This window comes from Ziziphus jujuba, chromosome 2 (genome assembly GCF_031755915.1).
Source record: "Ziziphus jujuba cultivar Dongzao chromosome 2, ASM3175591v1".
Taxonomy (NCBI): domain Eukaryota; kingdom Viridiplantae; phylum Streptophyta; class Magnoliopsida; order Rosales; family Rhamnaceae; genus Ziziphus; species Ziziphus jujuba.
Genome location: NC_083380.1, coordinates 15397327 through 15469415, shown reverse-complemented (window position 1 = coordinate 15469415; position 72089 = coordinate 15397327). Strand labels below are relative to the sequence as shown.

Here is a 72089-nt window from a genome sequence, read left to right as displayed (position 1 = left end):
AACCATCCGGCATATATTTAATTGTATTATCTTCATTTTCAGTAATTTAATTAGCTGGAAAGAAGAGGTATATGAATTCGAAGGAACAATAATGTGTCCTGTCCGTACTTAATAAAGAAACGCGCATATATAAGAACAACAAAACTGAAAAATATATATATATATATATATAATATAGAATCATTCCATATGTTTCTTAAACATAACAAAAACAATGCTCACATTTCAATTTTGTTGCATTTAATTATTACTTCTCTTCGCTACATGTTTTTAAAAATATTTACACTATAAAAATGCACAAATGTCAATTATAGTTTAGTCATTTATGTCGTATCTTAAATATTACTTTAATATCTCTGTATGGGAAAAGAAAATATCTCTGGTATGAAAAAATGACCTATATTGGAGGTCATCCATTTTTATTTTTATTTTATTTTTTTATTTTTATTTTTTTTTTGGCTTTCATTGAAAAATTCGAAGTCAAGATCATTTTATGACAAAACAAAATATGCAAACCTTTTTTTTTGGTTGACAAACAATATGCAAACATAAGGGTCCAAGTTAATTGGCTATAGACCAAGAATTGTTTTACGGAATTTCAAAATGATTAAAAGCATTTTAAAGGTAAACAAGGTAAACATTTTATAGCAAAAAAGTATGAAAATATGCCTGCATTTAAATTTTATTACCATTCTAACTATGCTACCCTTTAATAAATAGTTTTTTTAAATAATAACTTTTTTAATCATTAATTATTAAATATTGTAGCGCCCAAAATCATACAGTATATGAACAACCTCATGAGGTTTAGAAAGAAGCTCCTCCACATGGATGTAAAAAAAAAAAAATTAAAAGAGAAAAGACAAAATAATGAATGTTAATTACCTGTGTGTACAAACGGGCATTCCAGTCCTCTTTCTCTGTACGATTGCATTTCATAAGGTCCTTTCTGGCCTGAGCATATCCAGGGTTGCCTTTCCAAAAGGCAAAGGGCTCCCTGTCTACCCATTTCATGTTCTTGTTGCCTTGGCCTATGTCCTTAACCATATACTCCCATGGCTTTATGTTAACCTCAGGCCTGTCCAACATATACAGCTCACTACCATGTTATATATGTTTAACACCAACAATAATTACATTAAACAGAAAATTCCATCATTGTCTGCGTGAAATATATGGGACTTTTAGTTGGATTATTTCAAGTCTAAAGTCAAAACTTTGAAAGTCAAAAAAGTATCTAAGTTTATATAATTAACCTAAGTTTTAAAGCTATTCCAATCATACCTAAATTAAGTCCTATATCTCATACAGACAACTAATATAAATATACATATGTACATTATTTTTTGTTAGTTAAAAAAAGATTAAAACAAAAATAAAAAATAAAAAAAGGGTGAAAAAATCCAAACCATCCCCAATAGGACCAATCCGGGAATGCAATATCGACTGTGTCATCATCACCACAGTAACCAAACAAAATGCCAGTGTCTGTGGCATTGGCCTTGGGATAATCCCTTGCCAAAAATGCAGGCCAGTCATGGCAACTGAACACAAGCTCCAAATCAGGCACCTGTCCTGGATACCTTCTCAGTAATTGTGCAAAACCCCACCAGGTGAACAAATCCCTGGTTTGAAAGGCCTTACCATACTTTTCCACATAGGCCTTTCCGTTCAGAATTACGAGCTTAAAGTGGGATTTGGCTTTTGCTTTGTCTACCATCTCACTTGTTATCCCAGTGCGGAACCACGGCCTAAGATCTTCATAGATCCATTGGAAGTATTCGGGACAAGTGGACAGTTCCGATGAGCAGTTAGGATCTTGTTCTGAAATGTAGGCAGGTTTGTTGTTGGAGGGGCAGGTCTGTGTGTTTGCGTAGCCAGTGCAGTTTAACGGGATTTCTTTATAAGTTTTGTGGACTTTGTTTTCTTGAGGGCATTTGTCAGAGGTAGTTTTTGTTATTATGACTTGTCCCGAATTTGATCTATTCAGAATCTGCAACATATATAGAAACACAAATTAATATGGTCTCTTTTTTCTTCAACAGAGATCACAAAATTTTTATAAGCTAAATCCAAAAAAAATGCATGAAATTAGTATCAATATATTGAATTGAAGTTATATAGATCACTTCACTAGTAATAATAATAATAAAACAGAAACGGATTTTAAAGCTAAATTGTTGATGTGAGTCTAATTTTTATTTTTTATTTATTTATACAATTTTTACTTATTAATATGATAATTGTATATTCTGTAATGCACTTCATTATCTAAACGTTTTTTATTTAAAAATTTATTTAATTTAAATCAAATGTCTCTATAACTTTAGTGTCATATTCACATTAATACATGTTTCTATAGAGACACGTGCTATGACGAAGTATCATATATATATATATATATATATTTAATGTTTAGAAAGAAAAAAAATTGAATTGTTATTTTTTATTTTTAGGACGAAACAATAATTAATATTTTCAAATTTTAAAAAATTTCATTAGACTAAATTGCAAAAAAATATTTTTAATGCAATATAAATGATGTGCCAAATTTACAACTATATATTTCTATTCCTAACTAAAGGTTTTAAAGTGAATTTATAAACTCTAAATCTCTAAAAATAATTTATTTCTGTCATATAACACTAACTCAAAGGTGAGGACAAAAAATAAATATAAGCGGAAGATCTTCATCCATAAAAGCTTATCAACTAACAAAACACTAAAACCAATGTATTACAATGGTTCTAAAATAACATATGTTTTCCAAAACATGTCTGTGTTTATGGAGAAAAAAATAATAAAATCCGAGAAGAAGAAGAAAGAAGAAAGAAAATTGAAACACTTACAGGGATGTTAAGGAAGTAGATGGAGACAAAGCTTCCAACAAGCAGAAGCAATAAGAAGAAGAAGGTAGGATACTTAATCAATGGCTGCAAAACGAAACGTTGCGTGCAGTTCCTCATTCTGTTTTGTTGTAAGTTTGGATTTGAAGTTTGAGTTTCGGCTTGATCTTCAATCGGTGAGCTCAATACGGGTCAATTCTATAGGTTATCTTCATCGGAAATTAAAGCTTATTAGATTGTTGGTATAATTATTATACTGTATATTAGCTTAAGACTACTAAATATGAATATGATATTAACAAACGAGGAAAATGTTTATAATATAGTTTTTTGAAATCCAAGAACTTTTATTTAACTAATCATATAGGCAACTCAAGCTAAAACCCACATTACTGCAGGGTCTATCTAAAGCTTACAACTTTTGTCTTTATAGTTCAAAATAACAGAATTTTTAATAACTTCAATGGCAATTTTGCATATTACTTATTGTTTTCTTTTAGGAAAATTACTTTCATCAAACTCAATTCGGTTTAGAAGACTTACACCTGAGGATTGAGATTCTTGATCTGTACTGCGTCCCTGCAGAAAGAAGGACTACAAGAGTGACGAGGTGGTTTGGATGTTGATGAAGCAAGCTTGTTGTTTGCTGAACTAAATTACTCAAGTGTGGGACTTTGAAAGTGAGCCAGTTGGAAGTGATTAATTTGAGTTGTGGGGATCAAGAATGGCGTGTAAGGATGGTTGGTCATGAGTTTGGGATGGAATTGGTGTATTGGATGGTTGGTCATGAATTTGGGAAGGGATTTGGAGTATTGGAAGGTTGGTCATGAATTTAGGAAGGGATTTGGAGTGTTGGAAGGTTGGTCATCAATCCTGTAAAGTACTTTTTACTTTGTTTTGGTGATTAACTTGAACTAAGTGGTATTGAGCTAAGTGGTCTGTAACTAATTTCGAAGTGAAAGATATGCTCTGCTTAATTAACAAAGAATTTGTTGGCAATCTCCCTCATTATTCACATATTGGAAATATCAAGATGCACTATATATATATATATATATATATATATATATATATATTAACATATGCTTATGCTGATGTTCTCTTCTTATTATCATGTCCAGAACAATTTAAAAGGGTCAATGTATTAAAATAATTGATATCCCCTGTTGATCTTCAAGATATTGTTTCAAGCTCCGAACGTGTCATGATATTAATCGATACGATCGCCATGAATAATAAAACGATTAAAAGAATATATGACCATTTAATAAAATGATAAATTGGAGATGATCCATCCTAATGTGAATCTACCTTGCCTGATGGTGTTTGTATAGGAATTAAAAGATTTTAAAAATTAAAATTTTATAACTGAAAAATTAATTATCATATTGATTGATCCGTTTGATTTATGTGAGTTTGTAGAGATAGTCAAACAATTTTTAGTTTTCTAAATTTATTAACTAACAACTCTTGATTTGGTTTTCTTTAAATGCCAAATAATAAATTCATGGTTTGATATTTAAAAACAATTGTCCTTTTATTGGTTGAATTTATTTAAGTAGATTTATGAAATAGTTATTTATTTAATATGACTACTAATTTGTTAAAGCAATTTTTAGATTATTATTTAACGATCTTTTTAATTTTATTCGACTATTAAAATATTTGGCAATTAATAATCCTCTAAAATTGATTAAATATTTTTATTTGACATTTGTTTTCATTATATGCCAAATTAATTTAATTGAAACCCTTTATTTTGATATGTTAAAAGTCAATTAATTTTTAATTTAAATGTCTATTGATTTTGTTTAGACAGGTTAATTTATTTTGCACAATCCTTAACAAAACCCAATTTTCATTAATTCGTGATCCATGTTTATTAGACCTTTTTTTCTTTTTTTGAAAAAATGTTATTAGACTTTTGAGTTGTTATCCAATTTTATTGAATTATTATTATTATTATTATTATTATTTGAAATGATATGCTATTATTAGTTTAGGGAATCAACCAATTTAGGCTTTAACAATTTATTGGGTTTGGGCCTTGAACTTAATGAAGCCTAAGTAATAAAATTGGGAACCTGGGGAATTTAACCCAATTCCCCTGTTTCCTAATAAAATATGCCCTTTACTTTTTAAATTTCTTTTTATCTACCCATTTCTTTTAATATTCCAATTATACCTTTAAGCAGATATGGATCGGCATTGCACAAACCGAGTCTTCCACATATTAAAGGAATTAAAGGAATTAAAGGAATTTGACATTGATCAACTAGGCTAAAAATTCCACCACCCATTTATTTGCTATGAAGTTGCTGATAGTGAATTTCCCATCCAACTGGATTTGTATTTAATTAGAAAAAGGCCATTGTGGGTGAGAGAAAGCTTTACAAAGGCAGAGAGAGGGGTGGGATGTTGGTGGAGCAGACGGTGGAGCTGGAGGAGACATGGAAAACAGAGAGCTGGGAACGGTTTGTGAAGAAGGCTTTGAAGGTGGAGTTGAGGGAGTGCAAGAAAGCCCGACCATTGTTGTCATTGAAATGGAATGAGGAAAGGTTGAAGTTTGGTTTGATGTAGTCGGAGAAGAGAGCGCGCGAGGGGGTGAGAGTAGGAAGAAGAAACAAGATGGAATATGAAGATGAAGAATGGAGGAGGCCATGCAGAAGAAGAAGAAGAGGAGGAAAGCATGAGTTTGGGTTTGGAATGGGAATTGGAATATGGGTTATGGTTGTTGTTGATGTTCATGTCCTCCCGTATTGCTATTGTGATATTGAGAGTTACAGCTCATGCCCTTTCTTCGGGTTTTTTTTTTTTTTTTTTTTTGTTCTTATGCATAAATTAAAAAAAAAAAAGTATAAAATAGATATCGAAAATAAAAGGAAAGCACACGTGGAGAATTTTTATTTTTTTTTTCCCAATAAAATTGTGTGGATTTTGCTCGAAAATGAAGGAAAACAGAGATTAAAGGCTTTTCAAAAAGGTCAAAAGGAAAATAAAGTAATTTTTATTTTTATTAAGGGTAAAGTAGGAAGTAGTGGATAGATTAAAAAAATGGAGAATGAAAGGTAAATATCCATACCCCTATTTTGGTGGGTATTGGGCCAAATTCTTCTTTAGTTATTTATATTTCGTTGGATTTCAACTTAATCATATGAATCATTTCGTTGGATTTTAAGTACACTTTACTTGGGCTGTCGTAGGCTTATTGGAATTATTTTGGGCCTTTTACTGATTCATATGATTAAGTTGAATTGAAAGCTCAAATCTTTTTTATTTGGGCCTTTTACCAATGGACAGCCCTAGCTTGATCATTAGACCATTTAAAGTCCGTTTTACTTTAGCAAGCAAATATTATCCATAAACCAATTAGACATTTATTATTTCTTTTTTTTTTTAATTTAAAATCTATCTATTTAATTGGGCAAATCAGGATTAGTATCTTTGCCTATGGGCTCAGCTCATCCGAATACAATTATGCCAACATGCGTTTTGATAAAAGAATTGGAATTGAGGTGAAATTCAAAGCAAATATAATAAAACTAAAAGCATCATTTTATTGGCTCAATTTTATTTTATTTTAGTTTTTTGCTAATTTCCCTTTGTTATCAATTCCTCTTCTTCTTTTTTTTCTCTTTTATTTTAGCTATTTTTCTCTATTTAATTTATTTTTCTTTCGCCACTTATTTATATATATATATATATATATATATTTTTCTCGGTAGCCTCTTTTAAATTTTTTTTTTTTTTTTGCCTTTTCATTTTTTTTTTGGGGCTTTTTGCCTTATGCCTTTTTTCTCCTTTTCATTTTTTTTTTTTTAAATATTTTTCATTTCTCTTGTCCTACTACAAGATTTCATCTCTTTTGCAAAAATTGGAGAAAGGAGTTTAATCATAGAGAAGAATATAAAAAGATATTTCATTTTTTATTTTTATCTAAAAATCTTTTAAATCCTTCGTTTTGCAAGAATGACTAATGATTTTGTTTTGAAAAAAAAATGATATTTATGTGATAAATTTTAATTGAAATATTAAAAAAAAAAAATTAATAGTAATCATTTAAATTATCATCTATATATAGATTCTAGTGATGATGTAGCATTTTTTCTTTAAAAAATGACAATTTATCCTATATCATTATGCAAAATTGTTTTTCATTTTATAAATTCAAAATAACAAAAAATGCATTTCATTGCTTTATTTGAATTTAGAATTTGAAAAAATTCAAAAACATTCTCTATAATAGGAGTAAATTTGGAAAACGTCTTACGTTTTACATTATTACAAAAAAATTTGGAAACAAATATATAAAAATATATTAGGTAATATTTATTATTTAATATAAGATATTTATTTTATATAGATATATAAAGATAATGGTTACAATTTGCAAAAATAAATATTTTTTTACGATATTGATATATATATATATATATATATATATATATATATGATGTTTACCAGAATTTAGTGTTTATCATTTTTCAATCTCATAAAACATTTTCGAATGAATTACAGAACATGTTTTTAATCTAAAAATACAAGATTATAAAAGAGTTTTTGAGTGAATGTCCATTTAATATGGTTTTAATGGACATTGACCATATATTTTTAAAAACTAAAATTATGACCAAACATATGGGTAAATGGACCCAGATACCCCTTTTCTAAAGTACTTTAAAAAACAAATGACAGGGAAAACGTTTTCATGAAGAAAACATATATGTTTGGGCAAAATTTGGAGAGCAAATGTTAAATTTATCCAGATTTTTTCATAAATATGGAGATTATTCAAAAATTGATTTGAATGGACCAAATTACCCTTACAAAGAGAATAACCCTAAACCGTTCTCAACTCTTCCCACCGTTCTTTCTATTTCTTCTTCCGCAGCAAGCAATTTTCAAAAACTCAAACAAGTTTGAATCCTTAGATTTTATCATCTAAAGGATAATACTTTAGTTATCACGGTTATTTTGGCGAGATACTTACAAACGTTTTTGTTAATTTATCTTCGGGTTGTTGTATATAAACTTGAAATTTACAATTAGTATAAAATCTTTAGGTTTTTTTTTTAGCACACATAGATATATATATATATATATATATAATATCTTTGCATTGTTTTAAAACAATAGGCTTTAGTTTAATAGGCTTTAGTTTAAGTTTAAATTGACAATAGTTTTAGCACATTCTTAAATTGATAATAGTTTTAACTTTTTTAAAGCGTTATGTGATTTTTTTTAGAACGTTATTTCTCTCCATAAGCATTACATAATAAAACTGAAATTCATTAATTTTAATTAATTATCATATCAACACATTATCGATTAGCACCCAAAAAAATATTTGAAAACAAGCTTATAGTCTAAAAATTAAACATTTTATTTCAAAAAAAAAAAGCATAAGATCTACAATCCTAAGCATAAAACTACAATCCTTGAACACCTACAATCCTTGAGCAGAAACCATTTTATGGACTAATAAATAGAATTATACACCAAAATAAATAAATAAATAAATTTAATAAAATCCTAATAAAGCAAGCAAATCCTAAGTAATTAATTAATTATAATCCTAATGATGGAGGTTGACTTGAAGAGTCGTTGAGATCGTGGCATTATTTCCAATCTCGATTCCATGAATACCAGATGGCAACACATTGTAAGCGGTGTTTTGGATGATATTGAAGCTCTTGCAAGGATCAAGTTCCAATTTGACATTTTGGGTTCCACCAGCAGCTACAAATACTCTCTCAAATGCTATCAGTTTCTTAATAGAAGTTCCAATAATACCCTGTGGAGCCTTTGCATATACGAGTACAACCTCACTCCCATCCTTGTCACCCACATTTTGCACTGCTACTTCAAGTGTCACTGTATTAGCTTCACAGCTTAGTTGGTCCACTTCAGCAGCCGGACAATCTGACTTAAATTTGGGATCCGAATAGTTGACCACGCGACAATGCTGGTGGTTTTCCAATTTGAAGTCTAGCTTTTGAGTGGATGATACAAGCTTGTATGCAAATTTTGTGTAACTCATTCCATAACCAAATGGGTAAACAGTTGACCCATTAAAGAACCTGTAAGTCCTTCCAGGATAATTTAAGCTTTCAACCGGCCTCAGTTGCATTGATGTCATTGGGATCTGGTCAACATAATCAGCTTCGTACCATGTCATAGGTAATCTACCCCCTGATAGATTGATTGTCAGGTACATATTGAGTTGAGTTTTGAGTAATGAATTAGAGAAAAAAAAAAGAAATTAATTAATTAATTTTAAAAAAAAAGCTCACCTGGATTGTAATTGCCAAACACAACATCTGCAATGGCCTGGCCTCCTTTTTCACCAGGATATCCAACCCATAAAATGGATTTGATTTTTGGATTATTCTTAGCAAAAGTAATATCAACCCCTCCACCAGACATGATTACAAGAACAACCGGACCTTTGGCAGTTGCAGCTACTTGGTTGATGAGGTCAGTTTGGTCTCCTGGAAGCAGGAGATTCTTCCTATCTACCCACTCCGCCTCTATGGAGAGATCTAAACCCACAAACAATAATGTAGCATCTGCATTTTTAGTGGATTCCATTGCTGTGAAAATTAATCCATCGTTACCAACACATGTAACATTGGAACATCCCGTTTCAAATGTAACCTTTTTGTTCTTGATTGCGGAAAATGCATCAAATGGAGAAACCATCTTACAGGGGACACCGGCATAGTTTCCAATCATGGCAGTTGTGGCATTGCCATGAGGTCCTACTATTGCAATGCTATTAACTTTGTTGATATCGAGAGGTAAAGTATCATCATCATTTTTCAAAAGTACAATTCCTTCCCTTGCTGCCTGAGCGGCCAACTCTACATGTTCATCCGAGCATACATCATCCTTACCAAGAGATTGGAATTCAGGACTTCCATCGAAGAAACCAAGCCTCATCAACACAACATAAAGATACCTAAGTGATCTATCAATGTCACTTTCTTTGATTAATCCTGCACGAACCGCGCTTTGGAGACTTTCAGGATAGAAAGTTCCACAATCCAGATCCAAGCCTAATAATAAAATTGTTGCATTGGAGTCATTAATATTAATAATATAAAACTATGTATAATAAGTCTTATTAAGAGCTACAAACCTGCTGTAAGGGTTTGTGAAGAAGCTTGCTCTTTATTGTCCCCTAAAAATTTGGTATAATCCACAATTACCTCAACAGAATCACAATCAGCGACAATATATCTGCCACATTGCAAAACAAAATAAAACTGTTAAGTTTAAGTATATCAAACAAAACGAACATATTTTATCGATTGATGCTTAATGTATAAAATAAAATGTTGATTATCGGCTATATATATATATATATATACACATATATTTATGAATTGATAATTAAAATAGGTACCCATGAAGATCCCATTCGCCTCTGATGAGGCCCTTTAAAAGATTAGGATCGGCGCAGGTTGGAATGCCATTGACACGATTAAAAGAGCACATCACACTGGAAACATCACCATCTTTGACACACATCTCAAAAGGACGAAGAAAAGTTTCCATCATATCTTGTTCGGTAACCTAATGACAAATTGATCATAAGTTAAACATAAGTATATACATAGAGGGAGAGTTATTTATATCATTATTTATGATGATTAAGAAATGAATAATTAGTATTTAAAGGAGAAAGCGCCACATACCTTAGCATTGAAATGGAATCGATCCACTCCAAGCCAACTATCAAGATCATAGGCGGCATAGTGCTTACAGCAAGAAGCAACCTTCAGAGGTCTAGAGTTCAAATCTGTAGTGTTTTCTGTCCCTTTAACATCCTGAAGCCCCCTCACATAATTGGTAGCATATACACCAACTACATATGGATCTTCACCGGGTGTCTCATGACATCTTCCCCATCTTGGATCTCTCACCACATTTATGTTGGGACTCCAAAATGTCAATCCAGCTCTTCCTAGATTATACATTGCCCTTGCTTCAGTCGACACAATCTGCAAACATACATGACATATATATTCATTTAATTAATATATATTCACTCAATTAATAATTTAATGTCACAATTTACATTATATTATATATTCATTTAATTAATAAATTAATTAATATGTATTCGCTAAATTAAATAAAATAATTAATATCACAGTTACAAATGTATTAGTTAATAATTAGAAAACACCTGCATTAGTTTTAATACATACCTCGCCTATGTTTTTCCAGAGTGATTGATTGAAAGATGCGGCAGTGAGAAGAACAACCGGAAAACTTGTAGCACCGGGAACAACATCATCGAAAATAGTGCCGGGACCAACATTTGAGACACCATGGAGTGCTTCTGACCACCACTCGTACTTAGGAAGTCCAATCCTCGCCACTCCTGCGGCTGTATTTCCCGTCTGTTGCACCTTCTCTGCCAGTGTCATCCGGTCCACCAAGTCCTTTGCCCTCACTTCATATGACAGTGAAGAGTCGCAGTATGCAAACTTGCTCATCTCCAACCCAAGTTTCATGAATCTCGAAGGGTGGCATACATGACTTACATCATCATTAGATAGTGATAGAGCCTTTGGGTTCATCTCTCTACCATAACTCCTGGCTAACAAAGCAAACCAAAAACACACTAGGATCAACCTAAAACATGCCATCTTGACTATTGACTAGTATTGTACTTGTACCAATCTTATGCGTGGAAGTTGTCTATTTATAGTGCTATTAGTGTAACAGACTCATAATACTTATGAAGTCAATCGGTTTTTATTATCCCTATATATCATGAACCGGTTTTTATTATCCCTATAAAATGATCGGTTAAGATTATAACTAATATTATTATCCATATAACTAATATTATTAATAAAATATTATCTATTTTATCTCTATATATATATATATATTTAAAAATCCATTTATCTTGAATTAATTAATAAAATTAAATGAGATTGTTTAGTACTAATTTATTGGAGATGTTATTATTATGTTTAAATCTTACCTGATTGTAGTTATCAAATAGGAGAAATAAAATGAAAAGAGTTAGGATACTGTATATATGTTTTTTTTTTCTATATTATTTATATATATGTATATATATATATATATAATTTTGTTAACTTTCTTCTATAAATATGAAAATATCACTTTATTAATACATTATATATTTTTGCAACACTATATATAGATACAACAATAATCCATATCATTCACTTAAAAAACAAATAATCCCTATCACGTGATGGTCATCTTTTTATTATTTTATTTTTTTGTTTAGTTTTTTTATTTTTATTTTTTCTTTTCCACTGTATCTAAGTTTACTGCTAGTCTTTTTTTCTTACAAAAAAATTAATATAAAAATTTATAAAAAAGTGAAAGCATACTTGACCAATTAAATTAGCTTGAGAGTATATGAAGTCTAATTTTTAATTTCGACATGAGCATGACTCCTAGGATACGTTGTGTATTTCATCAAGAAATAATTTCCATGTATCTTTTAACTTTCATTTCAGATAGTCTAGTGATAGTAGTAGTTTTGATCACTCGTATATGTATTGACTCTATGATAGTTTTCCAGTTAAACGTGAAAACTGCTTTAGTGATGTATATTTACTATTTTAGCCTTAAAAGAAAAATTACTGTTTTAGTTAATGTGTTAATATGGATTCAAATCTTTTACTGTTTTTTTTTCTCAGTCCCCATTTTCATCCACAATTAATAATATCATATTATTTAAAAACATTAGCAAAAAAAATTAAAAAATAATTAAGTGAAGAAAAAAATGCTTCTTTCTCAGTTAATTTTTATATATCATTGATTGAACATGAAAATAAAGACAAAAAATTTTCATCATATTAATATCATCGAGGAACCTAAAGTGAGCCTGGATTTTTGACTAATGGGGGCAAATAATTGATACAATATATAAAATTATACATGCTAATTTTAAATAAGATTATTCAAAATCTACTTAAAATATTTGTAAATTCTTTGCATAAATTTTAAATTATTTAGTAAAATATTATAGATTATTTATTAATGTAACAGTAATAATTGTTTTACACAAATTTAGTGATATTTTATTTAAATAAAATTTAGTAAAAATATCTTGAATTTAGAAAAAAAATTAAAAAAAAACTAAACTCTGTCGTTAAATACATGTACATGCTTTTAATATTATATATATATATATATATATATATATGTATATATAAAATAAAATTTACACTTTAGATTACTTTAAATAAATATTTTTGCAAATTATAAAACTTTAATTTAAAAATAATTAACGAAATAATTTCATTCAAATTAGTTTTACGGAAATTTCACAAACAATTGTATAATATAAATATAAGAAAATATGTGTTTAGCAATAAATATATGATAAAAATACAAACAAAAAAGCTAAATCAAATTAGTTGTTTGATTTTACTGATGCTCCTTCTCTCGTCATACTGAAAAAAATATATATATATAAATATGTTGGTATATTGTATTTTCAAATGCATTTATGTAAATAATATAGCACTTTCACCTGTGTATATTTGAAGCATGTAGAAAAATTTTGTCTACTATTTAAAATTTCGTTTAATTTAAATATATCCAATTAAAATAAATTTTATTTTCTATGTAATAAATTAAAAAATAGAAGATCCTAATTATCTTTTTGACCGAGGATAAGATATGCTTCTGTTGCTTGTTGAAGATAAGTATTATGGAGCCAATATATAATAAAAATATGAAAATATTTACTAAGATTAAACCATTAAAAAAAATTAAATTGCTCCCACACTGGCTCCGCCACCTACTACTTCGTTTCCCATATTAATTTATACTTCAACAAAACAGAAACCAAAGAGCTCTACACTCTATATATGCCTGAATAATTAAATTCAGAAACGGTGTTATATATATACATATACCTGTTTGTCTAGGAAGCCTAATGCTGCGGTTAGCACGTTATGGATTACCTTTTAGAAAAAGAAATTGTAACCCCAACTTGGAAATTAATAATTTTTTTGTCTGCTTCTGCGATATTTTGCGCTTGAAGCTTGAATTTCCTATCCAGTTTGTTTGATGTTCATTTGAGCTTGTTCTAGGCCCAATTCATGGGAAAGCTTATCAAAATTATTAATTAAATAAAGATCAGTAAATATCAATATCACACACACACACACACACACACACACACACATATATATATATATATATATATACAAAAATTCTATAATATAGACATCCATATTTTTTCACACTGCAAATATTCATAAAAAAATAATTTTTTCAAAAACATCATTTTTTAAGATGTCCGTACTATAAAAAATGTGAATATCTGCATCATAAAAGACTTCTATATCTATATATATATATTTTAAATTTCAAGACCAGTTTCTTTAAATAATTGGGATCTACTTAGTTGATATGCCTCTCAATACCCACATTTATAAAGTCATAGATTTGAAACAACAACATTTTATCCTCTTTAGATTATAAGTTGTTTTAATGATTAAAAAAAATTAAGAATAAAGCCGAATTAGTGTGGGGTCTATCTAATTATAGCTTACAACTTTTTACCATAATTTAGATCAAGTTGCATAATTTTTGGTGAATAGATTAAATGGTAATCTGCAAATTTATCAGTTTGGACAATTTCAACAAATAAAACCTAAATGAAATTATTAACTTGAAAATCAAACTCAGCTTGGCAAATTTAAATTAACTAACTAATGGCAAATAAAGTTGAATCAATTATAAGTCACTCACATTTACTATTGGAAAATTATAGATTCAAGATATCAGATAAAAAAAACTATTATAAATGATAAAATAAATAAATAAATAAACTAATTAAAACTAATAAATAAACTAATTAAAACTCGAGTGTTGGGGTGCCAAATCATTATTTAAGGGAAATTTACACAGTTTTCTTGTGAGAGACAACTTCAACCTAAAACGCAATTCAGCCACATAAATCTATATAGTGAGGGGTATATAATTAAACTTTCAATTTTTGAATAGGAGAAATTACACGTAATCCTTTTTTGAATAACTTGAAATTGTCCTTTTTGAAAAATGAGAAATAAAGAAAAAAAGATTGTGCTTAATAATGGAATGTTTATAATAACATTTTGTGATGATCAGAATATACATTAAAAAAAAAAAATTCGGAACAAATTAATCAACTCCTTTAGAGATCTCTATCTTTGCTTATTCTGATTCTCCCAGTAAATTTTCTCCCACATGTCCACTTGTTTAAGTGAATCTGCCTTTTTCTCAAGAATTGAAAAAAGAGATGAAGGATTAAAAGGAGGAGGCATGGTGCATGGGTTAGCGTTAGATGGATACTTTACCATGGAATCCCTCATATACTTTTTTTCTAAGTCCTTTGCTGGACAAAACATTGACTCCAAACAAAGTTCTGTAGCATTTTGAGGGATTGTAGGCTTGAATTTTAATAGCTTTGCATATTCATTTAACAGATGAAACATATAGTCATACACATTGTCCATCTTTAGCTCTTCCTTGATGAACTCTACTGCTGCCTTGCCAATGTCTTGTGCCTATTCATAGATATCAGTCTATATTATGAATTGCTCTTAATCCATAATTAACACCATGCAATTAGAGAATTCTTTTTCTGCTTAAATACTTCTACTTTGCCCACTGTTTCAATCTAGGCTTTCCAGTTTTATTTTATTTTTATTTATTTTTTACAATTGACTGCCTCAATTTTTGTTTTATTTTAAGGTAGATTTTGCATACATAAACCCTTATAAGAAGGATATTTTTTTAATCTTATTTTTATAGTTTTGAATTAAACCCTTATAAGAAGGATTTTTTTTAATCTTATTTTATATTTTTGAATTTATTTAATGATATCTTTTATATATAATAACGTATTTATTTTAACCATAATTTTCATTTTTGTTTTATCCATATTGAAACAAAAACTAAAATTAAGGGTCTCAGTTGAAAAGTAGAAAATATAGGGTCCAAATTTGAAATCACAAAATTGAAGCACTCAATTGAAAACATTAAAAAGTAGAATGCCTAGATTGAAATTAGGGGTAAAATTAATGGGCTCAGAATTATGATTAATCTTTTTTTTTTTTTTTAACCCGAAATTGAAGCCTCGAACTAAAATTTTTTTATATAATAAACAATAGGAAAAGTTGTAGCAAGGGACATAATTAAAAAGGCATTTCTAACGTAATTATTACCTGTTTTTGGTGGATGTTGCCCCAGTCGACAGCATGCTTAATGGATCTGCACTTATCATTGTCCTTTATGGGCCAGTAATGCTGCATTGGCTTCAAACCTCGGCTAAAGAAATCATAATATCTCGGATTTACTAATAAAGTAAGAGAATCACATGAAAGAATGTATTTTTCGCTCACAGACCAAGCGTTCCCTTCAATGTAGATCTTAAATCTGCAATGTTCATGAATTTATATCAAGGACAATAGAAAGAAAAATAATATACGTATATAGTTAATCGAAGCTGGAAATGCGCCAATTAAATTATCAAATTAACATTAATACTGTATAATTATAACGAATGGAGATGAAGAGGGAAGATAAACAATTATTAATTGATATATTGCATGTACATATACATTATAATTTATATATATATATATATATATATACCTATGGGTGCACTGGCTTGCTAAATCTGAATTCTTGAACCCTTCCTTGGTCTCTCGATGCCAATCCTGGAAAAGCAATATTGATCATACCATATTTATCATTTTTGTTATTTATCATCATCATCATCATCATCATGAGTACTAATTGGATCGTTATTGAAATCATAATACTAATCGAATATATTCAATAATATATAATTTTATTTTATAAATATATATTTTAAATTTAATATGAAAAAAAATAAACATTTTAAGATTACCAACTAGATTGATATATGATTTATGGATTCCATTGGTAATTGTCATCCAAAAAAAAAAAAAAAAATGCATGTTGCAACAATTATGTTTTTAGTGCCCCCACCTATACAATATCCTTATCCATCTATATTTTAATAAGCGAATGAGCATATAAAGAGCACAACTAAATAATAATGATTAAAAAAAAAAAAAAGATATAATATATTAGGATTTCATCTGCTTTGTAAAATACACATAATAGCGTTAAAAAAAAAAAAAGAGCTGAAAAAAGAATTAAAATAAAGAAATGAATTAAGAAAAGGAGAAAAAAAATAAATAAATTAAAGATTACCTGGACAAACAAGCGAGCATTCCAGTCCTGTTTGTCTGTAGGATTACATTTCATCAAGTCCCTCCTTGTCCAAGCGACACCTGGGTTTCCCTTCCAATAAGCATAGGGTTCCCTATTGTCACGGACTTGTTTGTTTACCCTTCAAGCCGTGCGGCCTTAGTTGCTATTCCGACCCTTTGTTGCAACTAAGTAAGCCTTTTGCCCACTAAAAGAGAAAGCTAAGCAAAGAAAGCTAGAGCACAAAGAGAGTTTGGGAGAATGAAAGTATATTGCTACAAAGAGAGCTTTACAAGAGAATGTGAGAATTCTTGGATGGTTTGGCCAAATGAGGCCTCCACCTATTTATAGGCATACAAAGCTTAATCCTACGGCTATAATTGCTTTAATCCTACGGTGGAGAATGGTTCCCACCTACTCCCACCTACTTTACATAAAATATCTAAAGAAACATCTAGAATGGATATGTACATGGCTTGGCCCATTGTAAGGCCCAAAATAGGCCCAAAGTGGATTATAAGGCCCAAAATGGATTGGAAGGCCCAAAATGGAGAGAATGCTCACCAAGTGTTTGATGAAATGCTTCAACCGTGACATTCTCCCCCACCTATGCCGTCGACGTCCTCGTCGAGCTTGCTTCATGGAACCTTTTGATAGCAGGTTCCCAACTTGCTTCGCTAGCGGGAAGTCCTTTTTCACGGGACGTGACACTCTCCCCCACCTAAACTCGCGACGCCCTCGTCGCGCCTTCTTCCTTGCCCGCCGAATGTGATCTTTGAGTTGCCGTTGTGTATCTTCGTGCTCCCCAGTTACTTCACCATCCGGCAGGTCCTTCCCCTTCACCAAGTATTTGGTGTAGTTGGGTATGCCTTTATGTTGACCGACTCGACCCGCAGGTGTGGCTTCAACACTCTTGGTGGGTGAAGTCACTATCGTCGAGGGTGCTCCTCTTGACTTACCTTTCGCTAGGGCCTCCGTGCCCCCTTTCCTTGCAATGGGAAGTGACTCTTCATAGCGTCGTGCCTTCCCGTCATGTACCTCGTTTTGTTGAGGTGATGGTTTGGCTAAGTTCCCTTCCTTAGCCTCTTCGTGCTGTCTCTTGTCGTTTCCACAACTTGAAGCCAATGCACGCAAGCTCCCTTGGTGCAACTCCTTTGGCACATGTTGTACCTTAGGAGATGTCTTGGCATGGTTTAAGGCATCCTCACTAGGCTTTTGGGCAGCAGCCAAGTTGATTTGCTCCTCCCTCTCAACTTGCAATGCTGACAAAACCTTGGCCTCCCGCTCGCTAGCTTGTTCCGTAGGCACCATGCACGTCGTTCCCCCATCCATGATGCATAACTTGCTTGCAAATGGGAGTGGGAAAGCCTTTACTTGGTTGAAGAAGTCCATACCAAGGACAACCTTGTAGTCATCCATGGACACAACCGTTAGATTCAATTGGCCCTCCCAATCGCCGATGGTGGTTTGCACACCTCTAGCAACTCCTTGGAGTGGCTTTGCATCTGAGTTCACCGCCTTTACGGAGCCCCTTTCTTTGGTCGCCTCGATCCCAAGCCTTCGCGCCTCCTCCACCGATAGGAAATTATGTGAGGCACCCGTGTCCACCAACGCCTTGGTGGGCACCCCATTGAGTTTTGCCTCCACGAACACTAGGCCACTCTTCTTTGTCTCCTTAGGAGCAGCCTTGATAGCGTTTAACAGCTGTAAGGAACCTATTTGTGTTTGCTCTTTAGTTTCCCTCTCTTCGAGCATGGCATTTAATGACTTCCTCTTTGGACAATCTTTTGCCCAATGGAGATCGTCGCATAGGAAGCAATTTCTCTTTGGCTTTAGTTCGGGCTTGGCTCCTTTCTTCCAATCTTTGCTAGGTAATGGTGGCCTTCTTTGATGTTCCTTGCTTTGGGGACTTTTATAGAACTTGTCTCCCCCACCTGTAGTATAATTATTCTCATCTAATTGAGCTTGCATAAGGGACAAGGTTTCAATTACCTTTGTTTGGAAAGCTTGGCTTTCATGACGCCACGCCTCGGTGTTGGCCTCGTTGGTGCTTTGCATGGTACCTCTAAGCTCCCCCACTTGGCCTTCCACTCGGCCATCGAGCTCCCCCATGCCTTGCTCCACACAATCAAGCCGCTCCAACATGTCGGCAACGGCCAACTCCATCTTGACCACCTTGGTCTCCATGGCGGTGAGAACGTCCTTCGACTTTGAACGCCCACGTCCCTTCCTTGCAGCTTCGGGGATGGCATCCCTTCCCCTTGCTTCTTCAATCACAACCTCTGAGGAAGACATGTTGCTCTAGATGCTAGCTTTAACCTTGGCTCTGATACCACTTGTCACAGACTTGTTTGTTTACCCTTCAAGCCGTGCGGCCTTAGTTGCTATTCCGACCCTTTGTTGCAACTAAGTAAGCCTTTTGCCCACTAAAAGAGAAAGCTAAGCAAAGAAAGCTAGAGCACAAAGAGAGTTTGGGAGAATGAAAGTATATTGCTACAAAGAGAGCTTTACAAGAGAATGTGAGAATTCTTGGATGGTTTGGCCAAATGAGGCCTCCACCTATTTATAGGCATACAAAGCTTAATCCTACGGCTATAATTGCTTTAATCCTACGGTGGAGAATGGTTCCCACCTACTCCCACCTACTTTACATAAAATATCTAAAGAAACATCTAGAATGGATATGTACATGGCTTGGCCCATTGTAAGGCCCAAAATAGGCCCAAAGTGGATTATAAGGCCCAAAATGGATTGGAAGGCCCAAAATGGAGAGAATGCTCACCAAGTGTTTGATGAAATGCTTCAACCGTGACATTCTCCCCCACCTATGCCGTCGACGTCCTCGTCGAGCTTGCTTCATGGAACCTTTTGATAGCAGGTTCCCAACTTGCTTCGCTAGCGGGAAGTCCTTTTTCACGGGACGTGACACTATCCACCCATCCCATCTTCTTGTTTCCTTCTTCTAAGTCCTTCACCAAATGCTCCCATGGCTTTATGTTAACCTCAGGCCTACCCACCAATACTCTAGTTTTATTTTCTTTCCCCACAATTTTTTTGTGAATTTTAAAAAATTTAAACACCAACAATTAAGAGAAAATGACCATTAAGTTCACAAGCAAGATTTTTCTTTACACAATCAGACATTTGTTCATTTTTCTATGGGTCGAGCAATTTCAAATTGCTCGGGGTCAGTATTACTGACTACAGTAATGCAAGGAGCACAAAGATGTCAAAAATGTTTATAAATGATGTAACTATGTACACTAGCTGTTGAAAAATTTATATAATTCAAACATAGAAAATTACAAACCAATTAAAAATTATTATATCATTTCTATTATTATTTGATATACAATTTAGTATTGCTAGCATTATTGTACTTAATAACTAAATAACCTTAAAGATGTTTAATTATAAAACTATATAAATATACATTGTTCGATATTTTATGATTAAACATTTTTAAAAGATTATGTCATGAGATATCTGAACCAAAATGTTGGTAGTGTAAAGGATAATTTCGATCGTGCATGCAAGCAAAATTTCTTTTATGTTTATTCCAATCAGATTATATTGAAAATATAATCCAATCTAATTCAACTGAATATATAATAAGTAGTATAGTCAAATCCATTTTAATTCTACACTTCAAATGGGCAACAAGTAATTTTTTAATTTATTATTTTAAAAGATAAAAAACAATTTTATTTATCTCTCTTAAAGTTTAATTTGAATATAATTTCATACTTTTAATTTAAGAAATATCATTAATCTCCTCAGTATTTTAAAAATCATCCTCAAAACTCTTCTATAAATTCATTTGCACAATCTCAAACTAATATCAGCTATATTTTCTAAAGAAGTGGTAGTTGTAATATTTAAAAATATGATTGATTGTATTTTTATTAGTGCATACTATAAGGGTTGAGATGAAATATACCATTAAAATCTGAAATATACCTTTTAAAAATAAAAATCTTTAAAAGTAAAAATAATAAAACATGGTGAAAAATCTTACCATCCCCAAAAGGACCAATCCGGGAAGGCAATATCAACTGTGTTATCGTCACCACAGTAACCAAACAACAAACCGGGGTCTGTGGCATTGGCGTGGACATAACTAAACAAAGGCTGATCATGGCAATTAAACACAAGCTCCAGATCAGGCACTTTTCCTGGGTACCTCCGTAGTAACTGTACAACCCCCCACCATGTGAATAAATCCCTCGTCTGATATGACCTATCATATCTCTCCACGTAAGCCTTCCCATCCACTATCACCAATTTAAAGTGGGACCTTGCTCTGGCTTTTTCTATCATATCCTTTGATATCCCTGTGTGGGACCATGGGCTCAGATCTTCATAGATCCATCTGAAATATTCCGGACACGTTGACGGCTCTGATGAGACGCAGTTAGCATCTTGTTCTGAAATGTGGTCAGGTTTGTTGTTGGAGGGGCAGGTTCGTGTGTGTACGTACTCAGTGCAATTGAGTGGGATTTCCATATCTTGTGTGGAGTTTTTGGGGATTTTGGTTTTTTGTTGAGGGCATTTTTGGGATGTAATTTTGGTTGTTAGAATTGGTCCCAGAGTTGATCTAGTCAGAATCTGCAACGTAAGGTACAGTACCAAAAACAAGAAGGGTCTCTTTTAGAATGGATATCACAGAAGACTCGTAAACTAAAATGCATGATTATTATTATTTTTTCCTTTTGATATTGGCAACGAATGAATCAAACATCGAATTATTGTGGAAGGAAACATTAATTTTGTCATTGATCTTTAATACTCAACTAATCAAGATTAATTAAAAGAAATCAAGATTTCACTAAATTTTGTGAATGGAAAGAATTAAAATATTTTAGAAATAATAATAATAATAAAGGATACAAATGAAGTTTATAAAAGATGTTGATGTTAGTATAATTTTCTCTTGTTAATATACAAGATGAGAATTTTGTATTCAGTTTAAGTGCATTTTATTATTCAACTCCAAAAAAAAAAAAAAAAAGTGCATTTTATTATTTAAATCAATTAGCTCAATCATATATTACTTCTTCTTCTCTTATTTATCCAATGGGCTCAATAATTTGATGCTATATATAATGGCAATTCATACTAATACATGTTCCTATATAAACACGTGCTTTCACGAAGCAGGTGTTATATATGGATCTTTTTTTCCTTATCACAAAACTTTTATAATAATGTTTTAACTAATTACTACAAAATAATAATTGATATTTTAAATCCTTTTCCCAAAAAAAAAAAAAAAAAAAAACTCAATTAGACTAACTTGCAATAAAAATGAAATTAACAAAAAAACAAAAAACCAAAAAAAAAAAAAAAAAAAAAAACAAATGAAGACCAAGTATACAATTTTAAAACTAAAAGTATTAAAGTGCATTTATTTCCAAAGTAATTATAGAGTTGATGATATATTTATTATATAATAATAACAACCCAAACTAGTTAATTATATGAAAAATTGAGGGCGGTATGGAGAAAAATGACACATGCAGTGTAAAAACGAAAAAACCAACAAACAACCACTATCAAACATCCACATTTGTCAATCTTTCTTCCCCAATTTAACATATGTCCACAAAAAATCCATATTCACACTAATGACTTCCTCTTGAGTTAAAAAGAACATTTAGCCAAACAGTTGCAGTAATTATGATTTACCATAATCTAAGATAACATATTAACATGTATATATGCAATATATATATATATATATATATAATTTTATTCTATTGGATATTCTCTTAATTATGTGTAATTTCAATGAAATATTTCGCTAATTACATATAAATAGGTGCCAGGTTCAATATAAATTGCATAACAACGTCTACGTAGAAAATTATTATATATTTATGTATATATACTGTTGGACAAATTTCTATCCAAGATTTTGAGATTAGAAAATTACAAAATATAGAGAAGAAGAATACATTAAGAAGGTTGAAATACTTACAGGAGTATTGAGCACGTAGGTGGAGACAAAACCTCCAACTAAAAGGAGCAAGAGGATGAAGAAGATAGCAGACGACTTCATCAATGGCCGCCAAATCGTTTCTTTGAAACCCGGCTGCGAGCTGTTTTTACTCATTCTTTCTAAAATGTTTTGTTGTTCTTCATGATCATCATCTATCCTTTTCCCACATTTCTACACATGAGCTAGGTTTCTACTACCACAAAAAAAAAAAATTAGAAACCAAAAAAGCAACCCTCTCTATGCGCATGATTTAAGAAACCATATTATATATAAATATATATATATGTATGTATTTATAATATGTAAGAGTGTTGGTGCTCATGTGGTTAGCACGTTTCTATGGATTAACATTTGGAATAAGAAATTAATCTTCCAACTTGACAATTAATACTTTTTTTGTCTGCTTCAGCGATATTATGGGGTTGAAGTTTGAATTTCGGATCCGCTTTGATCTTCAATCGGTAAGCCCAATACCACCGATTTTCTAGGTTTACTTTATGGGAATGCTTGTAAGTAGGGTCTGGGAGAGTTATTTTATTATACAGTTTGCTTAAGACTACTACATATAATTAAATATCATGTTCACAACAACGAAATTGTTTACTTTATAGTTTTTTCGAATTCCAATAACTTTTCATTTAATTTATTGATAGTCAAGATAAAACCCATTAAGTGCATGTGGAGTATATATATCTAAAAGCGTACAACTATTGAGTTTTGACCGTTAGACCCATACATATAGATGAAAAAAATTACCTTACTTTTTGGCCAACAACTTAATTCAATGCCAAACTTATCAGTTTTTGGCCAACTTAAACTAATAAAAATCCAAGTAAGGGGAATTATTAAGCATTTTCAAATAACTTCAACGTCAAATTAAGTTTGGCAAATTTAAACTGAAACCAAAGTGTGGGAGTGGGAAATCATGATTTAAGAGAAATTACACCATCTTCTTGCAAGAGACAACTTCAATGTCAAACTCAGTCCGGTCAACTTAGGTTTTTTTTTTTTTTTTTTTAATAAAACGGCCACCTTAGTGTAATATATATATATATATATATATTTGTGTACCTATACGGTTCTTTTCCGATATTTATTTAAAAGGTTGATATTAAAAATTATATAGATATTTCTATTTTTTTATTAATATTAATATTTTTGCCTATACTTTTATCAATATTTCTGTATTCAAAACTCAATATCAATATTTTGAATAGTGCTTGAAACTATATACCAAATGGAAAAAAATTAAGAAGTCCAAAATTTTTGGTCCGTGTTTTTACATGGTTGTTCCATCAAAATTGATTGATATAATTTCAAACATATGATTTAATATTTTATTTTTTATTATAATTTTCCCATTCATTACAAAAATTTATAAAGAAACCATTAAAAAAATGGATGATCATGGACTATCTGATTTTATCCCTACCAGATGAGGGGCATAGCACAACTTTTGAACACATGATTGAGACACATATTTTTGTCATGAATGAACACATGGTCAAGGATTAACAATTTGTTTTTAATAAAATATACTATAAATATATGCAAGAATAACTAATGATGATGTGTAAGAGTAAATCATTATTAAAATATCGAAACTTTTTACAAAATTTTTATGAAATTTTTTTTAAATATATGAAAAAAATTTAACTTTCAAGTAGAAATAGATATAATTTTCATAATATCTATTGAAATTTTTGATATTTTTCAATAATTTTAAGAAATTTTTGTATTATAATGTCCATATTAAATCCTTCACAAATTTATTAAAAATATCCTTAATTCCCATAAAAATTTCTAAAATTTTCATGAATTTCTATAAAAATTTTAGAAATATCTATGATTTCTTTTGTTCAATTTTTTTTTATCAAAATTTTTTATAAATATTATCAATGTTTAGTAAATTTTTTTTTTTTTTTACCAAATTAACATTATTGATTTTTTTATTTTTTTTACCTTTTAATTTAACAATGTTCAAAATTATACCAAACAAGTATGCTTATTATTTTCTTACAGAAAATAAGTGTCATAAGTTATAAGTCTACCTATCCATTATTATATATTTCTTTTTACAATTATAAATTTAATATTCATATATATATTCTAAAGTAGATAAAAATTAAAATGTATACAGAAATTGAAAGATATGAAAGGAATATATTTTATACAAACTTAACTATCAAATATATATATCGATGAAATATTAATAATTACATACAAAGTTATCAAAGGATGTACATCATCAATAATTACTTCTTACATTTAATATCTTAAAATGAAAATGAGAAAAATAAAAAAAAATTTCAACCACCTATGAGTTTTTTATTATATTGAAATGATTTTATAAAATATAATGTAATTGTAATAATTGTTCTATATATCTTAACTAATAAATAATTTTATTAAATATGTATTTTTTGTATTTTTTAATTAATAATAGTATAACTATAACCATTAACGTTTACTATAAATCAATTGACTAAGAGAAATATAATATTAATTCAATAATTTTAGCAATTTTTATAGCCAATTTGATAATTAATTAATTCAATAAGTTAGTTATAAAGTTTTAATAAAAAATTTAAAAAATAATTTTCTGTTAATTTCAATAATTGTTTATAAGTTTTTTCAATATTCAATAATTTTTTTATTTTTGTAGATATTTTTTAATTTTAAACTTTCGATATTTTTATCGATATCGAAATTTTAATCTGTGAAATAAATAATTAGCATAATGCTCGGGGAGGTTTCTCATTTCTCATCTACTAATATATATATATATATATATATATATATATATATATACATATGCATAACAATTAATTTATATTGAAAATAAATTTTTATACACAAAGAATCGTGTTTTGGGTGTGTGTGCGCGCGTGGGGGCACGCAATAGAGATTTATTGTATCATATTGTATAATGTAGGTCAACTATATGGTACGATGCTAATTACATAAATAATAATAGAATATATAGGTACTATATTGATACAATGAGATTGATATCTTAGAATTTTTTTTTTTTAGCTTTTTAATTGCTTTAACAGTTAAATTTGAAAAATTCATTTATTGTTATTTGATTTCTTATACTATTTTCTTCCCCAAAAACTGTTTTAATATGTGATTCAACTTATATTTGAGTTGAATTTTAAACCCTATCTGTCAATATAATCTAAAAAATTAATTAAAAAAAATCTAATGATAAATCTATCAAATCAAATTCATATTAATCTACCTCTATATTTATATATGGGATAATTGCACTATGGTACTTATATATGGGATAATTGCACTATTGTACTCTCTAAAATCACCTAATATGTTTTGGGAACTCTAAAATTAATTTTGTCCCATTGATACCCCTATTGTTAAAATTCTTATAAATTGATTCAAGTCAACTGAAATTGATCGAAACTGTCAAATATAAGTCATGTGCTGTGCATGTGACCTTCTAAAACTTATATTTTTAATTTAGTTTTTAGATTTGTCCATTTCAAAATTCAACAAAAATTTTCGAGAGCTCAAAAATACAAATGTTCAAAAAAAATCTGATAGTTCAAGAAAAATACCAAGTGGGAAAAAAATCTGAGGACATGATAAAAAATACTAGATACTCAATAAAATTTCGAGATCACAAAATAAAATACTAGATGATTAAAAGGAATTTTGAATGCATAAAAAAATACCAAATATTTTAAAAAATTCTGAAGGCCTAAAAAAAAACTGAATGTTAAAAAAATCTAAAGTCATAAAAAAATCAGATGGTAAAAAAATTTTGAGAGCACAATAAAAATACAAGATGGGAAAAAATTCTAAAAGCCTAAAAAAATACCTAATATTAAAAAAAAAATTGAGAGCCAAAATAATAACAAATGTTAAAAAAAAAATTAAAAAGCATGACAAAAAATATCAGATATTCAAAAAAGATTACAAGAACTCAATAAAAGCATTAGATGTTCAAATAATTCCGAAAGGACGGAAAAAATACCAAATGGTTGAAAAAGTCTAAATACCCAAAAAAAAATACCAAATGATAAAATACCATGCGGTGAAAAAAAACTCTGAGGCCCTAAAAAAACTTTCAAATACACAAAAAAATTACAGATAGTAAAAATAAAAAAAACAAAAAAAAAAAAAATCCTAGGACTCAATAAAGATGCCAATTTGTTTTGGGGCTTTTAGATTTTTATTTTATTTTTTGAACATCTAATTTTTTTAGCTCTCGAAATTTTTTTTTTTTTTACCGTTTGGTTTTTTTTTATCACTCAAAATTTTTTTAACTATCTAATAACTTTTTGACATAAAATTTTTTTCAATATCAGGTATTTTATAAGCTTTTGGTATTATTCATATAATATTTTTTTAGGCACTCGAAATGTTTCTAACCATCTGATATTTTTTTTAGGCTTTTAGAACTTTTTTTGAACATTTTGTATTTTATTTATTTATTTTTTTTGAGAGATCTAAGAATTTTTTTACTATCTAGTATTTTTTTGGGGCATTTGAAAATTTCTAATCATCTAGTATTTTTTCGACTGCTAAATTTTTTTTTTCCAACATCTAATTTTTTTTGGGCTCTCTAATTTTTTATTAAACATATGGGTTTTTTTGTTGCTTTTAGATTTTTTTTCTAAACATTTGGTATTTTTAAGATTGGCAAAATCTCATATGGAACGAACCTGCATGATAACTTATAAGTTTAGGTTGATAATATCGTGTAGGATTCGTATTAATATCACCTAATAAGATATAAAAAATTAATAACTTTTAATTGATAAAACACGATAATACATGATAAATCCATTAGATCCATTAAAAAAATATTTTTTAATTATGCAACTTTATAATATCAAAAATATTTAATTTATTGTTAAATATCATTCCTGTGGAAGCCACAAGCCACAAGACCCATAGGAATGACATTCCTATAGAAGCGACAAGATTCACTTTCATTCTCATTCCTTTTCTTCATTTTTACAGACCTTGAAGGATTTCTTGATTTCTTCTCCACTAATATTCGCCTTTGATCCTTTGTCTTTCCTTTATTGAAACAATGTACTCTCTCTCTCTAGTGAAAAGTTCATTCTTCTTCATATTGGTATTTTTAAAGATGCTTAAAAACTTTGTTTTTTGGAGTTCTTCTATGGCTAGGAGCTTAAAAAAAAAAAACAGAAAAAAAAAAAAAGGTCTTTCCTTGGTGCCTAAGTTGGTTAGTCACTCTGGTAAAATATTTCTGAAAAATTTTATATTGTATTTGAATTTGTCCTACGGATATTGTCATACCTTTTGCTTTGAGATGTGTATGTGTGTGTTTTATAATTAGTTAACGGTTAGAACAATAAACATTCTTTTCTGATGAGTTAGAAAAGGCTGAATATAGCATTTAAAAGGCCCATAACATTTTTTTCTTAAAAAAAAAAAGAGGCCCAAAACTATGCTGGCCCAAAAATTGAAACGAAGCTAAAATTGATCGGTCAAGTGTCACTCGGTCTGGGTCGATTTTCAAAATTGGACAAATTTGTTTCAGTGAATTAACCAACTGATCGAAAAATTTTGTCCTCTGATCAGAACCGGCTGAAAGCAAGTGGAACCGACCGGTGAACACCCTTACCTAATTATATGCTAAAGTAAATCAAGAGCTAATCATATATTGTTTGCTAGGAGCATGTTGGAAAACACCAACATAATTTGTGAACCTAGGGTGAGCTGATATTAATATAGATTGCCAAATCAATCAGATTGTATAGATTCGGTTCAACTCCATTTGGATCATTATCCAAACTAATCCGACCATATATATTATTTTTTAATATTTGTAATTAATCATATTTTAAATATATATATATATATATATATATATATGATTTCAAATTATTTGATTAAAATATTAAATTCAAATTATTAAAAAAATTATTATTTTAAAAAATTAAATAAAAATAATAATAAAATAGGGTATTGATCCAAAGCCTAAACCCATGTAAGACCGAACCGAATTGATGATGGTCGGTGCATTTTTTTTTCTTTTTTGTTTTCAATAATCTGATTTGGTTCAGTTTTAAAAAGATAAAAAATCAAATATTAATTATGACCTAATATATGCTAAAAATGGCACGTCAATTAATAATTTAAATATAAAAACATAGTAGAATAAGTAGCAACCCTTTGCATTTGTTTCATTCTTAAATTCGCAAACCAAAAATTAGAATATGTTTCCGATTAACGGATCAAAATTCTATATATAGATATATATCATGGACAACCCTTAATTATATTATCATAAAAAATTTATATTATCACTAAAATTTAGATAAATATTATTTTTGGTTTATGTTATGAATTTTCACAATGCAATATTTATTCCATTATTTGATATTTGACAAAGACTAATAGGAACTAGTGAGCATTCCATAAGAAGAAAATAAATATTTGAGTGGAAAAAATTACGTTTATTTTTTTTATTTGATGGAAAATATAGCAAAAAGATAACATATCAATATCAATAAAAGGTTTGAGCCATACACATAATTTTATTTTTTAACTTTTAACATTGTATGATAGACATGAGGAAACTGTTTGCCACTCTTTTACTTGGTTATCTTAATATATTTATTAAATTCTTCATTGTAATTAAATTTTTTCCCAACTTGTATGTAATAAAATCCATATTAGATTGGGAGTAGGCACATGTTGTAATAGAGAGGAGAATTTTCGTAACCAAAAAAAAAAAAAAAGAGAATTTTATTTTATTTTATTTCAATTTTTTGCCATCCATCCTTGGTGGACCCTGGCCCAATTGGATTTCATGATCGTAGACTAGACGAGTCCAGCCCACTGCAAACGCACAAAAACATCACTTGATTCTTTATTTTGTTTATTTTTTGTTATTTTCCTTCCTATCAATAGTTTTGTGACTCAGCTTTGAAAATAGAATGGCTAGGCTTTTAAAAAGCAGCTGATTTATATGCTCCATAATGCACTGAAATTATATGTTTTGAGCTAAACAAAACTATGTATATTATAAGAAAATTATTATGCAATATTTTAAACTTTTAAAATGAATTCATTAATAATAATCATTTAAATTATTATTTGATATATAAATTTTATTAATGATCGGTTATCAATGATGATAAATAATATTTTTTATATATTTTTTGCTTGTGAGATTCGAATCCAACTCAGAAACTGGGATGGTGGTACTTTTTACCATCAGAGTTAGCACATGGCTTCATAGTATTTTTTATATAACTACATAAAATTAATGTTTATATATTTTAAATAATTTGTACGAGTTAATGAAAAAATTATTAAAAGATATAAAGAGAGAATATTAGATAACATAAGATTATTACAATCCAATTAAAGGACAAATAATTCCATCAAAAAATAATAAATGAATAATTGAAGAACAAACGATCCTAAACAAGTGAATTTGGTGAGGAAGGCGGTGGAGTGATGAGTCTAGGACTTCTCGTGGGATTACCGATGGGGGAAGGGGGTGTTGGGGCTAGGACTTCTCGTGGGATTACGGATGGGAGAAGGGGGTGATGAGTTTAGTCTGGCTGTATTCAACAGTTTCCGCAACTTCATCATATCTGCGCACAAATTCACATTTCCATCAATCGCATAATTATTCAATATTCTCTAATTAAAACCGTGGAAAATAAAAATAAAATAATAAATAGAGTCAATTTGATTCATCTAGGCTATATCTTCATTAAACCTTCCCATGCAATTATCATGCATACCCGATATTATTCATTAATTAATTTCCATTTTAAATTATTAGATTAATCTAAATTTAAATTTTATTCCTGGTTTTAATAAAAAATATAAATAAAAGATATAGATAGATAACCGGATATATATATATATATATATATTTATATTTATATATAAGTTTACGAACCTGCTGCATCAACGTGAACTGTCTGTGAGGTTAATAAGCTGAGGAAAACCAATAAAAGTAGGATGAAGGTTTTGAAGAAAGAAGCCATTTTCTAAATTTTACCCAAAAAAAAAAAAAATGAAACTGATATTGTATGCCGTCTTGAGCTTCATTTGCTATAAATAGGTTTTTTTGCTTAGGAAAGTCATCCATCTTTATTTTTTCAATTCCAATAGTATTTCTTCATTTCACACAGCAGACTGTTTTACTTTGAATTACGAGTACGTACCGTTCTTATGTGCTATATAAATGAGAAAAGTCAGAGTCTTGAATTTTAATTGGACACGTACTATATAATTCTCTACCTACCCTTTTGACCATGTTATTTCACACCATATTTCCGCATGTAAAAAGTAGTCTAAGAGAAATCAAACAGACACAGAAGTACTAGTAAAAGTCATGGGTTCTGATTAAATTGCGTGAAGCAATTTAGAAAGAAAAAAAAAAAAGTTGGACCATCAACTCCATTCATCGTATTACAAAATATCCAGCAATTAATATGAGTTCATATAATACCATGGATGAATAATATTCATCGTATTAAAAGTTTCAAGTCATAACAACAAATTTCAAGTGTTTGTCCAAAATACGCGACTATATATTAGTAAATATATATAAAATAATTTGGTACCAAATCTATTATTTACTTGGAGATGTAAGATATGACTAGGACTGAACATTTATATATATATATATATGTTATAGTACCAAGTTATTTGTCAACCGGCATGCATGGCAAAATATCTTAATGTTATTTTAGTGGTTTATATTACATTTTCCTTATTTATTTAATTTTTTTAATATCATTAGGTGATTTTAACACAACAAAAATGGCAAATCATTTTGCAATATATCAAGTAAACAACAGGTTACTCAAAAAAAAAAACAAAAACAAAAACAAAAGAAAAAAACTTGGTTGCTACTGTTGCTCATGTTGCATCTCAGAAATTCTCATATCAGAATGATTTGAGTCTCATTCAATATAAATGGCCATATCTTAGTATAATCATGCCTAAATATATTGTAGGACGATTTTTTCTCATCCTTTGCAGCTTGGCTTTAGCCATGACTAATAAATATTGTCGTAGGACCCTGCCCTTGGTCAAAATATTAATATCATGTCTAAGCATGTCCGATTGAAGTCCAAAAATATATTTTTGTAATTTGCAAAACAAAAAAAGAAAAGAAAAAGAAAAAGAAAAAAGGAAATTAAGGTCAGAAATTTGGGAGCATCCGAATTAAATATGGGAATAACAAATAAAAAAAGGACGACTACCAATACTATTACTTTTTTTTTTAATTTGTCTTGGACTATTCAGGGAGGCTTCAAATATCCCTTAAAAAAAAAAAAAAAAAAAAAAAACTACAAGAAATTGGAAAACAGTCATAGTCTGATTTGGAAAATTGAATTGACATGGATAGAACAGGTGCTGCTTTGTAAATTAATTTGTTGTTGCCTATCGTCAGAAAGCAAATGGAAATTTGAGTCTTACAACTTCAATGTAAATTCAAGTGTCTTACCAACTCATTTATGTTAGGATTTTGGTAATTTCTAGTTCCTAGCCACCGTATAAGGAGACAATGACTTTCATTAAATATTGAAGTCTAAAATAACTCATTTATGTTAGGACGTTGGTAATTTCTAATTCCCAGCTACTCGTATAAGGAGGCATTAATGACTTCATTAACTATTGAAGTCTAAAATTAATTGCTTGATCATTACTTAAATCAATTTATATTTAGGGTAGGAGGGAAAAGTGACAAAAAGTTTGTAGAAAGTCATTGATTTAATTAATGATCAAGCAATTAATTTTTTTTCTTTTTTTTTTGTTTGAGACAGATTACTCATCTAATGGCTCTGCTTAATTTCAACTTAAGAGGGAGCAATAAATCTAGAAATGAGTTAGAAACTCAGTAGGGGATGACATTTGAAAAAAAAAAAAAAAAAAAAGAATTGAAAATGGGTAATGAAGCATTGTTTGAGAAACAAGTCAAAAGTGATCAGTTAATTTTTCTTCTTTTTTTTGCAAGTTATTCTCCATTGTCCAGTTAAACTTTGGCAGAAGATTAATATGGGGAAAACTTAATTCTTTCAACAGATACACACACACACACATATATATATACAGAAATTCTATGGTGAGGACGGTCCGTATGAGAACCGCAATATTAGTGACGATTTTTCATAGTATTAACGATGGTTTCTTAGAAAATTGTCACCAATACTATAAAAAATCGTCACCAATACTGTGATCCGTATAAGAACCGTCCGCACCATAAACAGACTGCACATATATATATTTATATATATAGGATTTTTTATTTAATCAAATATATAGCCTACCTTCTGGTAAATTGTAGCACAAATATTAAATGGAGATAAAAAGGAAAAATGTATAATTTGATATTTTAATTAAAAAAATATGTGAGACCTAGATACTATGTAGCTATTTTATTAGTTATCATTAAAGAAAACTCTTTGTCAAATAATATTGATTAAGTTAATATGTCCTTCACCCCAACACTTACAAGATCGTGGATTAGAGACACGGCATTCTACTCGCCTTTATAAAAAGATATTGTCATAATTATTCAAAAAACAAAAAAAATTATTTTTCCATATTGTTTTTTAATATTTAAAAATAATAATAAATGTTACAAAATAATAATTTTCATTCATAATTTTCCGACTATATCTCAATGTAGCCCATTATAAGGTAATATAAGTCGGCCTCTTTGGTATAGTTTCTAAGAAGTTATTTTTGGCTTTTAAAATTCAAAAACTATTTCAAAAAATGTTTGAACAATTTTTTAGAAGTACTTCAAACATCAAAAAGACCTTGTAACTAAAATAGTAATAGTTTATCATAAAACACTTTTAGAAAAGAAAAAACTATGTAAAATTTAGTTTATTCTATTAGATTCTAATTGTATAAGATACGTAAAATCTTTATCATAATAAAACTATATATTTATATAATTCCATTTCATATGATGCAAAGGAAAACATATTCTATGACATTTTTTTCTTATTTGAACATGATTATATTACTAATTTGGGTGTCATTATTAATGAACGAAATCATTTAGGAACAACACAGAAATACGTAATTTATTTGATTATGCAAATTTACTTTCCAAACAAGTGAAGTTGATATTAATTGGTATGCTGATGGAAATCGGAACTGGAGAATAAGCTAGCTTTGCAGGCTATTGCTTAATCCGGCCCAACTGCATATATCTTTTTTTTTTTTTGATGAAAGCCCAATTGCATTTGGAGGAGTAGAATCAGTGACCCGGTCCCTCGTTCACAGGACCATTTCGGGACGGAGCCGGGTGATAGGGAGAACCTTTATCCTCTCCTCGCAGTTTCCTAGTATTCATATCTGCAAATTTATCAAAAAAACATAGCATTATGGGTTTATATATATTTACATTTCACTAACATCAATGGCTTTAATTAGAATGAGCATTCAAAATTTTGTATCAAACCCACCCCCCCCCCCAAAAAAAAAAAAAAAAAAAAGAAAAAGAAAAACACCAACTTAATTTCAATTTTGATTCATGTGGAATAAGACAAACACTTACCCTTCTCACTATATTGGCTAATATTTATAGCAGAAAGGGCTAATCCACTTATCCTAGTTTTAGAATGCCTTGAGAAAAATTATATATTGGGTGCCTTACTCAGCTTATGTAAGACATTTAATTTCCAATTATATATAATTTTGATAAAATAATTTATATATTATATGCAATTAGACATTCAACAAATGATTTTTGTAGCCTTAGATATCCAAAACAAAGCAACCGAAAAGTTGGAATGTCTTGGAAGGCCTATGCATGAACCAAAAGTAGAAGAAAATTAAAAGTGAAGAATTACCTGAACTAACCACTCCAAGTTGCAAGGCAAGCATAGCAGCAATTATGAAAACTGCAACCACAGAGCAAAGTAGAGAAGACAAACCCATATCTTCTTCCCACCTCAAATTGTATTCTTGGTCGACCGCTTGATGGTTGGAGATTGATGTGTGAACCAAATTTTCTCCATTAAAATTTATTGCTTAATGGCTTTATGACTCTGTCTTCAGGAATATTTTATAATCTTGCACTATGCAACAAAAATTGTATTGGTTCTCTCTCTTTCTTTATTTGTTTTAATGGTTTTTTTAAAATATATATAGACTACTATTTTATCGTATCTGCATTTGGTATACATATATATATATATATATATATATATATATTTGGTGACTTAATAAAATTGGGCACCTCCAATTTTGACCCAATGATCAAATTTTTAAAATTGTGCTTAAATAGGGTTAATTGTATTTTACTATTATATATCTTTATCAGATTGCATTTTAAACTTTTAAAATTAATACATTTACATTGAACTTTCAATTTTTAATCTGTTTCACATTAATTAAATTCTCAAATTGATTTCCAAATTAATTAACAATAATTTAAAATTTGAAAAAATAGGTTAGTTTCTCAATAATTATTTATTTATTTTTTTCGCATTTTGTTTATATTTTATTAATTTTTAAATTTTTGTTAGTCAATTTAAAAATTAATTTAGATAATAAATTAATGTAAAATAAATTATAAATTGAAGACGTTTCAGATTCAAGAATCTAATAATCAAATATAGAATATTAAAAAACAATTAATCCACCACCATTAAAATTTTATTTTTTGAAAATGACAATCAAAATGATTTTGGTCGTCCAGGTGGGAACAACTAGGCAACGACCCTCTCTTTTTCTTTTCTTTTTTTTTTTTTTTTTTTTTTCTTTTTTTGGATAAAAGAAAACGTTCATTCCAACAAAAAGACAAAAAATAAAAAAGAAGGAAAGCTTACAAGCCTAAACTGGACCTAATCCAATCAGAAGCTAAGGACATCCCTTTGAAGGGATTCAAAGCAGAGACTATCAAGGTCAAAGCACATATCATCATATAAAGCTTTTTTGGCCCCAATATCTGCCAGACCATTGGTCTCCCTAGAGTTCCAGCAAATTTTCCAATTATTAGAAGAAAACAAGGAGCGTAGAGAGATGTAATCATATCTGGTATTCCATCCTGAAGGTTCCTCTAAACTTGTGATGCTCTGGACCACCATGGCTGAGTCTGAAGACAATTCAAGGTTTTCCCAGTTCCTTTCAGCTGCTACAATCGCTGCCCAAAGCATGGCTTTAATTTCTGCTTCTAGCGGGGACTCACAAAGAATGCATTCAGAGGCAAGAAACAGCAAATTTCCTCTCCAATTTCTGACTGCAAAAGCAAGGCTAGCCTGGCTTAATATTAGATCATAATTGTATAAGACACTCAAAAGTCCTTACCATAACAAAATTACATATATATAATTCCATTTCATACATAATTCAAAGAAAAAGATATTATATGAATTTTTAAGAATGATTATATTACAAATTTGGGTATCATTATTATTGAACAAAATCATTTAGGAACAACACCAAAAAAAATAATTATTTGATTATGCAAATTAACTTTCTAGCAAAAAAACAAAAAACAGATAAAACAATAATTATTTGATTATGCTAATTAACTTTCTAGCAAAAAAAAAAAAAACACAAAAAACAATAATTATTTGATTATGCAAATTAAATTTCTAAAGCGAGTGAGTGTGATATTAATTGGTATCTTCTCCCACCTCAAATTGTAATCTTGATCGACTGCTTGATGGTTGGAGATCGATGTTTGAACCAAATTTTCTCCATTGAAATTTATAATTTAATTACTTTATGACTCTGTCTTCAGGAATATTTTATAATTTAGCACTATACAACGAATATTGTATTGGTTTCTTCTCTTTTTCTTTCTTTCTTTCTTTCTTTTTTAAATATTATTTTAATAAGGATATTGATATCAGCTTCTACACCTATTAATTCACGTTAAACTATTAATAGCTTGCTTCTGCCAAACTAGTAATAGGGAGGATATTGGCATTAATGCACTTTAAATATTTGTTAATAGAGATATTGAAATTAATACACCTTAAACTATCAATGCACCTTAAACTATTAAACTAGTCAAAAATTAGACTTAAGTTCTAAATTTTCTTCTTGGCTTGTTGATTGTGGGAGTTAGTTACAATTTAAGAGAGGTGGGTTGTGAAAGAGTGATACAGATGACTACTAGATGACTTTTGGATTGATCTTAGAAGATGTGTTTTTAAGTGATTTTGTTTTTTGAGAGTTTGATAGTAATCTATTGTTACTGTTAGGATTTTTGCAAATTTGTTTGGTTGATCACTTTATCAAAAGTTAAATTTTGATTTTGGCTTATTTGTGCAAATGTTGGAGTTAAAACTGTGCTTTAGTTGTGGTATTTGAGAAATTGATTATATTTGTGGAATATAGAAGTGCCATTGCTTGCAGGACTAAAGCGTGAGTGTTTTGTAGTTTCTACTAAATGCTATTAATGTCCTTCACATTTGACTAATGATCAAGAAATCATCAATTAAAAAAAATCAGAGAATCGGATATCACAAACACTGCAAGATGACATTTTTTTAGTGTACTTAAAAATTGAAACAAAAAATAAGATACAATCAAGTTGGTTGTCAAGGATCTTAAGGCAACACTAATATATGTCAAGTTTAGCAAGTTTGAGCTTTGGTTGGATCGAGTAGAATCTCTTGGACATGTAAATTATACTAAGAGTATATATGGATCCTATGAAAAGTGGAAATATTATTGGATTGAAAACGAGAGGACTAGAAGGGAAGATAGAGTCCTCACCTATTCAACAGCCTCAGATATGAATTTCATGGATGAAAATTTCTTTAAGAGGGTAGGTTGTATCACTCGATACCAAAATACCTATGTTATATAAATTTAATTGAGTTCAACTAAGTGTACTGCATGTTGATCCCAAGTTTAACTTTTTCTATGGTCAAGATTATGGTTAACTGTTATACCATTGTATAGTTTTTGATAATACGAGTTCAGAAACTGATAGCACACTAAATTCTGAGTTACGATTAAAAATTTAAAGATCGTTAAAGTTATGGATATAGTATTATATCAATGTGCAAACTAGTCCTAGGCTTTGTTTATTGGTGATCCAATAGCTTATATAAACAATGGGGAGCGTGCCATGCACGAAACAAAATCACAAAATACCAAAATTACACCTAGAAACACTGAAAAATAAACAATGGGGAGCTTGATTGATACTAATATAAAAGTTTAGAGAAATTAATAAATTTCTAAAAAAAGATCTTTATATTTCCAAAAATAAATAAATAAATAAAGGATAGTATATATTAGGTCATTTTTAGGAGGTTCTTCTCGCATTGTGGGTGTCTAGGCGATTGCCTTACTCTCCTTATCCTTAAGTAGGCACTAATTGTAATTGGGAACTTTTATGCTATTGTGGCTTTATTTATATATCGATGTATTATTTTATGTTGCATGTAACACCCCATAGCATGATATACTAGAAATTTTCACACTTTAACCAAACTTAACAAGAGTTGATCGAGATTGACCAAGTGAGCTCTATAGTTGATTTTTTGCTATGAGAGAAATTTCGCTTTCACTGAAGCACTGTGGCGAAGTACATATTGACCCAAGTTCGTAAACTATTAGTTCGCCAAAATTAGAGATGCAATTAAAAAGTTATGGTTAAAACAATTGATGATCCGGATTGGTCAAGCAACCCAGAATTTGACTTTTAATTTGTATAAATTTTGATTTTGACTTGTATACCATTGTATAGTACTCATTTATACAAGTTTGTAAACTAGTAGCATACTTAATTTGAACTTATGGTTGAAAAGTTATAGACCTATAAAATTTTAATTATTTTTTCATGATTGGCTTTGCTAGGTATTTGTTTTGACACATGTAAAACATGCCATATCATGGTTGGAATTTTATTGGGCCATCTTAGAGAGAGAGAAAGGGGAGAGAAAGGGGGTGGGGGGGAAGAGAGAGGGGGAACCTCGACCATCACCTGTTTTGCCCACCTCCAACGAATGACTAGCCACAAACACCAATCCACCATGAAGGCGGCCTTGAACCCAACCTTCCGACCAAAAACCGATCAACTTGGACTTAATTTGGACTTATGGTTGGCTTTACTAGCCGATATCTATCTCTCCAACCATCGCTTTGCTACATCGCCACCACCATCATGTTGGCCATTCAAAAACTGACCTCCCCCTTAATTTTCCTAACCAGTGAACATTCAACCTGTTGGCACCAGACTGTTTTCGACAACTACGGTGACTCTCTGATTTTCCCAATTTTGGTGAATTCTCAATTGATACACCACCTTTTTTCATTAATTTTAACCATCCTAAACCCAAATCTAGGTCCAATTAATTCAACTAAGCTAGTTTGTGAGGTATGGAAGCACTAAGTTGATCGAGTCTTCCTACACAATCCCGACCACAGCTAGCTAGATCTCTAATAGGTAAGACCCGATTCACGATCTCTACACTCCAAGGTTCGTTTTGGTATATAGATTTTTAGTTTTAGTCAAGGCTTATGTTGATTTCCCCATGTAAATTGTGCATAAAATACTAGATAAAAATATTATTTTAAAAGGTATTATATTTTTGTTGATATTTTAGCCACCCATATTAATCGAAGGATCGATCCCATAAAGGATCTAGAGTGACTTGTGTATTCTTGTGAGTGGTAAATTGTCCAACGTATTTTTCAAGAATTAAATTTATGTTATTTATGCTATTTTAATTTTTGTGAAATTTTATGGTGTAAATTAATTAAAGAAAAATTAATATTATTTTTATGAGTGTGGAACAATAATGTCTTTATAATTATTTTGTAAAATGGTAATTTGGGTTTCAGAAATAAATCGTTTCAATAGCATATATATATATATATATATATATATATATATATATATATATATATATATATATATATATATATATATATATATGTGCTTATATGTTTCTTTGGTAAAGTAGTTTCGAATATAAGGCGGGGATTTTATAATTATGTTTTAAATTAAATTAAGTAAATTACATTAGTTTGGTAAGTTGTTTAAAATCCAATATCAGTTTATAAAAAATTGTTATTGTGATAAATATGTTTATTTTTATTATTTTATATGCATCATATAACATTGGTGTTCTTTATTGTTATATCTATTGATTAGCATGCATGTATTATTTAGTCATCTTGTGAGAGTTAAGTGAGAGCGGATCAATAAGTATTTTGCACAGTGAGCATTAGCTGCCCTCACTTTAACCGTAGAATGGTCGGTTGTTAGCAACAACGCTTTGAAATGTGAAGACATTACTCAAGGAATGTTTGAGATGCCAAATGTCACCTGACACTATTTGGTATATGCTATAATCATCAAGTAAATACATAGTACATATTTTTAAAATGTTTTTTTTAAAATATAATTTATTTATTTAAATTATGGTTTTAAATTTTTAATTACTATTTTGTTAGATTATTAAACCGTTTAAATAGAATGTTTATTATACCATATTATTTTGTTTTATTTTTACCCCAAATTTTTCATAATTATTTTTAAACAAATATTTTGGGACATTTTCTTAATAATATGTCGTTCCATTTTAATCTTATCTAAATTTTATTTTATTTCATTTTATCTTAAATTTATATTTATTTTTATTTTATTTGTATTGCCCACATCAATATCTAAATTTAAAGGGAATATAAAAATCATGAATTTTTGTGAAAAATAATTTTAAAAAAGGAGAAACTTTGAATTAGTGAGGAATTTTAAGACAAAAGCATATTTCTAAATAATTTTTTAAATTTCTTAATTTAAATTCTTAACTGCATAATTATCTATTTATTTAATTTATTTATTTATTATTATTATTACTTTTATATCTATGCTACTTTTATTTATTAAAATAAATTCTATATCGATTTTGTACTGATTTATAAATGTGAAAATCTGTTAAATATTGTGTAGTTATTAATTATTATTTTGTACCTTTTTTCTTTATTTTTGAAGTGTTGCAATTTTATGGCAAAATTGTATAGTAAAATGAAAAAAAATAAAACGGTTGTATTTTTTTAATTGTGCTTTATATGCAGAAATTTCTAGAAATAATTCGAACTTTTAGAAGAAATTCTGTTGAATTTTTGATAAAAATTTCCGATGAAAATTTTCCAAATCAGAACTGATCTAGAATTCTGGTAAAAAATCCTAAAAAGATCTTAATATTATATATGTTTGGTTATCTATAATTTAGACGAGATTCTATTAAATTTTCCATAAAGATTGCCCAAAGAGACTTTCCTAGGCAAAACTACATGGGATTTTCAAAAGGATTTTGAAATAATTCTTGTCATAAAAGTCTGATTGTATAAACATAATTCATCTATTAGACTTCATCAAACATATATTATATATATTGGAATTTATCATGGATATTACTAGCAACAAAGTCCTAATACCAATAATAAGACATCAAATGCTTAGTATAAATTGTACTATTGATTGGTAGCTACAAATTTGCTCTTTTCTAACTCAAAGTGGTTTTCATTAATTGACAAACTTGATACAATAGCAAAGAAGCAAGGGAAGTGGGATAGACAGCTAGATCTCATATTACAAAATCACATGTATTATTTACCATACAAAAGTAAAAGACTAATTAAACTAAACTCATAGATAATGATTTATTTCCTCTGAGATTTCAAAGTACAAATTTGAAGCCAAGAACTATGCACCAAAACTAGAAACCTTCTTAAAGACGGGAGGATTACCATTGTTCAACTGTATGAAATGCTCAAAAAATCGATGCATCAGTTCCATATAAGCATTTCTAAGCCTTCGCAGATACCGATAGTTTTTAGATAAAATTAGATTAATGGATAAAATAGTTTTGGTTAACTGGACAAAAATAGGTGGGACAAATGTTGTTGAATAGTGGATAGGATAGGATACGTATCTTTACAAGAGGTGATGAATAAATAGAAAAGTTAGAAAGTACAAAAGTAGTGGGCTAGAAGTAGAATAGGAATACTTAAAGTTGATACTTGATAGTCAATTGGCTTAGTACATTCGACGTTTGGGCGAGACACATATATATAGCTTGCAAAAGTCGGTTTACACAAAACACCAATTGTTAGCGACTTTAACATGTGGTTAGTTTTCGATACTCTAGAACCTTCTTTACCTTAATTCACTTACAGCCAACTGTTTTACTTACTTTTCTAGATTATTACCGATACATACTTGCTGCTAAGTTTATAGGAGATTCTAGACAATTCTAGGAAACTAAAAATTAATTGGTTAATCAATTTCTATAACCTTCTTCGTGTACCTAGATTTTTCTAGGAAATGTGCAACACCTGTTTCATCAGATACATATATGGAAGACATCATGTTAGGCTTCAGATTTGGAACCAATCCAATATTCTTCATCAACTTACGGTCATGACTATCTCCCAACATTGGCATTTTCTCATCATTTTCTTCAACTTTTGCTTCAAAACTTCTGGCTGGCCTATCATATTTTCTCCTCTTCATCATGTAACCTAAATTTCCTATCCATACTCTCAAAGTATGTGTCTGTTTTTCAGAGCTGAAAGATCCAAGTGACTTAAAAAAGAGGAAGGGTTACATACTGAAGGATATAGTGGTAATAAAAATGGAGTTGTGTGAGGGACAGCATAAAAAGTAGGTGAAATTGGTCTTTAGATTAAGACAGCCAAACTAAGTTTCCATACAGCACTTGTGAAAAGGGCTTTTTTATAATATTAAAATTTATTAATTTTCTTTAAGCTAATCTTGCTGTTAATACAGGATATATATGCAGGCCGCAACATAGAACCATATAGTAGAATCCTGATCGAAGAATTTTAAATGTGAATGAGTTTTGGATTCACTCAATTGGGTTAAGTTCGGCTTTTCCAATAATAATATTTTTATCGTACCAAGTTTGTTATCAACTAATATGGCAATAACGTAATATCGTTTTATTAGTTTATATTAAATTTTATTATTTATTTAAAGGTTTTCAGGGTGATTTGAATCCAAAATAATAATACATTATTTTGCCACGATTTAATTGCTAGGATGATTTCCTTTAATCACAACTCCGGTGGTCCTACTATTCTCATCTTTTAATCACCACTGTTGTGAGCGTGAATTCAAATGAAGGTTATAAATTAATCTGCATTTTAAAAATTGTCATCTCAGAATGATTCGAGCCTCTCTGTTTTTTCTTTTTTTTCTTATATTTCCAAATCCTATTAAATCATGCATGTAGTACAGTAATAGGATGATTTCTTCTCAACCTTTGGATACAACTCACAATATTTTATAACCAATGCTAGTTATACTTAGCCATGAGACCCATGATTAATTGTCGTAGATTGAAAATTCAGAGGAGTACTTCGTCAAAATATCAATGTTATGTTTAAAATGTCCGACTAAAATCCAAAAACATATTTTTGTAATGTGCAAAAATAAAGAAAAGGTCGGAAATTTGGGAGCATCCAAATTAAAATGGCATATTACTAATAAAGGAAAAAGAGTTCGTATTTGCAAGGACGACTGCTAATACTATATAATTTTCCTTTCATTTGCCTTTTACTATTTAGGGAGACTAATAGGAAACTACAACAAAACGGAAAACAGAAAACAGAATCATAGTCTGCTTTGGAAAATTGAATTCGTATTGATAGAAGAGATATTGCGTTGTAAATTGTTGCCTATATTGACTTGAGACAGCAAACGGAAATCTAATATGTCTTACACTTCAATGTGTATTCAAATGTCTTATGAACGCCTCTGTTACCATCTTGGTAATTTATAGTTTTTACCATGATAAGGAGACAAGAACTTTATTTACAATAACTATATATTGAAAGTCTAAAATTAATGCTTGATTAATTAATGGTTTAGATTATTTAATCAATTTATATTTAGGATGAGAAAGAGGCAAGTGACAAAGTTTATAAGAAATCATTTTTAGCAATTTTTAAAAGAAATCTCAATTATTGACCATTTACTTGGTATATTATTCATATCTATATATGAATTCATTTAAGATTCTTTATAAAAAATAAATAAATAAATAAAATAAAAGTCATTCCAAACCAATCACTAGGTTAATGGCACTGCTTAATTTCAACTTAAGAGGGAACAATGGATCTAAAAATGAGTGACTCTCACTAGGGAATGAATCCCCTGATAAATTAAGAAAAAAGAAGGGTGTTCATTGAGAGCCGCAGACCCTGATACAAACATCCCTAGTCTGATGATGATGATGATTGAAAATGGGTAATTTAACACTGTACTGTTTGAGGAGAAACTAAAATCAATTATTATTATTATTTATAGCAAGTAATCGTGGATAACCAAGTTGACTTTGGTCAAAGATTAATATGGGGAAAAACTGAATTATTTTAACCCAAACAGATACATACACACACACATGTATAAAAGCTTTTATTTTACTGGTTGACGACTTGACGTCCCTGGATTGCATATAATCAACGAGGGCAAGATTTGCTGTCCAAGAGAAAAAAGAAAAGAATCATGAGAATAGAACAAAATATGACGCAGAAAAAGAAAAAGACATTGTAACACTACTTGGGGATTAATATTATAGAACAAAATCATATTGTAGGAACAAACACAGAAATCCTTAATTATTTGATTATGCAATTTAACTTTCTAAACTGAGTGAAGTTGATATTAATTGGCATGTAGTTAGTTAATGGAAATCTGAACTAAAGAAGAAGCCTAATTTTCAGGCTATTGCTTAATTCAGCCTAACTAATTGCAAATGGAGGAAGAGTGTCTAACCAGGAACCTGGATCAAAATGGCCCACCGGAGCGTTCATAATCGGAGCTGGGTATTTGGAGGAATGTGGATCCATTGTTCGCAGTTTCCTAGTATTCATATCTGCAAATTTAACTTAATCAAGTAGGATTATATATTATTTCAAAAAAAAAAAAAAAAAAGTATCATACATATTTGTCCCAAAAAGAAAAATTAGCATTATATACAGAGTTAATTTCAACCGCAATTTTTGAAATTTGGTTTAAATCAATTTTAATCCCTGTATTTTAAAACAATTCAACCGCAATCCCTATCTTATATACATATATATCCTTAAAACCAAATTTAAAATAAATACAAAATTACATAATGCAATATAATAAATTAAATTTATTTATTTTGTTTAAAAATAAACTCTCCAATCAAAATTAGTTCAGTTAATAATCCACGTAAATTCTTCAAATCTCTACAGAAAAAAACGAGAGAATTGTTAATTACCATAGGGTTTTTGAGCATCTCTCATAGATCAATGAGAGAGTGGGAGAGAATTGGGTAACGTTGGTTTGAATTCGGAGATGAACAGTGTGGTTTTTTATGAGGGATTGAGCGAAGAAGAAGGGAGCGGCAGCAATGGCATGGGAATGGGTATGAAGAAGGGAATGAGGAGGAGTTCGACTGGGAGAAACAAACACGGAGGTGAGTGAAAGAGTTTGAGGAGAGAAGGGAGTTGAAGAAGAAAGCCAAGGAGCTGCAGAGCCAGATGGAGGAGAATGATGATGTGGAAGGCAGTATGTATTTCCTCCTTACTGTTCTACTTACTTTCCCACTTTTCATTGCCTTTGTCAAATCTTAATTCTAACATTTTGTAATCAACTTCTAAAAGTTAAATCTTTAGCATCTACTGCAATTATTTAAAAATGGGTTTCTACTAATCTTTTTTGCACATATATAATGTGTGTTCCAAGATGTGAGTTTCTTTTTTTTTTTTTTTCCCAGTATTTGTTTCCCTTTTTTATTGGTGTTTCTGTTTCTGGGTTTTGGCCGATAATTCTGAGGAATTATAAGTTTGTGGTTGTGAATTTTGGTAAAAAAAAAAATATGATTCAGAGAATTGGTGAAGAACAAAAGAATGCCAAATTCGACATGTTGATGATGAACTTTCATGGAAAATTTGAACGGCCATTGGAGAAGAAGCTTCATGAGACAGGAGAGTAGATGGCCAAATGAAGCGGGAGAGGTTTCATTCTTCCAGTAAATTAACTTCTCCAACTTGTTTATGTTATACTGTTGTTGTTCTAATAATAGCTACGCCATGGGATAGACTACTTAGCTAAAACATGGTTTTGCCTAAATGTAAGAGACTCATAGAATGACCTTTTAGTTTTCTTGAAAGGATAGCTATACAAGTAGAACAGAGAGATACCAGGACCACAATCCCAGAATATTTGTTTTCTTTTATATTTTTTTGTTGGCTGATTTTTATTTTTTCCAGTTTGGTTCAATTCTTTAAATTTCATTTTTTTTTTTTACATAAGTTTATATAAAGTGAACTGATTTTGTGGATTATCTATTTAATTTTATCTATTTTTTTAATAATTAGGTTATGTAGATTTATCTTTTTAAACCACGTTTAATTAAAAAAATGATAATTTCTAAAAAAAAACAAAGATTAGTAATTCTTAGAAATAAAAAAAATGATGGAATAGGATAATTATTCGTATTTTTTGGTTTGATAGTAATAATGAAAAAAGGTGCCAAAAAAAAAAACCTAAAAAAATGGAAGTGTAAAAAAAAAACAGAAAAAAAAAAAGAAAAACAATGTAAAGTAGCTTATTTTTTATTCATCCATCATAAGCAATACCGATTCTTCTATAAAATAGACAAACATGATTTTTAAAAACCAAACTAAATTAAGGAATATTAAAATTTTAAAAATTTGTATTTTGTATTCTACCATCTAATCCATAAATCAAATATATTTTTAGTATTTATTAATTATATCATATAAAAATCATATTTAAATTTTGTCGGTTAATCTTTTTGGTTTTTATTAATTTCAATATGAAAATGGCTTTTTTTTTTACTTTTGCTAAATTCAAAAATTAAAATATCAAATTAATAAAACTAGCTATGATAACATTAGTTATATATGTAAAGAACTTTGATATAGTAAGGACAATATGAAAACCTTATAGTAAGAGCATGTTCAATAGTTTTGTAAATTGTTATACATATAAATTGTTATGTGAAATAAACACCTACTTGAAAAAAATTCAATCAAAAATTATTTTCTAATAGTTTTGTCTAAATATTATTAATTAATGATGTGTTTATATATATTTTTTCATTTAAAAAATAATAATAATTAATAATGATTTTTTTTTTTTTTTGAAAAAATATTGATAAGGAATGTTGTGATGAATGACACTGTCTATCAAGCCATCTAAAATAAATAGTCTCTTTAATAATGTCTATTTTATTTTTTGACATAATAACTTGAGAAAGTCTATAGACAAAGCCTTGGAGAGTTCTTTTTTTTTTTTTTTTTCATCTTTATCTATATTTCTGATTTGATAATAAAAATATAGCAATCCATGTAGTTCTATTGCAAATGCTTTAAGAACTTTCTATGTAACTAAGTACATCTCATGCATATATATACATATATATATATATATATATATATATATATATAGATTATTGTAGAATAATAAGAATAAACATGAAAGGATAAGAAATAAAGAAAAAAGGATTTTTTTTACAAAAAAGAAAAAGAAGTAAGAAATAAGAAAGTTAATTATTGTCCAAAAAAGGGGTGTGCAGTAAACAATTTTTTATATACTTTTTATGCTTTAAGTGCTTAATCTATACATATTTTTAACATAGAAAAAAAAAACCAAAAACTAAAAATCAATAAAAGAGGGAAGAAGGGAAAAAAAATTAATAATAATTTTTTTAATTATTATTGTTTTATTTATTTTTGTTATATTATTTTTAAATATATTTCAATTATTATTGTATGCAATTATTTTATGCCCTTTAAAAGTTAACTTTAACAATATATATTTAACGGCAGGAACTACAATTGAATTGTTTTAAAAGGCAAAGATTAAAATTGATACTATCCAAACTTCAAGACTACCATTGAAAATAACCCTTATATATATTTGACAATATATATCTATATATATATATATATATATAATTAATTATTCTCATGATATTATAATGGTTTTACCCTAGCTTTGTGGATTTTAATTTTTATGGTACAGAAATTGAAAGAGTTTCTAGTCTATATGGCTTGAATGTTTACTTAATAGATATTTAATTTTTAAATCGACTCTCAATGGTCTTTTTTTAAATCTCAATTAACTAATAATGTGTATATTTATTTTTTAAAATAAAATAAAAATAAATGATAATATCTATCTATTTTTTTCTTTTAAAAAAAGATTATATTTTTGATAAATATTGTTTTGCTGAGTCGCCCGTCTAACAAACCATCTAAAATTAGATAATTTCCTTAATTATATGTAAATTAATTTGTTACCACATAGCTTGACAAAGTATTTAGATAAAACCACTAAAAATTTTTGGATATATAATTAAAATGTGGTAAACAAAATTTAAAAATTTATAGAGCTATTGAAAATTCTCTAAGGGCTAATAGCATATAAAAACCTTCATTTCTTTTATAATGATAAAAGTCCTCATATTAAAACCATTAGAATATCCATTTTCATTTTAGGAACATCCATCACTTTAATTAGTATATGAACAAAAAAAAAAAAAAAGAAAGGGAAACCGAAATATCAATTTCAATTTTGATTTAAATGGCTTAAAGAAAAATACAAACTGCTGACCCTTCTCGCTATATTGACTAATATTTATAGTAAGAAAAGGCTAATCCCCTTATCCTGGCTTTGGAAATTGGAAGGCGGCCTTCAGAAAATTATGCGTTGGGCGCCTCATCCAGTTTAGATTAGATATCTAACATCCCATTATATGTAATTCTAGTAAATATAATTCATAAATTAGACGGTATTGGACATTAGAGGCCATGCAAAATGATTTTTGTGGCCTTAGGTAGCAAAGAACAAAGCAAACTCAAAAATTGGCTTAAGACAATGCCGGCTGAAGGTATAGGCCAAAGCCTATGCATAGGGTCCCCCCCCCCAAAAGAAAAAAAAAAAAAAATTCTTAAAAAAGTTCCATATATTATTTCTGCAAATAAGAAAATCTCTTTTATATATTTATCCAAAAAAAATTCATATTAAAATTACTTATATATGACTTCATATGTATTATTTAGCACTTTTCATTCAATAACTAAAATGGAATAATTTATTTTTATAAGCATAAATTTTTGATTTTTTAGAATTCTAATCTTAATTTCAATTCATTATTTTTAGCTTAATTATTACTAATATACTTTTATTTTTGAAAAAGCATATCAGTCAACTATTAAATTTTCTTTATAATAAAAAAAAAATTAAAGTTTCTATTTTCCTATATTTGCCTCCATCTTTAACTATAAAAGAATAAGACCAAAAAAAAAAAAAAATCATCTTAAAGATCTCCATGTCAATGAGTTTTTCCATCTCCTCCCACTGTTTTTTTTTTTTTTTTTTTATCTTTTACTCATATTTCACATCTAAAAGTTATTAAAACTTGTTACTCATATAATTTACACACTTGATCAAAAAGACCAAAAAAAATGTGATCTTATTTGTTGTTATTTATTTAATAAATTTATATCTATTATTCATTTTCATTAACCTTTATTTATTAAATTTTTTTTTTTGGGCATGAATTTATGTTTGTAATTATTTTAGTTCATGACTTTTTTTATTTTTTTTTAAATGAAAGTTGATGGTATAGAACTAAACAATCATTTTTAACACTGTTACATAGTTGTTTATGAGTTAAAAAATTTTATCATCAAAACTTGAATACAAAGATTTTATTAATAACTTTGCATCTTAAAATGGAAAAAGAAATTTAGATAGAACGGAACCCCAAAAAAAAAAAAAAAAAAACATTAGTTTTAAAAATTTATTATTATTTTTGTTTAAGGCCTCAATAAAGGTTAAGAGGGACCACGTTTAAAAGGCCTATGCATGAACCAGCTACTAGAAGTAAAATTAAAGTGAAGAAATACCTGAACCGACCACTCCAAATTGCAAAGCAAGCATAACAGCAACTAGGAAAGCTGCAATCAGAGAGCAAAGTAGAGAAGCGAAACCCATAGCTTCTGCCACCTCAAATTGTCTTCTCGATTGACCTCTTGATGGTTGGAGTTCATCGTGTATCAAATTTATAGCTTTGCTGGTCGTAGATTTTTTTGGTCAGCAATATTTATTGTTTAGCATTAATAAGCAACAAATAATTTTTTTTTTTCTTTTTCTTCTGTATCTTTTCTTAATAGACTACTATTTAGTCATATATGTTAGACTTCACAGAATTTAATAGGATATAATAGTGAAACTACATGATAATTTACAGGTTTAATTAATTATATCGTATTAAATTTATATTAATATTATTCAATTAAATTAATAAATTATACATTATAAATTTATAAAACTCATTAAAAAAGATTATTATTGCAATCTTGCAAGTTTTTATAATATTTATTTTATTATTTATAGATATATTGATTTGTTATTTTTTAATTTAATGTTTTAAAAATCTAAAAATAAACAAGTCTAATTGCAAGAGTTAGAAAATTAAAATCATTTTATTATTTGAAGTATAAATTAAATTTGAATTTTTTTAAATTTATAATATATTTTTAACGAATTAACGAATCTAAAACGATAGACACGGTAATTTAAAAAATAAAATTGAATTTACCTACTTATTACTATATGAAAGTTTAATGAATTTTATTTGAATTGGTTAAATTTAACATAATCACCCCACGTGTCAAGTCTAATATTGGCTTCTTTTATATATTTGGCTTAATGGAATTGAATATATCTGACAATATTCAAAATGTCTTTTTTTTTTTTCTATTTTCTTTTCGGAAATTACAAGGAAAATGATTCTGACTTTGAAGTAAAAGTAATAGGGGCGGATTTAGCGTGGGACAATGGGGCAGCTGCCCCCACGCCAAACCCGGAATTCTATAAGTTTTTAATTTGAAAATTTTTCGTCTTACCTTTTTTTTGCCCCCACTTCAAGTTTCACCTTCCATATAAACGAGGTTAAACATGACAAACAGATTTTAAAACATGTAATTACTCAATTTATGAGTTTTATTAGGTGAATATTCTTATTTTTTTAGACAATTTATGAGTTTTATTTGGAGAGTAATTCCTCTTTTTAAGAAAATATCATGTTCATCATAAATATATAATATATCATTTATGCTTAAAAATCATAACTAAGGCTGAAAAAAGTAATTAATGTTTAGCAATCTCTGTTGTTCTTTATAATATACGACTATTTCGCTACAAAGTCAAACCAAATTTAAAGATGTATTTTATTAAAATTATTTATGTTTATCTTTTAATTTAAACATATTTTTAATAATATATGCCTAAATCTTAATAAAAATAAATTCTATATATTTAATTAAAAATTAGTTTTTCAAAGCATTTGTTTTTACAAATTAAGTTATATAATTTTTTTTTCTAATAAGCCAAATTATATAATTACTATATAACCTTACCTTTTTTGAAAAAAAAAAATTTGTTGTATAATTGCTGATGATGATCGAAATTGAATAATAATATAGTGTATTTGTTATTATAATAGCATATGAATTTTGCTTTTCACCCATTGTTCTAAAATTGTGATCTACCTCTGAAAGTAATAATGCTTTGGGGGACTAAACTCCCAAAATATATTGAAGTGAACTTATATGTGCGTCCTATCTATATGAGTTGTATTTTGGAAGTTTATACTTTCGGGAATACAAAAAAATTTACATTCATTTTGATTTGGCAATGAATCTAGTTAATTATAAACACACATTGATTCAATCAAGCCTATGAACAGATTTTCATCTCTCTCGATTTAACATATGTCCCCAAAAAAAACTGGATTTTGATTTATTTATGGTATTATACATTCCAAATACGAATAAGGCCATCTGATTTATCTCTATCCTTCTAAAACTTATGGTTATTCCAGTATTCCAATTTGCTACAATTGGATTTCTTTTATTCCAGCATTCCATTTTCCTATTACATCTAATTCGAGATGATGAAATATTATCCTTGATTACATGTAATCGGCTAAATGGGAAACGAAAGAAGCCTGATGTTGGACCAATAAAAAAAAAAAAAACGACTATTATCCCGCAAAACAAGCAATTGAACCACACAATATACTAAGTTAAGGTTTGTCCCAAAACAAACGGTTAATTGGTAGACTTTGAACCGCTTGTTCACAAAGTACCCACAACAAAATTCTTTGACAAAACAGAATATTTGAACAGACTCCTGGGACGAAGCTTTCTTATAAGCGTATGGAAGACCCACTGATTTTTGTATTTTGAAATTTTTCTTTTTTATGAAGTGCTTGAAAATCTGAGCCACAAGTCCGTAAAAAATTAAACCTCAACCAATTTAGTCAACTGCATATTGATGCCCTCTCATAAGCAAAGCATGAGTTAATTACACTAGAAAAGACCTCAAATGCTCTTAAGGAATTAGTTTGCATACAAAAACCAACTTTAATATTACGTATATACAAAAGATCTTTCATTTTAGTTGCAAATTGTTCTTCACAAGCAGTGACATCTACTTGTTGTATCATATCATTCTCAATATATATATATATATATATATATTAGGTTTCATTGGTCAATTTGTATTGGACTTTATCAAAATTATTACCGGCAATATGAGTCCTATTACCCATAATAGCACATTAAATGCCCAGTATAAATTGTCCAATGAAAACTCAGTAGATGATTTATTTCTTTTTTTTATTTTTTATTTTTATATTGATTGATAGCTGCAAATATTTTTCCTTTCAAAATCAAAGTGGTTTTCACTAATGTACAAACTTGTTACAATACCAAAGAAAGCAAGGGAGGGAGAGCTAGATCTCATATCACAAAACATGGATTATTTTCATACATAATTAAAAGACTAATTAAACTAAACTGGTAAAATAATAATTTATTTCCTCTGAGCTTTCCAAGTACAAATCTGGAGCCAAGAACTATGCATCAAAGCTAGAAACCTTCTTAAAGAAGAGAGGATTACCATTGTTCAAGTGTATGAAATGCTCAGCAAACCGATGCATCACTTCCGTGTAAGCATCTCGAAGCCTTCTCACATACATAATGGAAGACATCATCTTAGGCTTCAGATGTGGAACCAATCCAATATTCTTCATCAACTTACGGTCATAACTCTCTCCCAACATTGACATGTTCTCATCATTTTCTTCATCTGCTGCCTCAAAACTGCTCTCTAGTCTATCATATTTTCTCCTCTTCATCATGAACCTAAATTTCTTATCCATACTCTCAAAATATGTGTCTGTTTTTCAGACCCAAAAGATCCGAGTGACTTCAAAAAGAGGAATAGTTACATGAACAGAAGGAACTAGAGGTAATAAAAATGGAGTTGTGTGAGGGACAGTAACTTCAATTTCTGTAAAAAGTAGGTGAAATTTGATTAAGACAGCCAAACTAAGTTTCCATACGGTACTTGTGAAAAGGGCTTTTTTATAATATTAAGGGGGAAGATTGGTAATAAAAAAGTAGGTGGGTAAGCAGCTGGCTTGCGTTAATTTGAAGGAACTAATTGTCACCAGCCATTATTGCAGAAAATGTCAGGACTTGCAAAAAAAACAAAGTTTGTGACCCATTAAATGAAGAAACGCCAACCATATTGTAGAAAAGGGGTTAGATTATAGCCAAAGAAATTATGAATTTGAGTCCAGAAAGTGATATTTTTGTAACTTTTGCAACTATAAATCCAAATCCAGATTTCCAGATTTACTCTAAATTTATTTGGATTTTCTTGCCAATCTCCAACGGTAATAAAAAAATAATAGCATAAAATGGAAAAAACTATACTTTTCAACATCTGCCATCTAATCTTATTTTCACTATATTTGTGAATCACATATTAATTGTAATAGCACGTTACAAATTAAATACAATTCTTTTTTATTCTCCCTCCCCCTCCCTCCATTTACAAAATATCCAGAAAGAGACAGAATTGTGAAACAAACTGTGCTCTTTCTACACATGTAAAGAACGGAGATTAGAAGCCAAGCTGTCTTCTTTGTCAAGCTGAGAACCGTGGAGTATTAATCTTCTTGACTAAATGAACATTACCAGTATTCAACTGCATTAAACGCCCTGCAAAACAGAGCATCATTTCCACATAAGCATCTCTGAAACTTTTCAAAGCCTTGATTGATGCTCGAATCTTCAAACGAAGTTTAGGGGTCGCTCTAGTCTTCCAAAACCTGCCTCGACGAGTCCCTTTCGTTAATGAAACCTCTTCATTATGCTTGTTACTAACCAAACTTCGTAGTCTATGGTATTTTCTTCTCCTCCAGTACCTCTTCATGCTTCCACAGAACGAATTAACTCGCCCTGCGAAAAGAAAGAAACAAACAGAAAAAAAAGAGAGAGACAAAGAGAGCTCTAGATATATCCAAAGGTAAATATGACATGTAGAAGAAGCAAAATTCTTTGAAGGCCTAAAATATGTAAATGGCTTAAATTGGAGGAAATAAAGTCAAGTCAGCTAGCTGCAGTGCAGTTACTAATTAACAACCAACTGTTCCAGGTAGATTGGTTGGGTGTGCAGCAAGTCATTAAGAAGTGTCAAACAAAAAACAAAAAAAAAAAAAGAAAAGAAAAATGAAAAAAAGTAGTACTTTTTTCGGTGTTCGAACATTTATATTAGTTAACTGCCATTGCCAGCTTATGAGCTTGAGTTTTTAAAGCTGTCCTGCTATTTAGTCTTTAATGAAACTAAGAAAGTCAAAAAGGCAAATATTAGTAGTCACTTTCATTGAAATAAAGAATTTGATGTTCTGGAATATGTTTTGTACAAATCTAAGTGACTACAGAAGAATGATGTAGTGTACAAAGTTTGAAGATACGTAGAAAAAACAGATTGAAATTCGTTTTCTTTTCTTTTTTTTCTTTTTTTTCCTCTCTAGATACAAAGTAAGAAGAATAAAACCTTCTTTTTTCTTTCTTTTTTTCTCTTTTTTTTTTTTCAGTTTCTACAAAAAAAATAAATAAAAAATAATTAACTGGGAAATTAGTAACTTCTTCCAGAATCCATTGCTTACACAATCAGATTTGAATTGGGTGATGATCCTGGAGTATCTTTGTCACTATCAGATAATGAAGTTAGAGTGTCTTGTCTACGCATACGATGCGAATTTACTCTTCTTGCTAAGGACTGACTATTCCTCTCTGCCAACATATGGAAATACAAATAAGGTGCCCAACCTGCAAGTTTGAAAATAGAATGTCTAATTGTGAGAATATATATAAGAACAATTAATACTAAATGAGTTAATGAATTAAGCATAAGCATTTTTACTTTAAGTAAATATTTGAAAATTTTATCAAAAATGAACAAATACAATAGTGCAGTAACTCAAAGGAATCAAAGGGTTTAACTCCAAATTGATGATTAACATAGTATTAGACCTAAAAGCCACTACATTATTTAAATGAACTAATTGAAATAATAGACATACCATTGACATCATTTGGGTAAGGGAAAGATTGCAAGTAACAGAATGTAGACACTACAAGTCCTGCATTGAGACAATTATTTTGAATTCAGTGACTTATTACATTAGTGAGCTTGAGTGTTTTTTTTTTTTTTTTTTTTTTTTTTTTTTGTTTTTTTACCTCCTTCAATATTCATTTTCAAAAATACCAACCTATAAGACCTCCAGTAAAGACATCAGTCCAGTGATGCCAATAGTCATCCACACGGGTTATTCCCACAAGAGCAGCAGCAAGCAACGGAAGAAATAAAATACAAAGTTTTGCAGAATGACCCCTACGATCGAACACTCTAATTTTCCCTGACAAATACCATGAAAGAAAACCAAGCCCTGCAAATGACCCTGCATATTGAAAATTGTAAACCGGAGTAAGCCTGCATTTTTGTTTCTATTTTTTGTACCAGCCACTCTGATAGTCAAGGTAGTGTTACCACTCATTCTTGTTACACATGAGACATAGATAGACACCTTATCTTTACAAAGTCAAACAAATTATCACAAAAGTACAAACACTGACAGGGTGAACCATCCTCCTGGTTGCTGCGACAAAGTTTTGAAACTGCAGATTTTATAACCTTGCAAATCACTCAAGGGCACATTTCTTTTATTTAAAAAAAAAAAAAAAAAAAAGGGTTTCCAATCAAATGTGAATATATTGGTATGACTTTTAACATAATTTAAAATTAGCTAGAATAGTTATACTCCATCAGCCATTGCAGGGTCCAAAAATTCCATACTGTTAGAACAGAACACAATACAAATTGAATTCCAAATCACCAGAAGATGCATTTTTAACTATTTGACATAAAAAGCATACAATATATTTGTAACTATTCCAAAACATAATCTGTCTTGCATAACCAAAGCTCTTACAATATCGTTCTGCACTATGTGGTGCTTATAAATTAACTTGGCTGACTTACAGGAAGTATGCCCACTTGGAAAGCTTTTGTACCCTTCCTTTATATCTGACTTTTTTCCATGACAGATAACTTCCCTTGTAATATGATTGAACACCTAACATGCACAACAAACAACCAGCTGTATATAAAGCAAGTGCATAATGGCAAGGAAAAGGTCCTGCCTTATCAAAAATCAACAGTAAGAAAACTGGTAACAAGGACCCACCTTTTTACCATCAGGGAAACACCTCCAAAAAAAATCTGGGCGGGGACGACCAACAGCGTCTTTGATTGCATCCGTTATAACTCCAGCTATTAGAATAGAATAGAGAAGACCTGAAAATGACAGTCACTCAAGTAGTAAGGCACTAAACAGCCACAACACAATAAACTGATACAGTGGAAGCCTCTTATAATAACATAATAGTTACCCAATATGGCATGGTGTAAGTCATAAATATCCCTTCTGTAGATGTAGTATATAATAAAGATGATAATCGGCAACAATATTGCATAAATCTGTATCAGGAACAGTGTCAGATAGATAAATATCAGTTTTCTTTTAGTTTGGTGAGAGTTAGCTACCAAGGAAGGGTGTTAGATAAAGAAATATCAGTTTCTTTTGGTTTGGTAAGAGTTGGCTATCAAGGAAGATTATACACAGGTAGAGAGTATATAAACATTACACATGCAAAAAAATCAGACTCAGATACATACTGGCACAGCCCAGAAAGGCACTGTGTTATCTTTGAGTGGGTATTGCAGATTAGTCATCATTCCTTCCCCGACAAAACGGTGAAAAGGCTCTATCAGATTCAGCAATACATCGATCACGACAAGCAGCAGAAGTATTATCCAGTCAAATGCATGCACCTTCACCACCTTGGCTCCATGAGATTTTATGGTATGAAATCCCATCTGAATATCTGGCATTGTTTTCCACCTAGCTAAGGCACTGAGGAAGTTTCCTTTTTTGGCCAAAAGACATATTGCAGTTTCAATTGCAATGATTTCTCAAAAATGAGAGAGCAAGTGCTAATCAGAAAGAAGAAACATGAACAATTTAAGAAGCAAATGAACATATCACTAACTTTTATACCTTTTTATTTCCTCAATAATATTTCCTAACAACATTATGGTAATTACATCAGTGTCTCTTGTCACTTGGCCCTCTAATCTAGTAAATCTATCCACTGTCACCTACTCTAGGTCTTCCTATCAGATCTGTCTAATATTTACAAGTTATTAGCGTGACTAACGTCATTGTATTCATCTAATAAAATTGCATGATTTAATCCGAATCTGAAAGTTAAAAAAGAAATAGATTAAAGAGCAATGTGAGGGCTTTAGTAGTTTAGGGGACAAAGCAAAGAACACACTATATTTATGGCAGGTAAAATGTAAATAAATTAATAAGTTAGAAACATTCTCCACACCACATTTCAATCCTGTTTCAATCTATATAGTATTGCATTCTTTGAAAACTCAAACAAGAAAATGATATGCTTGGCTAAGTCTGATGGTCGAAGATAATTGATTTGATATAAGACAGCTATTAACAAATGGAACCTGCAAAACATCATCTTACTAGCCAAGCAGACATACAGAGGCATTAATAGCTTTAGAAATTTTGAATTGAATACATAAATGATAAGGTGAAACTAAAATTCAATCTAGTTAGATGATATGCGATATTGTACATGAAATGAGTTTGATGAAATGGAATGGAAAATTGTATTCCAAGCAAGGTTGCCACAACTTATAATTGCATGACCCTGTTTCAAAAGCCTTATTTAAATGCCAAATTTCTTGAACATCAATCAACATTAAACACTCCATATTATGCCAAACTTTTCTCCCACTTCCATGGAAAATAAATTATATATGGAAACTCCATTGCTTTATCTCCATCAAATGTTCAATTTTGTTCAACAAATAAACATTTTGCATTCAAAGAAATTAAAATATGCATGAAAATCAGCCCCCGGGGCGGGGGTGAGGGTGGGGGTGTGCAAAAGAGAGAGAGAGAGAGAGAGATTACGCAAAACATTAGAAATTGTTTTACAAGTTAGGGTATTGCCGTGAAGTTGAAATAAATCGCATAACACAGAATTCAATACAGGAGTGTAACGATACAAACAAACCCAATTTTTCAAACATCTGGCATTGACAAAGAAACAAAACAAAACAGAGGAGCTAACTCAATAACAAGAAGATAGCAATGCATGTTTCATAAAATTAAATTAAAAAAAAAAAAATAGCATTTTGCAACAAACGTGTAGACACAATCACTAGTCAAAGGACGTGAGGAAAACTAGGAATTTAATACAATGGAAATCGAGTAAATTGAAGACAAAAAACAGAACAGAAAATTAAGATACGTAATTGCAACATAGTAGTAACAAAAATTCATGCAGATAAAAAATAAAAAATAAAAAAAAATAAAGACAAACAGGTAGAGGATCAAATTTGAAATCTCAAATGGGTCTGAAACGTGTCTAAATCGCATGCAAAGAGGCATTGAAAACAGATGAAACCGTACCTACATACCTTGGATATCAGAGAATGCTGAAGAACGAAAGCTCAAAAGGAATCTCTCAGGTCCTCAGCAATGGGAATTCTCACGGAGACAAAGGGGAAGAGACAGAGAGGATTCCAAATGGGCTTGGAAAAATCTTCCAAACTAAAAGCGTATGTCAGGGTGTATACATATATGTATATACATAATAGATTCAAATCTATAGCTATACCTTGACGTACCAAAATAACATCTTCTTTTTTCACCCAAAAAAAAAAAATAATAAGAAAAACGTTTTGGTGCTTGAGAGAAATCAGGAAAAATAAGAGCAGTTGAGAAATAAGGTAGAAAAATGTTTGATGGAAATTGTGCGTATCAATCTGCATGTGGCTGTTTTTAGTGTGTATAGCAAAAATCTCTTGCTTCTTTTTTAGATGATACTTGTTTTTTTTTTTTTTTTCCTAATTATTATATTAATTAATAATAATAATAGGAAACAAAAAGTCTTACACCTTATCATAAGTTTACACATATAGACACAAATTTAATATAATAATAGAAATTACTATCTCTGTAAATCTCTTCAAAATTAACACAAATTTAATATAATAATAGAAATTACTATCTCTGTAAATCTCTTCAAAATTAACATATATGCAAAAGAAAAAAATTGGAAAAAAAACCAACAATGTTTTTCGTTTATAATGATGAATGAATCTGGTAAATTGGTTATGGATTTTACCTTTTTTCTTTTTTGTTTTGCTTTGACTTAGTTATATGATAACTTGTCACAGGTTGTTTTTTGGAAAACATATGCCATCTCGTTTAATTTGTATATATTATTTACTTTAATTTTTTCACTTGTCTCTTTTAAAAAAAAAAACAAAAAAAAAAGAAAGAAAGAAACAATTTTAATTTAAGTAAACTTTTATATATTCTTGTGTTAAAATCTCACAAATAACTCTTTTTCTCAAATAGTTTAAAGCTCAGTCTTCATCAAATTACTAATTTTATCCATGAATTAATTTCGCTATTTTTTATCGATATTTTTTTATTTTTTTTTTTAAAAAAAAAAGCCAACCTAAATATAACAACCACATATATATGCATATTAGTAATGAGTAGCATCACCTTAATTAATAAATGATATGGGATATGTTAACGTACAAAATATAAAAAACAAACAAAAACAAAAACAAATGGCAATATATTAGCAATTTTCATATTGAAAATAAAAGAATTTAAAAGTCGAAACATTGTTGGAGAAAATAGTGATTTTGCCTTAGGAGGATGTTTCCAAAGAGAACAATATATTAATACTTGATGAAAAAATAATAACACTTGATGAAAAAAATAATGTAAATCTAAATGTATATATAAGTGATTTATTTGTTTATATATATATATATATATATATTAGAGCTGATGAGGTTCAAATTAATTGGAGATCGTTATTCAAAAAAAATTTGACACTTAGTTGTCCACTCAGAGACTACAAGTGATTTTTAAACAGATGCAAATGAACTAATTAAGACTAGCAATATTTTTATATTAATTAACACAAGTATATAATATTGAAAATAATTAATTGATGCCATTGACTAATATTCTTCCACTAGATTTCCATGCAACATGACTTATATTATAGATAACAGAACATGACACTATAGCTAACTTAGTTATAATAACGAAGGGACTATATATTTTGATTATAATAATCCTATTTAGGTTAGCTTCAGTCGTAGGATATCTCTATTTGTATCCATAAGAATATGAATTTAAATCATACGAGAGAAAAAAAAACAATGGATAATTTGTATTTAAATAATTTATTAAAAAAAAATCAGTTGCCTAATAAAATAGAAAATAAGGATATATGTATCTAAAATATTTAATTGAAACCAGCCGCACAAAATAAACTAATTAAATAAAAAAAAAATTGGGGGTTGACCATGTCATAAGAAATAATTTAAACCAAGGACCCCTTACACATATAATATTTCTATCTTGGTCTTAATTATTTAAAAAAAAAAAAAGAAAAAAAAAAAAGGGAAATTGTAATATGATGGAAGTATGGGCATATTGGTAGATGCATGCACAATATCCAGTATTTGCTCTCTTGGGTTGTGGTTTCATGTTACAACCTCCTCGTATCTGAATGTGAAGCAAAGGCCATTTTTCCATATATATTCATCTCCAGCCAATCAAAACGCAGCGTTACAATCACGCACGGCTATCTAGGGATCTCCATGTGATTGGTCCAGTTTTCTGTAAATCTTTCAGGTGCATATTGAAGGTCCCACTAGCACCATCTATCTTTTTAATGTGTAATTATCTATATATATATATATATATATATCCTTGTGTATTTTAAAATATTTATACAAAATCTCCAACTCATTCACACCCATTTCACCATTTCCTAGAAGTTATTAATATATATATATTATATTATTTAATATATATATATTTTTTTAATAGAAGACTTAGTAGCTTGGTGATAGTGAAAACTAATATAACTATGACCTTTTTCTTTTTCTTTTCTTTTTTTTTTTAAAAAAAATTTGATTATATGTTAGGAGATGAATAAGAATTATGTCCCTCGGAAGAAGGGAAAATGGAACTCATACAATGTACTGTTTTATAGAACCTTTTATAAATTGGGTGCAAGATCTTCTACCATATTTTTTTTGCTTAAGCAATATTGTTATAATGTGTTTTTTCCAATGTGTTTGCAACAACGGTACAGTAACAAACGGCAAGCTCTCACCACAAATAAATAGATAAAAGGTTTCTTCTCTTTTATCTCAACATAATAAATAAATAATAATAATAATAATAATAATACATCTTTAATTTTTATTTTTTATATTAGACTTTTAAAAAATAGTAATTTTTACCTTGAATATTACAACTTGTAGAACTTAAAAAAGGTTTAGGATTTATTTATTTTTTTTATTAATTTTAAATCAAAAGTATAATAATTAACCTATGCTACTTAGGGTCAGTTTTTATACACAAGAGTCTCAAATGTAGGAAATTTTGAACCAATCATGTCTGAAACAATGGAAAAGAAAAGAGTGTTTAACTAAAACGGTCATCAATACTTTTGAAATAGATGATGTGTTTTGTTTTTTAAAATCATTGTCTTTTTCACTATTCCGGCCAAATTTTATTAGAATTTTCTGCATATGAGCCTCTCTCTCTCGTATATATACATATACGTATATATTTGATTTTATTCTTTTGGGCATAGCTACCCAAGTTATGTTGGGTATCCACAATCTTTTGATGTTGAAAGATTGTCAATATATAGCATAATGTAAATGACTACACCTAGTAGAATGGAAGTATATAATATACATATATAGTGTTTAAGTAAGGATATTAAAATGGATAAGTTTGTTCTATCATTTAAAATTTTTAGATTTGATAAGTAATAATATGTTACATCAAATTTAAAAACTTTAAATAATTAAATTTATTTATCTTCCATTTGAAAATTGAGTATTGATTTGAAACAATTATATATATATATCATCATTTAAGTCTGATTTTATATATGTATATAAATTGAAGGTTAGAAAACACGGGTAGAATTTCACGAAAGCTTTTAAGCGTTACATCCAAAACTCTTTGAAGATTACAGCTTGAAGCAACAAATACAATGACAAATTTGCCAACTTCAATGCCATAAAAGAGCATAACAAATAAAATAAAAACCTTGCATTTTTGCCTATTCTTTTCACTTCATGTCAAAAATAATAATAATAATAACAAGTACAAAAGCATCGGTTTTAGCAAAAAGAAAAAAAAAAAGTATAAAAGCATCAAACTTTCATTAACCCCAATTCATAAACTTTTTCAAAACCCACCTCTTTCTTCTTCTTCTTCTTCTTCTTCCCAAAACCAAAACCTCCATTGAAAGAACATAAAAAACCGACCACCATTTTCCATCCATGGATCCCCCTCACCCTCCTCTTCCCACCCCCACATCAACCGCACCCACTGCCGGTGCCGGTTCCGTTGCCGGTGCTGGTGCTGGTGTCGGCGCCGGCCCTGGGGCCTCCACTGTCACCACCATTCAACTCAATTATTCTGACTCTGTAGACTCGTCTCCTCGTTCACGCAATGCAGAGACCTGGGTCGACGACAATCTTCCTCAAGTCCCAGGTGCAAAGCTCCGTCTAATGTGCAGCTATGGCGGCCACATCATCCCTCGTCCACACGATAAGTCGCTCTGCTACGTCGGCGGTGAGACACGCATAGTCGTCGCCGAACGCCATTCTAGTCTTTCGGATCTCTGTGCGCGGCTCTCTCGGACCCTTCTCAATGGACGACCTTTTACCCTCAAATACCAGCTGCCCCGTGAAGATCTCGACTCGCTGATTTCGGTCACCACCGATGAAGATCTTGAGAATATGATCGAAGAGTACGACCGTACGGTCTCAGCCTCGCCGTCGAAACCATCTCGCCTGCGTTTGTTCCTTTTCTTCTCTAAGCCTGAAACCACAGTTTCCATGGGAGCTTTGCTTGACGATGCTAAGTCCGAGACTTGGTTTGTCGACGCGCTTAATGGGTCTGCGTATCTTCCTAGAAATCTCTCTGACTCTGCAACAATGGACTGCTTGTTGAGCCTCGATGCTGTTCGTGGAAATGACTCTTCGAATGATTTGGAAGCTCAAGGTGATCATTTCTTGGGGGATAGTAACAAACAGGTGACGAAGAATGTGCATGACTTGCATAATATGCCGGATTCACCAATGGTGGAGAACACTTCTTCATTTGGCTCATCTTCTTCTTCGCCTTCAATGTCAAATTTGCCACCTATTCGGGTTCGGGTTGATGATAATGTAGCTGGATCACAGCAGGATCAGAAGGTTGGGATAGAGGAACAGTTTGCACAGATAAGTTTTGCTCCACCTTCACATCCTACGGCCATGGCAGCTGCTTCTTCTGGGACTGTAATATCAACCGCTCAGATCAACACCATGGCTGTTTCTGGAGAAAATATGAATAGGGTTTTCTCCGACGACGAGAGATCCGATCACGGCGCACCAGTTGCGTTCAGAAAGCCTCCATTGCCATTGCAGCCTGTGCAAGTACAAAAGCCTGGTGGTTTTGGCTTGCCTTCTCCGGATTCAATAGCAAGGTATCTCTTTTTCCCTAGATGGTATTGGTAACGGTTTTTTATTCGAAGGAAAAAGAAAACTCAGTGTGAAACTACACCAGTTTCTCTTCAATTTAATTAGATTTGGCTTCTGTACTTGTTCATTTGTTCAAATTTTTATTTGGGTCTTCTTTTTGTACAGTGATAGCAGTATTGCCTCTGCAACCTCTCTGTCAAAACCAACGTACTATCATCAAGAACAAGTTCATGTCCAACCCAGAGAAGTCAGAGGTCCTGCTAGCCCAAGTACAATGAGTGATAATTCTGATGTGGGTTCTGGTAATTTTGTTCATCAAGTAAAGGAATCTGGGTATGTAATTCCTCCACAATTAGATCAACAACAACAACAACAACAGCCACAACAGCAACAATTTGTCCAACAGCCACAACAGCAACAATTTGTCCATGCCGGCACCCAATTTATCCACCACCCAGCCACAGGACCAGTGCCAATCTCATCTTACTACCCCATCTATGCCTCTCAAGCACAGCAACAATATCATCACCCAATTGATCAGCAATATCCAGTCTATGTAATGCCAGCTCCACAGAAACAACCCTATAATATGGCAGAAACGACCGTTGTTTCTTCGAGCCGGCCACTACCTTCTCCAAGTCCTCCAATTGTTCCTACCTCTGCGACTTACAAGGATGGTATTCCTCCTGTTTACCCAACAAAGACAGCTTCCCCTGCTGTTCCTGAAATGGGTTCGAATACCTTGTACAAAACGCCTGTGAATTCAACTCCTCCTCCTCCTTTAGTCCAGATTCCTCCTCAAACCCAATTTCAGCAACAGTATGTGGGTTATACTCAGATGCATCATCATCCATCGCAGTCCATTGCTGTTGCTTCCTCTGCTGCTGCTAATTATGGTTTTGAATATGCCAACCCTTCACATGAACAAGTTTACTACACACAACACCCAGCTACTCCTTTGCCTTCTCAGTATCAGACTTTGACTCCTGCAGCCGCCGCAATTGCGTTATCAGATGCAGCAAAACAGCCGCCTACAGATAACACCCAGCAGATCAGAACCTCTCAACCATTATAAGCAAAATGGGGAAGAAAAATATTGGCTGGGTAAAAGTTGGTTATTTGCACCTTTATTATTATTATTATTTATTTATTGTTCTTTGTTGTTTCAATGTTATGGTAATAAGGGACAGTTTTTTTTTTTTTTTTCTTTTACCCTAAAGTATCATATGTAACATGTTCTTCCTACCTACTGTTTGTATGTTAACGTGTAACAGTTACAGTGAATAAATGTAAAAACGTTGGGAAATCCTTTCATCAAACAAAAAAAAAAAAAAAAAAAAAAGTTGGGAAATGAAATTTAATGTCAGTTATTACTCTGTAATGAGGAAAAATTCTACACCTTTGACCAGTTTATTTGATATCCATCCAAGTATATGTGCCATAGCTAAGAGTATTCCAAGCTTTGGTTATTGGTGATAATCTGGCTTCTGATGTAAAACCATGTGGACTGAACTGGGAGTCACATGATCACCGGCATGGACGCCATTACCCAAAAGGGTCCTTGGTATGGTCAATTGGCCACGCTATTAAATAATTGAGTTAAAGCCACTCGTACACGGAAAAAACTCTAGTACTCCTGAAGTACTGAGAGAGTGGATACTGCTTCCATTAAGTAAATGACATCTGTACAGTTGTGCCACATCAGCTGCCTAACTAAACTGCTGTGACAGCGTTAAAAAAACAAAAAAACCACCAAAAGCCATCCGAACGAATCCCAGTCCTTAAAACGCCAATCTCATCTCCAATTTTTGTCTCCTCTTCAATCAGTTCAGATGTCTATTTATATTTTCATTATTTTGTTATGTAAAATATTCTAAACGCAGTGAAACTAAATTATTTTAATATGTACCACAGCCACCAGATTTTTTTAAGAAGAAAAAAAACTCCTAAACAAAATCAACCAGTTTTCTTAATAGCAGCTACAACGCAGAAAACCCACCCAAAAATTCAAAAATCAGATCCAGCATGTAAAACTGATAGAAAAAGATAATAATTAAAAAAATATTAAGAGAAAACAATAAAAGGGTCTGTTCAAGTGTAGCTCTCCAACTTCAACATTAACCTGCAAATATTCAAGGTCAAGAATTTTTTTTTTTTTTTTTCTCTTAAAGAGGGCCAAATCTCGACAAAGCCTCATCTGAGTATTAAATGGTTCTACATTTATGGATTTTTGAAGGTAACTTTAGGTTTTCTTTGTGATGTGAGAAAGTGGAAGAAGATGAATTTGATAAGAGTTGGAGAGGGAGGAAGACGACGTTTAACGTTGACGTCTGTTAATCAATTTTACAGCGGTATTTTAGTACAATGATGTGGCATAGTTTGTCCACATGTCCTTTACTTAATGGAAGGAGTATCCACTTACTCAGTACTGCGGGAGTATGAGAGATTTTTCCATCGTACACACGAGGGAAATGTTTATTTCCTTGCCGCCATCGAGAAAACAAGAAGTAAAATGAAAACTTAAGTTGGTGGTGGATGCTTGGGTTGGCATTTTGATTGTTTGTTAAGGAATCTTATGATTATGATGAAACTGTAGAGTGAGATCCAATTAAACATTTCAAAATTCAAAATTCAAACATGTGATTTTTATTTTTTTTATTTATTTGTTTTTGTTTTGGTGCAATGTCCTTGGCAATATCTATTAAGACCCATAAACAATGAATTTCAATAGAGTTTTTTAGCGAGAATATAGTGTAATTCTCTAGTTTAGTAATATAATGACGAAACCTTTGGCTAACAAACAAAAGCAAAACGGAGAGAGAGAGAGAGAGAGAGAGAGAGGTATTAATTTGGCCGTTGGTATGTGTCAAAATCAATAACTCTCTGAATACTATAATTGCATTAGCAGCCACCGTAGGCTTTTTGTTTGAAAAAGAGTATGTTTTTGATCCACACTTCAACTTCCACTGTTGTTCTCAGTCTCCATTTTCTACAACTTCTTCCACTTTCAGTTGTAGAGCGCGTGGAACTGAGTTGCTACCATTGTTCCAACTCTCTCGAGCTCCAACTTTCATCAATGAATTTTCCAGAGCTTCAATCTCAGCTTTAATGGCGGCCACTACTTCTCTGTCTCACCTCTCCTTCACTCCAAAGCTCCACCTACCTTCCCTCTCCTCAGCTAAACCCAGGCAAGTCTCACTCTGTCTCTCTCTCCCTTTATATCTTTCTCTTTCTACTGTAAAAACTTCCTCTTTAATTCCCTTTGTCTCCATTGCAGGACCTTCAAGATCCTATTTTGTCTATCCATAAAGCAATCCAATGACCAAACCGTCAAAACCCATGACTCTTCCAACAACAAGCTTCGCGTCGTCTTTGCTGCTGGTGGAACCGGTGGTCATATATACCCAGCGGTAGCCATAGCCGACGAGCTCAAAGTCACAAAACCCATGACCGAAATCCTCTTTATAGGAACACCCAACAGCATGGAAAGCGCCGCAATAGTCTCCGCTGGCTACGAATTCACCACCGTCCCTCCAGCCAGATTAGCCCGCCCTATCATCTCCCTCCAAAATCTCCTCCTTCCCTACCATTTGATCAAATCCACCATAGAAAGCTACGAAAAGCTTCGTGATTTCAAACCCCATATCGTTATTGGTACCGGTGGGTACGTCTCTTTTCCGATTTGTTTGGCAGCTGTGCTTAATGGGTTCAAGCTTGTAATCCAAGAACAGAACTCTGTGCCGGGTATTGCGAATTGGGTTCTTTCCCACTTGGCGAATGTGGTTTTCGTTGCTTTCAATTCGACTCTCGATTGTTTTCCCAAAGGGAAAGGTGTGGTTTGTGGAAATCCGGTGAGATTGTCTCTGAAGAAGTGTGTTTCGAAGGCTGTGGCTAGGCTTCATTTCTTTCCCAAGTCAGGCAAGATTGCGGATTCGGAGGCTAAGGTTCTATTAGTTCTTGGAGGGTCTTTGGGTGCCAATGCCATTAACATTGCTATGCTGAATATTTATTATCAGATGCTTTTGGAGAACAAGAACCTGTTTATCATTTGGCAAACTGGAGTTGAAGCTTACAATGAGATGGAAAGTCTTGTTAAGAATCACAGACATTTGCTTTTGACACCGTAAGTCCTGTGTTTTTTCTGTGGATTTATTTGTTGACTTTGTTGTTGAGTTATAGTTATTAGTTAAAGGTAGTTTCAAAAACGGTGGTGGAAATCAAGGTTTGTAGCTCAAATATGAGATAGTTGATAGGATGTGATACAAGTTGATTTGCTTGATCTACTTCATGATCAAGAAGGAACTTCAAAACTTGATATGGCCGAGATTGTTTTGTTCCCTATTTGTTGTCATCCAAAACCACGTTCGCTTTAAAGGAAGAAAAAGATGTTACTTGTTCTATTGGAAGTCAAACTTTCTAAAAGGTCTATATTCTATTCTCATTTTCAAGTTGCACATTTTTTTGTCTATAAAATCGCGTCACCAAACAATAGAAAGTAAAATGTTTCATCTTTAAGCCTTTTCCTTATAATTTCCAAACACCAAATATAGCCTGATGGTATAACAGAAGGATCTTGAGGAAAAAAGATTGTTGTGCTAAGAGTTTGCTTGTGTAATACTGCTTTTAATTAAAACGGACAGATTGGCAACAATAAATCTATACTATCCAAGTCCTACAACGGAATGTTCCATTAAGTTTTAGCTCTTTGCTGGAGGTAGCTTTCTTGTCATCCTTTTGACAATTAAAAAGAGATAGGCTTTTCAAACTAGTGAGACTCAAAATTAGCACTCATATTTTTTAACCATATCTTGTCATAGGATGATGATAATGTTCATGCTTGTGACATTGATGCAGCTCTGTGTCATGTAGGTTCATGCATTCTATGGATTTTGCATATGCAGCTGCAGATCTTATCATTTCAAGAGCTGGTGCAATGACTTGCTATGAGATCTTGGCCACTGGGAAACCTTCCATTCTGGTACACTTTTTTTTTTTTTTTTTTTTTTTTCCCTCAGTTATATTTTTATTTTTAAGCATGGTATGGCAGCTATATTTTGCCTTTGCTTAATTAGATGTTCTTATCTGATGAGATCAAATTAATATCCTTTGGGTCCTTATCATGTTCCTAACACCATCATTGGATCAATTGTATTGCTTGAGAAAAAAATAAAAAATAAAAAATAAAAAAATTTATTCACCTTTCGACATTGTAGATACCATCACCAAATGTTGCTGAAGGACATCAATTCAAAAATGCTTCATTAATGGCAGATTTAGCAGATGCAAGGGTTATAACTGAAGATGAACTTGATTCAACAACCCTCAGAGCTGCAATCGAAGAGATCTTAGGTATGATGAATCTGTTATGCAGAATGGCGGCTGTTATTGTGTCTGGAAATTAGGCATACTATGCATTGCCGTTTTGATAGTATGGAAAGTAATTTGATATGGATATCTTAATCTGATAATGGTATTCATGCACTTAATTACTTTCTCCATGCCATTTTTCTTTTCTTAAGAATTTCAATCATCACAAGGTTTGCCGACAATCCTGAATGCCTCTCGGAGAAAAATTATAACCCTTCCAGAAGGTTCTCTGGTTTATAGTTTGCAATTTCTTCAGATGATTTGAATGTTAATGGACACATTGGTCTTCACTCAGTTAATCAGTTCGCTGTTACAAATGAAAATCTGCAAAGAGTAATGATAGAAAGAGCAGACTAGAAAAAGATATATCTTTATTTTTATCCCGTGTATTATCAAATTTACATGTTAAATCCTAAATGTGAGATGGCATTTTTGCTGCTATTAGAGCCCTTCTTCTACCAGCTAATCTGAATACAGTTATTGGGAAAAAAAAGGTACAGGGTTGAGTGGAGAATAGGCTACATCTCAGCTCTAGATCTTCCCTAGGAAAAGAAACTAGATTGCAATATTGAAAGGGGTCTTATGAGTATTTATAATAAAACCACCCTCCCTAATTTATACTGATTACAGTTGTAGATAATGACCTTGGTTTTAGTCCTTACTTATTTCTACGATATAGGTATTCTTTATATACTATTTATTTGGCATCCATTTCTAAATTATGCCTCCAGTCATATTTGTTTGATTTGCACGTAACATATTGCACCTGTTGGAGTATCTACATTTTTGTGCAGAATGTATGCATCGTACCTTTTATGGTAAATAATTCTCAAATTTGATAATTGATTTCGAATGGAATGGCTAAGTCGGAAATTTAACTTATTGCCCCAAAAAATAAAAAAATAAAAAAAGTCCGAAATTTAACTTGGATTCAACTTGTTTTTTTGTTTTAAGGGGATGCGAAAAAAATGGCAGATATGTCTGAAAGGGCTCTCAAAGCTGCGAACCCCAATGCCTCTACTGAGATCGTGCAGCACATTCTTTCTCTAGTAAACTTGTAGAGAACGAAGGAAGAGCCACAAGCAAGGTAACTGGTGGAACGAAAATACAAATATCATCCATGACGAAGAAGCATTGGAATTATGCTCCACTTGAATTATCAGTAAAATTATTGTTGATAGAAGCTGAGATGTTGATAAAAGTTGAGGCCATTCTATCATAATTCAGGACTGGTTAGTTAGATAGAATCATTGAGTTTCTCCTACATTGTTTGGCTCTCAATCATTTATTTTTTTAATCTACTTTTTTTTTTTTTAGTAGGTTGAGGCTTTTCTGACCAGGGATGCTATTTTGTGCATCCTAATATGGTTTGGAGTTGTTGTATTGAGTATGAGAATAGCTGAATAGGGGACATGGCATTTGTAATGATTTTGTAACACAATGAATCATTGCACAAAAAGAGAGAGTTCTCCTTATAAAAATGTCTATGAATGTAGGCAGTTTAGCAGAATAAATCATGATTGAAAGCAAAACCAGAAGCTTTTCTTAATGTGGTATAGAAGAGTTAATTTATTAAAACACCAATCAGTCATTTAGCCAAGATTATACCTATCTAATAAGCAATTGAAGACTTGAATAAGAATTATATGCAAGGAAATACGGAGCAAACACAAGAAAAGTTATTAATATTATTATTATTTTCTATTTTTATGACAGGCCAAATATCCTAACGTGATGTTAACCAAAGTAAATTAATTTATTTTATTTTATTTTTATTGCTTGCTGGCAAATATGTTGTTTCTTTTGGGTGTACTACTCTTTGCCATCCATTATGAAGAAGGTTCTTTGACTTTATTAGACAAAGCAAACATACAAGCAAAGCAAAAGAGGAGAGGCCCCTCTCCAACTACAAATTGAGAGGGATGCACTCCATGGTGTGAGCTGTAAGGGAAAAGCTTTATAGTACATTGATTAAGAAATACATGTCCTTGGAACATTATGGAAATTTAACCTTTTTAGTCATGTCAACGAATACAATTTAATAATTCATCATTAAAAAAAAAAAAAAAGGATACAATTTAATATATACATATACATATACATATATAGGGTCCTTCTAGAATAAGAACCGACCGCATGCTTTATTTGAGGACAAAAAACGTGATAAAATGGGAAGTCACTGGATTATCATACATGGCATGAACGGCCCAGATTGAATAGAAACTCACTTGTGGAATTTTGCCCAAATCCCTCCTTCTCATTCGCACATTTCTCTTCTTTTCTCCTTTGCTTCCAACCTTCCAGAAGCTGCTTTCTCACCTATCTTCAAATCCAACTTGTAGAAACCCTTATCTTCTTCTTCATCTTCATTGGAACTAGAAACCCATCTCGATACATTTTCCAAACACTAATTACTATTACATCTCCATCAACGAAGGAACACTACTCCAATCCTAAAAACCAATGTGCAAGAAATCGAAGTGGGTAGTGATCTTTTGAACAATCTCACTGGTGGGGTTGGAAATTTTAAAACAAAAGGAAGAGATTGTCTGAATAGAAAATTAAACAGGATTAATATTTGGAATTGGGTAGTGGG

At 30.4% G+C, this 72089-nt stretch overlaps 6 protein-coding genes and 2 long non-coding RNA genes across 11 annotated transcripts in view; 2 read left to right on the top strand and 6 right to left on the bottom strand.

The window, feature by feature from the left end:
* LOC107418595 (uncharacterized) overlaps positions 1–3581 on the bottom strand; it is a 5348-nt gene extending 1767 nt beyond the window's left edge. Inside the window, exons 1-4 of one of the 2 annotated variants that reach the window (XM_025074056.3) lie at positions 3390–3581; positions 2850–3055; positions 1410–1993; positions 886–1078 (exon numbers count right to left, since the gene is read on the bottom strand). In XM_025074056.3, coding sequence (XP_024929824.1) covers positions 886–1078; positions 1410–1993; positions 2850–2966 — 894 coding nt within the window. In that variant the 5' untranslated portion in view covers positions 2967–3055; positions 3390–3581. The remainder of the gene's footprint in view (positions 1–885; positions 1079–1409; positions 1994–2849; positions 3056–3389) is intronic. The other variant, XM_025074057.3, reaches the window with a different exon arrangement.
* A 4624-nt stretch (positions 3582–8205) lies between these two features.
* LOC107433503 (probable beta-D-xylosidase 5) lies at positions 8206–11516 on the bottom strand. Its single transcript, XM_016044788.4, has 6 exons — positions 11063–11516; positions 10547–10852; positions 10255–10424; positions 9988–10088; positions 9140–9904; positions 8206–9038 (listed from the first exon to the last, which is right to left on the bottom strand). Exons 1-6 carry the CDS (start codon positions 11504–11506, stop codon positions 8422–8424), a joined length of 2403 nt encoding a protein of 800 aa, XP_015900274.3. The 5' UTR covers positions 11507–11516; the 3' UTR covers positions 8206–8421.
* A 3438-nt stretch (positions 11517–14954) lies between these two features.
* Positions 14955–23189, bottom strand: LOC107418594 (uncharacterized). Its single transcript, XM_060814257.1, has 7 exons — positions 23065–23189; positions 21103–21692; positions 20014–20093; positions 17088–17212; positions 16500–16564; positions 16070–16280; positions 14955–15409 (listed from the first exon to the last, which is right to left on the bottom strand). Exons 1-7 carry the CDS (start codon positions 23143–23145, stop codon positions 15047–15049), a joined length of 1515 nt encoding a protein of 504 aa, XP_060670240.1. The 5' UTR covers positions 23146–23189; the 3' UTR covers positions 14955–15046.
* A 7105-nt stretch (positions 23190–30294) lies between these two features.
* LOC125422515 (uncharacterized) lies at positions 30295–31230 on the bottom strand. The gene is made up of 2 exons (XR_007241217.2): positions 31004–31230; positions 30295–30689 (listed from the first exon to the last, which is right to left on the bottom strand). It is a non-coding gene; the product is annotated as an uncharacterized LOC125422515 (long non-coding RNA).
* A 2897-nt stretch (positions 31231–34127) lies between these two features.
* Positions 34128–35215, bottom strand: LOC112491559 (uncharacterized). The gene is made up of 2 exons (XR_003055824.3): positions 34926–35215; positions 34128–34428 (listed from the first exon to the last, which is right to left on the bottom strand). It is a non-coding gene; the product is annotated as an uncharacterized LOC112491559 (long non-coding RNA).
* Positions 35216–53821: 18606 nt separating this feature from the next.
* LOC125422288 (lipid phosphate phosphatase 2) lies at positions 53822–59235 on the bottom strand. 2 transcript variants are annotated; one of them, XM_048473094.2, is made up of 8 exons: positions 59004–59235; positions 57179–57429; positions 56893–56980; positions 56688–56797; positions 56483–56576; positions 55713–55901; positions 55524–55583; positions 53822–55269 (listed from the first exon to the last, which is right to left on the bottom strand). In XM_048473094.2, exons 2-8 carry the CDS (start codon positions 57392–57394, stop codon positions 55103–55105), a joined length of 924 nt encoding a protein of 307 aa, XP_048329051.1. In that variant the 5' UTR covers positions 57395–57429; positions 59004–59235; the 3' UTR covers positions 53822–55102. The 2 variants fall into 2 exon arrangements, with proteins under 2 accessions (XP_048329051.1, XP_048329050.1); XM_048473093.2 differs by having other exon boundaries at positions 59012–59234.
* Positions 59236–62801: 3566 nt separating this feature from the next.
* On the top strand, positions 62802–65469 carry LOC107409344 (uncharacterized). The gene is made up of 2 exons (XM_016016778.3): positions 62802–64131; positions 64292–65469. The coding sequence occupies exons 1-2, from the start codon at positions 62939–62941 to the stop codon at positions 65199–65201; spliced, it is 2103 nt and encodes a 700-aa protein (XP_015872264.3). The 5' UTR covers positions 62802–62938; the 3' UTR covers positions 65202–65469.
* Positions 65470–66987: 1518 nt separating this feature from the next.
* LOC107418599 (uncharacterized) lies at positions 66988–70974 on the top strand. Of its 2 annotated transcripts, none has more exons than XR_007240624.2 (5): positions 66988–67314; positions 67404–68249; positions 68996–69104; positions 69398–69475; positions 70448–70509. XR_007240624.2 is itself a non-coding variant. In XM_016027303.4 (5 exons), the coding sequence occupies exons 1-5, from the start codon at positions 67235–67237 to the stop codon at positions 70552–70554; spliced, it is 1278 nt and encodes a 425-aa protein (XP_015882789.2). In that variant the 5' UTR covers positions 66994–67234; the 3' UTR covers positions 70555–70974. The 2 variants fall into 2 exon arrangements, 1 of the variants encoding a protein (XP_015882789.2); XM_016027303.4 differs by having other exon boundaries at positions 66994–67314; positions 69340–69475; positions 70448–70974.
* Positions 70975–72089: the final 1115 nt, after the last annotated feature.

What these genes read in the sequence shown, in the direction of transcription:
- LOC107433503 (XM_016044788.4), bottom strand. Translation starts at nt 11,506, where the DNA reads ATGGCATGTTTTAGGTTGATCCTAGTGTGTTTTTGGTTTGCTTTGTTA. An exon ending in GGCGAATGGGATCTTCATGG is followed by an intron (nt 10,089 to 10,254) that starts GTACCTATTTTA and finishes GCAATGTGGCAG; the next exon opens with ATATATTGTCGCTGATTGTG. An exon ending in TTCACAAACCCTTACAGCAG is followed by an intron (nt 9,905 to 9,987) that starts GTTTGTAGCTCT and finishes TTTTATTATTAG; the next exon opens with GCTTGGATCTGGATTGTGGA.
- LOC107418594 (XM_060814257.1), bottom strand. Translation starts at nt 23,145, where the DNA reads ATGAAGTCGTCTGCTATCTTCTTCATCCTCTTGCTCCTTTTAGTTGGA. An exon ending in CCTACGTGCTCAATACTCCT is followed by an intron (nt 21,693 to 23,064) that starts GTAAGTATTTCA and finishes CTTACGTTGCAG; the next exon opens with ATTCTGACTAGATCAACTCT. An exon ending in GATTGGTCCTTTTGGGGATG is followed by an intron (nt 20,094 to 21,102) that starts GTAAGATTTTTC and finishes ATTGGTGGGTAG; the next exon opens with GCCTGAGGTTAACATAAAGC.
- LOC125422288 (XM_048473094.2), bottom strand. Translation starts at nt 57,394, where the DNA reads ATGCCAGATATTCAGATGGGATTTCATACCATAAAATCTCATGGAGCC. An exon ending in TGCCTTTCTGGGCTGTGCCA is followed by an intron (nt 56,981 to 57,178) that starts GTATGTATCTGA and finishes TTCCTGATACAG; the next exon opens with ATTTATGCAATATTGTTGCC. An exon ending in TCCAAGTGGGCATACTTCCT is followed by an intron (nt 55,902 to 56,482) that starts GTAAGTCAGCCA and finishes TTCAATATGCAG; the next exon opens with GGTCATTTGCAGGGCTTGGT.
- LOC107409344 (XM_016016778.3), top strand. Translation starts at nt 62,939, where the DNA reads ATGGATCCCCCTCACCCTCCTCTTCCCACCCCCACATCAACCGCACCC. An exon ending in TCTCCGGATTCAATAGCAAG is followed by an intron (nt 64,132 to 64,291) that starts GTATCTCTTTTT and finishes CTTTTTGTACAG; the next exon opens with TGATAGCAGTATTGCCTCTG.
- LOC107418599 (XM_016027303.4), top strand. Translation starts at nt 67,235, where the DNA reads ATGGCGGCCACTACTTCTCTGTCTCACCTCTCCTTCACTCCAAAGCTC. An exon ending in AGACATTTGCTTTTGACACC is followed by an intron (nt 68,250 to 68,995) that starts GTAAGTCCTGTG and finishes TGTGTCATGTAG; the next exon opens with GTTCATGCATTCTATGGATT. An exon ending in CTGGGAAACCTTCCATTCTG is followed by an intron (nt 69,105 to 69,339) that starts GTACACTTTTTT and finishes TCGACATTGTAG; the next exon opens with ATACCATCACCAAATGTTGC.